The sequence below is a fragment of the Spermophilus citellus genome, assembly GCF_964194105.1.
Source record: "Spermophilus citellus genome assembly, chromosome: 3".
Taxonomy (NCBI): domain Eukaryota; kingdom Metazoa; phylum Chordata; class Mammalia; order Rodentia; family Sciuridae; genus Spermophilus; species Spermophilus citellus.
This window is the reverse complement of record NC_138184.1, coordinates 74,973,190-75,037,611: the sequence shown is the minus strand read 5'-3', so window position 1 is coordinate 75,037,611 and position 64,422 is coordinate 74,973,190. Positions and strand designations below refer to the sequence as shown.

The 64,422-nt window shown below is 44.0% G+C and overlaps 3 protein-coding genes across 10 annotated transcripts; 1 reads left to right on the top strand and 2 right to left on the bottom strand.

The window, feature by feature from the left end:
• Positions 1 to 8,849: 8,849 nt before the first annotated feature.
• Positions 8,850 to 26,837, bottom strand: GUCD1 (guanylyl cyclase domain containing 1). Of its 6 annotated transcripts, none has more exons than XM_081284660.1 (7): positions 26,643 to 26,837; positions 24,754 to 24,900; positions 19,782 to 19,866; positions 18,672 to 18,837; positions 17,465 to 17,556; positions 15,333 to 15,574; positions 8,850 to 14,684 (listed from the first exon to the last, which is right to left on the bottom strand). In XM_081284660.1, exons 2-7 carry the CDS (start codon positions 24,842 to 24,844, stop codon positions 14,593 to 14,595), a joined length of 768 nt encoding a protein of 255 aa, XP_081140786.1. In that variant the 5' UTR covers positions 24,845 to 24,900; positions 26,643 to 26,837; the 3' UTR covers positions 8,850 to 14,592. The 6 variants fall into 6 exon arrangements, with proteins under 6 accessions (XP_081140786.1, XP_081140785.1, XP_081140788.1 ...); XM_081284659.1 differs by lacking the exon at positions 26,643 to 26,837 and adding an exon at positions 26,024 to 26,160; XM_081284662.1 differs by lacking the exon at positions 24,754 to 24,900.
• Positions 26,838 to 26,978: 141 nt separating this feature from the next.
• Positions 26,979 to 42,217, top strand: SNRPD3 (small nuclear ribonucleoprotein D3 polypeptide). 2 transcript variants are annotated; one of them, XM_081284663.1, is made up of 4 exons: positions 26,979 to 27,124; positions 28,590 to 28,733; positions 39,740 to 39,932; positions 41,967 to 42,217. In XM_081284663.1, the coding sequence occupies exons 2-4, from the start codon at positions 28,608 to 28,610 to the stop codon at positions 42,026 to 42,028; spliced, it is 381 nt and encodes a 126-aa protein (XP_081140789.1). In that variant the 5' UTR covers positions 26,979 to 27,124; positions 28,590 to 28,607; the 3' UTR covers positions 42,029 to 42,217. The 2 variants fall into 2 exon arrangements, with proteins under 2 accessions (XP_081140789.1, XP_081140790.1); XM_081284664.1 differs by having other exon boundaries at positions 27,121 to 27,145.
• A 15,729-nt stretch (positions 42,218 to 57,946) lies between these two features.
• Positions 57,947 to 63,804, bottom strand: LRRC75B (leucine rich repeat containing 75B). 2 transcript variants are annotated; one of them, XM_081285691.1, is made up of 4 exons: positions 63,595 to 63,804; positions 61,111 to 61,239; positions 59,714 to 59,829; positions 57,947 to 58,701 (listed from the first exon to the last, which is right to left on the bottom strand). In XM_081285691.1, exons 1-4 carry the CDS (start codon positions 63,769 to 63,771, stop codon positions 58,176 to 58,178), a joined length of 948 nt encoding a protein of 315 aa, XP_081141817.1. In that variant the 5' UTR covers positions 63,772 to 63,804; the 3' UTR covers positions 57,947 to 58,175. The 2 variants fall into 2 exon arrangements, with proteins under 2 accessions (XP_081141817.1, XP_081141818.1); XM_081285692.1 differs by lacking the exon at positions 61,111 to 61,239.
• Positions 63,805 to 64,422: the final 618 nt, after the last annotated feature.

Below are 64,422 nucleotides of genomic sequence, written 5' to 3'. Positions count from 1 at the left end.
TATTTCAATACATGTATACAATTATTATGCATTAACCAAAAATATTATTAAGAGTCAAGGCTAGGGTTTTAACTTGGTGATAGAGTATGTACTTAACCTATGCAAGGCCCTGGGTTTAATCCCCAGATTACCAGCACCCCATACACATAAAAAGAGTTTAAGGAGATGGAAATGTTAACTGTCATGATTTGATCATTATATGTGGTATATATGTATCAAATTATCACCCTATACCCCATAAGTTTGTACAATTAAAGTAATTAAAAAAAAAGGACAAATACTGTATGATTCCAATTACATGAGGTATTTAGAATAGTTGAATTTATAAACAGTAGAGTGTTAGTTGCCAGGAGCTGGGGGGAAAGGAGAAAGGGGGACAATTGTTTGATGGCTCCAGAGTTTCAATTTAGAATGGAAAAAGTTCTAAAATGATAGTGGTGATGGCTGCACAACAATGTGAATGTCTTTTTTTTTTTTTAATGATAGACCTGGTAACTTTTTTTTTTTTAATGTGGTGCTGAAGATCAAACCCAGTGCCTTATATGTACTAAGCAAGTGCTCTGCCACTGAGCCATAACCCCAGCCTGTGAATGCCTTTAATATCACTAAATTGTTCACTTAAGAATGGTACAATGGTTGGGGGGGTTGTGGCTCAGTGGTAGAGCGCTTACCTAGTATGCGTGAGGCACTGGGTTCGATCCCGGGCACCACATAAAATAAATAAATAAATAAAATAAAGGTATTGTGTCCATCTACAACTAAAAAAAATATTAGAAGAAGAAAGAAGAAAGAAGAAGGAGAAAGAGAGGAGGAGGGGGAGGGGGGAGGGGAGGGGAGGGGGAGGGGGGAGGGGAGGGGAGGGGGAAGGGAGGGAGAGGGGGAGGGGAAGGGAGGAGGAGGAGGAGAACAACCACGTCGAGGACAACGACAACGACTGGGCATGGTGGCACACACACCTGAAATCCCAGTGGTTCAGGAGGCTCAGGCGGGAGAATCATAAGTTAAAAGCCATGCTCAGCAATTTAGCAAGGCTGTAAGTAACGTAGTGAGACTCTGTCCCAAAATAAAATGAGCTGAGGTTGTGGCTCAGTGGTAGAGCACTTGCCTTGCATGCATGAGGCATTGGGTTCAATCCTCAGCACCACATAAAAATAAATAAATAAATATATTGTGTCTATCTACAACTAAAAACATATATTAAAAAAAAACATTAAAAGAGTTGGGGATGTGGCTCAGTGTTAAGCATCCCTGGGTTCAGTCCCTAGTACCACACCAAAAAAAAAAAAAAAGAGTTATAATGGTAAATTATATGTTTTATATTGTTAAAAGAAAAAATTGTTACCAATAAGTTTAACAGAATTTACTTAAGCAAGAAAAAGAGTTCTAGAACCAGTCACCACTTCTGACTGAAATTGGTTCAGAATTCCCCACCCTACAATATATCCAGATCATTTTTATATTCAGAGAAAATGAAATCACATACTTTCCTAAGAAACAACCTGATTGGCTGCAATCAGCATTTACTAGCTATAGTCAGTGGTGTGGTGAGGAATTTGCAGCTGAATGAGCCCAACTTCTATTAACCTCATTCCTGACCTCAGAGCTCTCCTCCAACAGGCTGAGCAAATCCATAAATTATTAAAGTCTACCCTAGAAAGTTAGGTGTTTTTCTCAAATACTGACCTTTCTACTCTGGCCCAAGTCATGAAACCATATTAGATATTGCATAGTCTCCATTGTGGCCTGGCCTTATAAGAAAGTCTATTTTTTATAAATAAATTCTGGCCAGTCATTTGATGCTGACCTGAATATCTTCCAGGGCCATGGTGGTACCATTGATCAGATCAACTAAAGTCAGGGACAAAAGTTGCATTGCCTTTTTAATCAGATGAGAGTTACATAATAGGAATAATTGTTCCCATTGTGTATATTAACAGCAAGTCAGTTATCAGTTCAAAAAGGTTCTGTGAGTAACCAGGGGTAGCCTCATTTTAGAAATATTTCCATTATTATCTGTGGGTTGCACGATCTGTGCTCCATGATGTTTACTAAAACACAAAATTCTCTTATGATCATCATGAAAATACAGTACACCCTTTTGGAGAGTTTTCACATAAGAAATATAGTCATAAGGGTACATATGGCACTCTGAGAAAGAAAGTGTTGTTTACAAGTGTCAGTGTCCCCCAAGGTCCTGGCCAGTTGATAGACCTTTGGATTTCCAGTTTACTTTGAATAATTAAGTCTAATCCTCATGTGTTAGCTTTCCGTCAATGAAAAAAATACCTGATATAATCAATTTATAAAGAGGAAAGTTTTATTTATTTTGGCTCATAGTTTCAGAGATTTCAGTCCATGGTTACTTGGCCTCATTGCCTTTAGGCCTGTGGCAAGTACACCATGGTGGGGAGCACACTGCAGAGGAAATTCTTGCCTATGACAGCCAGGAAGCAAAGATGAGAAAGGGTAGGTTCCCAATATCCCCTTCAAGGGCACATCTCCAGTGACCTAATTCCTACCACTAAGCTTGATCTGTGTGTGTGTGTGTGTGTGTGTGTGTGTGTGTGTGTGGGACTGTGCACACTAGGCAAAGCAAGTGCTCTACCACTTGTAGCTCTACATCCCCAGTCCCTATGCATCACTTTTTAAAGGTTCTGCTACTTCCCAATAATGCTACAGGTTGGGGACCAAGCCTTTAACACATGGACCTTTCAGGGACAAACTATAGCACCTTATATTTGGAAGGACTGCCTGAGGGTAGTTAGTCCAGTCTATCCTGGTTGTTCATGCCATCAGTTGAGTGACATTAGTCTTTTCCACAGATTGGCTGAGAGGTCTGTGGGAATGACAGCAAGAAAAACATCTGAAACATTGGTATTGATACATTGTAGGTATTTTTTTGTGGGAAGTACAGAAGCCAGGGATATCCCCTGCTGTTTATAATAAACGTTTGGCAAAGGTAATAAGGAATGGTGACTAAACTAGTCAAAGTCAGCTGAGGAATGAAGGCAGAAGTTGGAGTCAGTTAAATTTAAAGTACTAACAAAAGTTTGGGAGAGGTAGGCCAGGTTATTTTTGTTCATAAAGAATGTTTCAAGAGGGCTGGGGATGTGGCTCAAGCGGTAGCGCGCTCGCCTGGCATGCGTTTGGCCCGGGTTCGATCCTCAGCACCACATACAAACAAAGATGTTGTGTCCGCCGAGAACTAAAAAATAAATATTAAAAAATTCTCTCTCTCTCTCTCTCTCTCTCTCTCTCTCTCTCTCTCTCTCTCTCTCTCTCTCCTCTCTCACTCTCTCTTTAAAAAAAAAAGAATGTTTCAAGAACAATTGTGAAAGATAAAATCATTAATGTCCCTCCATTCTTACCTACTGGGATATAAGGTATTTTCTACCTAGATGCCAGAGTTTCTGCTTTACCTTCAAGATGGGTGTGCTCCACTCCAGTCCTCAAAATGTCATCTTTTTCCAATTATCCTTTTCTTGCACCCAGACCTTTTTTTTTTTTTTTTTTGAGGAACTTTTTATAAAATGCACAGAAACCTATTATGTTTCCCAGTTTTTCTCACGTGGGCCACTGAAAGGGGTCTCAATAAGCATAGTGCTTACCCAAGAGGTCATTATCCTTATGATCTAAGATCATGTCAGTCCCACAAGAGGATCCAAGTGACTGAATCAGAATCATATTTGAACTCTGAAGCCCCCTTTAAGCAGGGCTGCCTTCTAGAAGGTGTGTACCAACCAGGCTTGCCTAAAGTCACTGTTTGGGAAAGCAAGCAAGCAACATGCCCAAAAGAGTCATTGTGCTATGGTTTGAATGTGTCTTCAAAAGTTCATGTGTTGCACCAGTCAGAATGACGGTCATTAGGAACACGAACAATAATAAACCAGGCATGATGGCACAGGCCTATAATTCCAATGATTTGGGAGGCTGAGGTGGGAGGATTGCAAGTTCTGGGACAGCCTCAGCAACTTAGGCTTTTTAAAAAATATTTATTTTTTTTAAGTTGTAGATGGACACATTACCTCCATTTTATTTATTTATTTTTATGTGGTGCTGAGGATCGAACCGAGGGCCTCGAATGTGTGAGGCGAGCACTCTACCACTGAGCCACAACCCCAGCAGCAACTTAGGCTTTAAGCAACCCTGTCTCAAAATAAAAAGGGCTGGGGATGTGGCTCAGTGGTTAAGTGTCCCTGAGTTCAATCCCCAATACCAAATAATAATAATAATAATAATCATAATAAAATAATTGCTAGAGAGGATATGGAGAAAAAGGAACACTTTTACACTATTGGTGGGATTGTAACAGTACAACTGTAACAGTACAACTGTAACAGTGGTTCACTTTATGCTTTGAATATAGCTCTTACTGCTCTGCCACTGAAAGTTATTTTTAAAATAGAAATGTTTCTTTCTCTTTTTCTCTCCCTGCTCCTCCCTAATCTCTCTACCTCCCTAATCTCAGGGGAAACAGGATTATCTTTCATCTCCATTTTAGGCAGATTTACCTGTCCTTGAGTACATACCCAACATAAGAATGAAATAAGCCAGACTTTGGGGATGGTACCAGAAGATCTCAGAAATGACTATCTCCCAAATTAAAAAGTGAATTAAAACTCCAACAGAGAATCATCTCTTAAAAAGCCCCCAGTTCCTGCTAAAGGGGAGAATCACACCCTGTGAGACAGGAGTCCCCTGTGTTTCTCCTTTGCCAGCAAAGCAATAAAACTGCTTTTCCTTTTTTCTCAAAACCATGTTTTTTTTTTTTTTTTTTTTTTTTGTTATTGGCTTGGCATTAATCTCATCAGAAAACAGGCTCTTCTGGTAGGCATCTATGTATGTGACCCAGACAGGTTGTCATAACTGCATTTATTTCCACCATTCATGGCCCCAAAGAGGAGTGTCTTTAATCTGCCCATTGAGATTTTCTAAGTGACAGATCAAACAACTAGGCTATTGACAATAGCCCAAGAGTCAGAACAAATATAATATGGCCTATCAATTGGAGTACTGGTCTGAGGCTATGAGAATGGTTCCTACTTACTGAGCAGAGTAACACACATCCATGTTTTTTTTATCCTTCAGTCCATACCCAACATAGGAATGAAGTAAGCCAGACTTTGGGGCTGTATCTGAGAGTGGAAAACCACAGAAAACCAGAAGACATCATCAGGCTTCAGCTTAGCTAAACCATCTGTGTACTTGGGAAACCTCTGTAATTTACAAGGTCCCCTGGGCCAATGACTTTGCTCTGCTTAATTGTGGGTATGTTTCCCCCAAAGGGTTAATTGCCAGTTTTTTTCATATAAGTCTGAGATGACACCATGGCCAGGCTAGCTGTGTTCATGAATAGACCCATTTCCCTTTTATAAGCAAAGCTTTCAGAGCCCAGTTGTCCTATTTATTTACATGGTACTGGGCCTCACACATACCAGACAAGCATTTACCACTGAGTCATATCCCTTGCCCCAAATTGTCCCATTTTAACAAGAGCCCAGATAGTAAGGCTTTCAAAAGGGATGTACTTGGTCACTGTCAGTAATGCATTAATCCCCAAATTCCCAGGGATTCTTATGGATGCAGTCTGCTTCCCTCTGCCAGGGGTTTCATTTAGCAAAATTACCAGTCACAGAGGCTTAATAGCTTTTTTAGAAGGGTCTTTAGAGTTGTGGGGCCCCAAAGTAGCAAATGGGCTGCAGCCAACCAGACAACTTCCAATGCAGCCTGTTGGTCTGGGTCTTGCTTAAAGGATGCCAATTTGTAGATTAGCCAATATAAAGAACCAAGTAGTATGTCCATCTGAGGTATGTGCTAGTCCCAATACCCAAAGAATTCAAGAAGGTGCTGGGCCTCCTTTTTTTTTTTTTTGGCTGTGGTAGAAGAGACAGAAGATTTTTCCTTGACTGCTAGAAGGATTAGATATTGAAAATCTGCCCACCCAGTCCCAAGAAATTAAATTTTGTCAGGAATTATCAGCCATCTCTGTGGAGAGGTGTCAATGCTATAGTCAGGACCACTAAGACTGAGCCTTGACTTGCCACTCAATCGGACATCCTCTAGGTTGTGAAAGTTTTGGACATCAAGAAGGTAAAGGGACTCACCTAAATCCTGACTTGCCCACTACAGGCAAATTGCAGGGGAGTTTATTTCACACTTCTTTGTGTAAAGATCTTCTATTTGGGAGACTCCTTCACTCAAGGGACAAAAGAATAACATCAATTCTTACCATACTTTCAAAAGTAGATGCAACCCAATACATGGAATTGGACCAGGGCCTAGGTACTTAGTCTTTTCTTTCTCCACCCTACTATGGAACTTGCCCAGCCTCCATTTGGAAACCTTTTTATCCCTTAACACCAGATAAGGATGGTGACTTCGGCACCCATAATCAACAGAGCAGTTAAAAGTTTGAGTCCCTCCTGTCCCCAAAGCTCCCCAACATTTTCAGACGGGTACATATGGTCTTTGGTCCACCTTGAAGACAGGAGTAGCTGAGGTTGGGACAGAGAGGGAATAAAGGATCAGAATTAGGGAAGGAGAAAGTAACTAAGGGCCATTAAAGATGGGAATGCTTACTTTCATTTTGAAGGGTATAGCAGCAATTCATGCCTCAACTGAATGAACTCCGAAGTTTTTTGCCTACCCAGCCCTATATCAAATGGCAAGGTCATCACTACCGACACTGTTTCGGCCTTGACTCCACAACTCCTTGCTTTCTGTCTGGGGCCACAGTGTATTTTTTCTTTGGCTTACTCTAGACATGAGCCATGATACTTCTTGTAAGTCCAACTTAATCCAAGCCATTTGTTGCCCAGTTATCATAATAATGCTTGTTTCTGCCCTTTTGTTTTGTTTTTCTTTGAAACAGGATCTTGTGGAGGCTGGCCCAAACTTGAGATTCTCCTGCCTCAGTCTCCTGAGGAGCTGGGATTACAGGTGCATGCTACTGTGCCCAGCTTAGCTTTAACAGGAGGACTAGAAAACTTTCCTGGGTGATGAAGTTGACTACAAGATTCTATCTAGAATTATTTTGGTTCACTTCTCATTCTCTAGTGAGCTGCCTTTATGAGCATTGCAAACCCAATCCAAGGTAGTAAGAGCCCAAATACCAGTCAATGCTACATCTGTGGTCTTTTATAGGAGTTATTCTTAGGGGAATCTCCCTGAGAGGGCTTAAGATCATTTTTAGCTTTTAGGACCCACTGTAAAAACAAAAACTCTGGGATCTTTTACCATTGTCTCCTAATGGATTTAAGGTTGTCATAAGAGGCTGGAGGTATAGCTTAGTGGTAGAGCATATATTTAGGGTGCCCGAGGGCCTAGGTTTAATCCCTTAAAAAAAATGTTGACATAATAGATTGCAAGAAGGACCAAGCCAAAAGACAGCCCAGCTAAGACATTCCTCCTTCACAAGTATTACATGCCTCACCTCCTGAGTAAATCAGTAAATTAAATCAGCCAACATTCCAATTTGCCTGCTTTCTTTCCATTGTGGTTATGAATTCCTCATATTCATGCTCAGTGTAAGTGTATATCTCAGTAACTGTTGTCTCAAAGGGGTTGGAAATATCTGCACCCAAGGCAAATTTTAGTACTGGTTGTTAACAATATGAAGACATAAGGTTGCCCACCAGATTGGTGCCAGATACACCATGCCCAAAGAGAATTATCGACAACCAGGGCACCATCCAGGCAGCTGTCTTTGAACCCTCTTCCAGGGACTGGGCCTACAACCCCACCTCACAATTTTTTCATTAACAGACAATAAAATAAGGGACCATTTATTGCCCAAGTATCATACAAGTTGGTCAACAAGTTTGTAATTGATTCCCATGGACTTCCTCTTCATCAGGCTGCAAGGCTCTCACTGTTCTCCCCCAAAGCCATGTTTCAGTCAGTATCCCATCTGTGTTGCCAATACTGTCAAGAATCATCAAAGGGGCTGGGGATAAGCTCAAGTGGTAGAGTGCTTGCCTTGCATGCACAAGGCCCTGGGTTCAATCCCCAGTACCACACACACAAATCATCATCAGAGGTGTTTTTTGCAAATTTGCCTGCAATAGTTTCATGGATGCTGGTAGATACAACACTCCTGGGTCAAAGACAAAGGACAGTTTATTATGACAATAAAAGTATTCCAGTGACTCCAGATGTTGAGGCAGGAGGACTGCAAGTTTGACACTAACCTCGGCAACTTAATGAGGCCCTATGTAAAACTAAAACATAAAAGGGGTCTGGGGATGTGGAACAATGGTTAAGTGCCCCTGAGCTCAATCTCTGGTACCAAAAGAAAAAGGAAAAAAAAAAAAAAGGTAGCCCGAGGACCAGCATTTTCTTGCATTGATTCAAGTCCTACTTATAATACTTCCTACAATGTAACTGCTATGTAAATAGTTGCTATATTATATTGTTAAGGGAATAATGACAAGAAAAGTCTATTTGCTTAGGATAGACAAATTTTTAAAAATATTTTCTATCCACTGTTCATTGAATCTGTGGATGCAGAACCCACGGATATGGAAGGCTGACTGTATTAACCAAGTTATCCTGTTTTAAAAGCCATTATCAGTTTACTCTTCCACCATTCTTTGTAGGAGTGAATGTCTGCTGGATTCTACATGACAAAGAAGGCTCAAATGTATCCTCCCGGGCTGGGGATGTGGCTCAAGCGGTAGCGGTAGCGCGCTCGCCTGGCATGCGTGCGGCCCGGGTTCGATCCTTAGCACCACATACCAACAAAGATGTTGTGTCCGCCGAGAACTAAAAAATAAATATTAAAAATTCTCTCTCTCTCTCTCTCTCTCTCTCTCCCCCCTCTCTCACTCTCTCTTTAAAAAAAAAAATGTATCCTCCCCCTTAATGATGATCTCTGAAAAATACAGGAAAGCTGAGAAATAGGTGTTGTTAAAGATCTAGTGCATACTATCCATTCACTCACACTTATCAAGCAATTATTAGGTGTCAGGTACTAGGGCTCCAGCAATGGAGGAGTCATGTAGACATCACAACCTGGTAGAGGAAGGGCAGAAAGGTGGGAGTGTTGTTTTAGAAAGTGACATTCAGAGAGAGCTCTGAGGGAAGTGGTGGTGATGGGGGCACAATAGGTGCAAAGGCCCTGAGGCATGAAAGGACTTTGGCAGGTGAAAGGTACTAAGAAGAGGCCTTATATTGCGAAGATAAAGATGTAGACCTCAAATCGTGGTAAACTAAGAGGCTTTAAACAGCTTGGGAAGGCCACTTCACCAGATCTCCCAGGGCTGTAAAAGGCAAAAATTTCTTGGGGTAGAGCCTGGAATAGTAGTATATAGGCAGCCAAGGAGATGCAGAGGAAGTCAAGAGGCAGAGAGGAGGGGAGGAGTAACCACCCACCAGAGGGTCCTTTGGTCTGGGACCGTGGGAGTTTCAACTTGCATTTCCGGGTGTTGAGGTTTTTCCATGAACACTCAATTCCATGCTGGTCCCATCACTTGGCCCCTGGGGACCAGCAGCTCAGCAGGATGACATCTCAGTATTTCCCTAGTTTCTTCAATTCTGTTCTGAAGCTGGAGGGTAGAGACAAGTCCATGATCCTCAGCCTTGGATCCCAAGCTGAGGCAGGTTGGATAGAAACATCACAAGAAACTCTGAGTCAGAGGCATCACCAGGAAGACAGCTGAAGGTTCTACCTCCTTCCAACCATCAATCCAAGTGCCATTCTTTCTACCTGGGAGAAGTCCCCAAGAGCCAAATAGCCCAGTCTCTGGCTTCCAAACTCGGAGCTCATTTCCTGGCTTTTCTGGAATTGGCTCACCCCTACAGGGTCACTAGGGTTCTTGCTTCTGATCATGGCCTGGTCTGAGGATTGGGAAAACAGCAAATGACAGGTTTGGGTCTTGCTCGGTCTCTAGCTAATTGAGTCATGACCTTAGCCCCTCTCTGGGCCCCAGTCTCCTCCTTGGACTAGACAAGTGACTTCCCAACTTTCAACATATTTCACGGAATACCAGTGTTACATCAAAACACTCTGTGGCCAAATAATGATGAATGGGGTCCCCCATCAAATAATGATGAATGTAGAGCCTCATTTTTACATCCTAAATCTCCCAGAGGGTACTGTAGCCTACTGTGGTTGTCAAGCTAGTCTGATCGGGGCACCCTGTTTTATAACTTCTCACCATTGGCACTATGAAGAAGATACCCCAGGATGAGCTAGACAAGAGTCTTTGTAAGGGCATATTTAGTTCTCTCCTGAAATTTAATCTGTAGAAATAACCATTGACTGTGACATCCAATGACCCTTGCCTCCTGGTATTTGTGCCCTTTGTCATCTCCAGTGCATGCTGGATTCATTTCTTTTTCTTTCTTTCAACTGTATTCTGTTTAATACCTTGTGGATCTCAGCAGATACTCTGCTGGGTGAGCCCATGAATATAAAAGATTTCTGATAAGGTAGAGCTAATTGAATTCTGGCCTCTCCATCCAACAAGCCACTTGGGAACCCTCTGGTAGCCATTGACTCTGTGCCAGAGTCATTTCATTTCATAAAAAGACAAGGACACACAGGTGCTTAGAGTCAAGGCCAATGACCTCTGTTATGCTGGAGATAATCTAGGGACCAATGATTCATTTATAATAAGTAGAATTCTACAGAAGTGAGGATGTCGTCTCCCAAGATTAGGTTAAAGACTATGGCTTCTATCCTTCCAGCATTCTTGGGCTCACCTTCCCATGTCACCTGCTGCTATGCTATGAGGACACTCAGGAAGCTTATGGCTAGCATCCCTATGAGCGAGCTCCAGCCCCACTCCAGCCTTGAGAGCACTGTATTCCCAGCCACCAGTTTGACTGAAACATCAAAAGAAACCCTGAGCCAGAGGTACCACCTCAGCTGTACCCAGATTCCTGACCCACGGAAATTGAGATAATTTTTTCCCCTTTTTGTCCCAGGGATTGAATCCAGGGGCACTTAACCATCAAGGTATGTTCCCAGCCCTTTCTTTTTATTTTATTTAAAGACAAGGTCTAGCAGAGTTGCTTAGGGCCTTACCAAGTTGCTGAGGCTGGCTTTGAACTCCTCCTGCCTCAGCCTCCTGAGCCCCTGGGATCACAGGCCTGCTTCACCATACCTGGCTGTTTGTTGTTTTAAACTGCTAAGTTTGGGAGATAATTTGTCATACAGCAATGGAAAGCTAATAAAATTGTACAGTACCTTCTACAACCAGTGTGTGATGGATTCTATTAAAACTGTTCATTGTATATGTAATGTTGAAACCTACTTGTTTTGTGACATGCTTCCCTCTCCCTGGCACTGAATGTCCAGTGTCCACTGGTGGCATTGTCCACTGGTCCCCAGTGTCCTCCTAGGGGTACTGGGTATAAGAGGGAGGTAGCCTCAAAAGATAGTGTATAGATAGGAAGTTCACATAGCAACTGGGCAAGGAGGTGCCACGCTCTACCAAAAACCAGTCTGAATAATAGAGTAGCAAGGTGGGGTGGTATGTCCTCTCATCTCTGGGTTCTGGCCCCTGGTTTAACAGCTTGGGCTCAGATTCTGCCCTGGACCAGCCCATTAGTTCCCAATGGAACCTCTTATTGGAATCCTTGGTTTTTGTTCTCACTGCCCACCCCCACACCCCATATGCTCTGTGCAGCCAACTACACCCGGACCGTACCATCCTGTCTTCTTTTGCCATTCCTGCCCCAATACCTCCCACATTCTGTTAACTGAATTTGGTGGCCACTCAGAGTCCATAAACCAACAAATGCCCATTCAGGATGGGGCCTCTTCCTCTAGAGTGAGCTGAGGATTCATGCTCAAGTGTAGAAAAGAGCAAGCTCACTACCATTGTCTACCTGGTATGCTGCCTGGCATATTCTAGTTAGGTACCCCATAGATGATAGCTCATACTGCTTCCTTAAATGGTCAGCTCAAATGAAAGTGTGAGTACAGGGCTGCTCTGCGGTTTGAAGCAAAGAGCCCAAGATCTTGGTCAGGATGTCTATTAATATATCTTTTCAATGTGAGGGGTGGGAGGGACAAATAGCAGTCAGGAAAGGCATTAGGTAGGAGACCTGGGCATATTGAAAAAGCTGGCTATGGCTCCATCAGCCCCCTCAAGGGCCTAGGACAGCTCTGAGGAAGCCAGATTTACCAAACACTTCCCTTTTCAGAAGTGGAATTTTAAAATGAAATTATTAAATGAATCCTAGAAGAACCCACTATCTGGCCAATAAGTGGAGACTGGAAATGGAGGGTACAAGGAGGGTTGGAGACAGGAATTCTGCAGATTAACACAGCTTCTCAGAAAGGCCAGCCAAGGGCTGTCTCCACTGTGCAGTGAGAATAATGTTTATTGAGAATGGCTCATTACAAACAAAATATATTTATGTATAAAATCTCTGCAATGCAAAAGATCCCTTTCGTCCCCCTGCAGCTAGAGTGAACAAAGCTGCCTACTGTTCCATTGGCTTCAGAAGCTGCATTGGGCTGAAGCATGAGAACAGGCTGGGCAATTGTGGGTGCCACGTGCTGTGGGCAAAGTCCCTGATGTCCAGGCTCTTTCCTCAGCCCCAATGTCATGACTTGTGCAAGAATGCGACACAGTGTAGCTGATGTCCTACCTCCGTGACCTTCCTCAGAGAGACTGGTCTTAGGGACAAACAACTTGTTAATCTTACAGACAGGTGACCTCTAACATGTGACTTACCCTGAGAAGCCATTGTCTGAGCCCAGAGATTGAGCATGTCCTGGATGGATGAGGTGCTGTGATCACTTTCTGTGAAGGCTAATCCCCATAACAGCTCGCCACCACGTGTGCTATTCCTTATTCATATGCAGTCATCATGAAAACTTAACTTCTTCCCATTGGTTTCCTTCATTCAGCTATTCTCACCACAATTTTACCTAAACCTCTCCTGAGGACACCCATACCCCACAGCTGCTGTGTATGGTACTCCTGAGCTTGGAGCCAGAGTTCCCTAGGATCTTGGGACACCCAGCATTAAGGCAATAGAAATGAGACCAGACTAAAGCCAACACCAGTCTCTGAAACCCAGGATGGCTGCCTTGCCAACAGTGCTACCCTCTCGGCCCAAGGCTGTCTGGTGTTAAGGAGCAAGGTGGCTGGGTGGTCTCACAGAACTGGTAAGCAGACTCTTCCTCCACCCCTCAGAACTACCATGGTGAGGGAGGGGCCAGCTAGAGTCAGTGTGGGAGAAGCAGCTGCCACCATGTCACACCTTGGGCACTGGAAGACCATGCCCTAGGAGTGCAGGGATGGTGGGGCTGTCAGGGTATCCCTGTCTTTTTGCCAGAGGCAGCTATGAAGGGCTCTTGAGTTCAAGACCCAGCCCTACTACTGTCCTGGGCCAACTTCCTCCTCAAGTAAGGCAAGGGGCCTGGTGCTCAGACTTTAAAAAAGAAATCTGGCTGGCTTACCTGCCCTGTGAAAAAAAGAGGTGTTAGTGGTTCCAAAGTACCTGCAATCTCACTATTATTCTTACTTAAAGGATAATCACCCAGCAAAAGTAAAAACTTCAATTTCAATAAAAAAAAACACCTCTGCTCCCAACAACAACAAAAATTTAAAAAGGGGTGAGGGGAGGAAAGAAGGAAATAAGGAAGGAAGAAACCAGCTCCAGTCAATGCTACTTGCTGTGCTGTGTGATCCTGGGCAGTCATCACCATTCTCTGTCAAGACAGAAGAGATCCAACATTCTGTGCAAAAGGTCCTGGCATGAAAACCAGTGTGGGTTGGAGACTAAAGACTGTCCCCTGCCCGTTGCTTCACAAGTAGAGGCTCTACCACCCAGCTCCGACAGACCTGGGGTTGCCCACACCCAGAGGACAAATGGTCCCTCCTTTTGGGATTTAGGCTGGTGTCAGGAGGCCTCATGGGTGAGGAGGGCTCTTTGGGATCCAGGTAGCTGTTTATTCCTGGGGTGCACTCTCTGCTGGTGCCCAGCACACTCCCTAGGGCCTTCCTCCCTACAGAGCCAAGTGGCTATGAGGTGTCTACACTGCATGATAGGGGCCAGTGGCCTCATAGCCAGTCAGATACTTGGGCCCACTGGAAGGCAGGAGGTGGTAGTAATGGCATCTACCATGGGTTATAGGGGGCTCTGTAGCACTTCCAGTCCAGCTCCAGGGACTTGAATTCAGCTACACTTTCCAAACATGCAGATGCTGTCCTGATGAGTAGCATCAGATCAAGTGACTTCTCTCTCCAAGACTCAGTCCTAAGGTCTATGGGAAGACTGCCTCAGGCCTCTCCCTTCACCTTGGGTCTGGCTAGAAGGCAACAAGGGCATCCTTGAAGCTGGACTTCCAATGGGCATTGTTGGAGTCAGGCTTGTCATCCTGGGGGAGACTCCCTCAGAACTCTGGAGAAGCCTTCAGGAGCCAGCAGATGCTTGGGGTAAATGACAACATATAGCACTAGCTGACAAAGCAGCTACGCCAGTTCCCAGAGTTCCCCAGAGCCTTGTCAGACAGGCTGAAGCTGCAGTGTTGCATTCCAGTCCCAGCAGCCCCCAACTTGGGCATACTGATTAGGCTGGCTGAAGTTGGGGGTTGGGGTCCAAGGATCTGGGCACAACAGGCTCCTGCTGTCAGCTGTCCAGGTAGACAAAGAGGATGTCCTCATCTGTGCCGTAGCTGGTTCTGGCCTCCTCAAAGTTACTGACACTGGTGCTGCACATTCCTGCTGGGAGTGGGGAGAGCAGAGTGGGATCAGTAGGTGGGGAGAGAGCAACCAACCTACCAGTACCCAGGGAAATTGGGTGAGGTCTACATCCCATCTGCTGGGCCACACCTCTTGGCTCAAGTCCTCCACCCCCAGGAAGGCTTCCTTGCCTATTCTGGCCCTCATGAATTCTTTCTCTGACCCTTCCTCAGTATAGCATATGGAGAAAGCAAAGCCCAGAGAAAGGAAAAAACATGCTCCAGGACACATGGACAGGTCAGGAAAGTCTGTCCCTGTACCCTGAATGTAGTAGGTAGCATGGAGCAAGGGTGAGGTTGGACAGACTTTCTAATAAGTGTACTGGTTGTCCTGGAAGGATTGAGTGGACACTGCAGCCTGTGCAACATAAGTTATTGAGGCAGGGACCTGAGCAGTGGAGTGGAAAAGAGGGGTGGCCAGAGGCCAGCACTGGTACAAGTTTGTGACTCGTTTGCTTACATGGTAAAAGGGGTAGCCCCAATGACAAGAGCCCAGGAGTAGTAGAGGCCTTGGGGAAAAGGCAGCAAGGGAGATTGTGGTCATACCAGGCTGGATAGGAGGAAGTTGTGGGAACATAGGGGACAGTGAATGCATACCGCCTTGGCCCACCCTGACCCCAGCACTCACGGTCAGCATAGGCTGGGTTGTTGTAGAAAATACAGCTGGTGGCCCTGTTGTAACCACGCAGAACAATGAAGTGGCCCTGGTAATCAGGGGTACGGCAGAAGCAGCGATGGCCACGGGGTGCAAAGCAGCAGTACTTGACGGGGCTAGAGCACAGGTCGCAGTGTAGCACCCCTGAGTTCACGAGCACGATGGCCACATGGCCCTGCGCCAGATGCGCCTGGATGTCCTGCACACTCACTGTGCTGTGGGCAGAAGGGGGTCAGCTGGTGCCAATAGGCTCTATTCCCCATCTCAACTGAATAGATCCCTGCTTACACCCCCGTTATCCTGTGTTATGAAACTTGGGGACCTGACTTGTTCTCCCTCTGCCCTGAATTTCTTGTACATGGAACATCCTTGCTTATCGTATTGGCCCAGGTTAGGTGCAGGGCCTACACAGGACCAGTGTGTGTATGTTGTTAGCAGAGTTCTGAGAGAACACAAGGACCAGCTGGCCCTTCAGGAAGGGAAGTCAGAAGGTCAATTCCAGATGGGCACAACTGAGGGCCACTAAACAGTTTATGGAACCTCACTCCTGGTATGGTAGATATTTTGCCAAGTCCCTATTTCTACTTTCCCACAAATCCTATGTGGTTTACATTGGAAATTACTAGCCCAATTTAATTCCCCAAATCCGAGCAGAGCCTGGCTTGGCCACATTCAAAACCAAATGTTTTTCTAAAAGGGCTATTTTCCCCTTTTTCCAAGGCTCCTGTGGCAGAAGGAATCACTCAGAAAGCACTTATAGGGGAATGCTATAAGTTAACTCAGTAAGCACAATGTCTGGAGCTGTCCCATAGGCAGACTCATAGAAGCGGCCCCATTCTGTGTCTTCCAGCAGACAGCAAATCTAAACAAAAACCCAGAAGGGACAGAAGGGGCTTGGGGCCCTTAAGCCAAGGGCTCCCCGAAATTTGCTGAAGGGGCTGCTCACCACTCGGGACCCTCCTTCATTAATCAGCTCCTCAGGAGTGGCAGCATCAGCACCATGAGGTCTGGCCCAACTCTAGCCTCAGCTGAGTCACGTGGCAGTTTGGTTTGCTGCCTTGGCCGGTGAAACATGCCATTTTTCCATTTAGTCTCTGAAACAAAATAGCTGGCAGAGTTCCTACTGGTGTGTACAAGAGGAGGGGAATTTCAGCTATGGGAGAAAAGCAGGAGCATGCTAGATCGAAAAGTTGCAGCTCTGTAGAATTATGAGTGTAGAAATGCTGGGTTCAGATCACAGCATAGCCACAATGCTGGGGGAACCATGCACTGGCAGGTCTCTCCCAGCCTCATTTTCCTCCTGAGAAATGGGGCAGCAACAGCTTCCCCGCTCAATAAAACAGTGCCTATCAAGTGCCCTAAAAAACGTTTGCTGCCTTTACTTCCATCAGGCAGTCATGTGGCCAGAGGATAAGTAGAGATTTATCTTCCCATTTTCCAAATTATCAGGTGGTTACATTATGTTAATAATAAAAACATAATTTTATAAAGAAAGAGTAAACCTGAGGAGAATGGTCCCAGAAAGTTTGGCCAGGGGCTAGAGATAGCACATCTAAGTGTAGCCTCTAAGCAAGTCTGGAGAATGCTACCCACATCTGGGCAAGTTGCCCCCAGGGTCTGCTTGAATCCAGCCCACCCCCACATATGGATGAGAAGGGAGAGGTCCATGTAAGGTCCCAGCATGGGAACAAGATTCCTAGACAGTCTATACATGTGGCCTTCCCTGCTCCTGTCCCTGTCCACTGTCAATCGCCCTGCCACCACATTACTCAGGCTGTCCTCCCTTTTTTAGGGCTTCTATGTTTTGTTTCATGCCATTATCCTATGAACAGTCCAAGAGCTGGTCACAGCCTGTATCACTCACTTTTCCCTCCAGTACCTGCTCAGGATCCACTCCAGACCAGAGTCTAGGTTATATAGCTCCACTGACCCCCATTTTAAGGATAGAAAAAACAAAGCACAGAGGGGCAAATTACTGCCCAGGTAGGAGACACTAGTTTTGCCTAACTCTAGAGCCCCAGCCTTTCCCAAACACTATCCTGAGATCTCCCTCACTACCAACCTCACCAGAGGTAACTGGCCATGGTAGGGTGAGAAGGACTCACCATTTTTCCACGAGCACCTTGCAGGCCTTAGCTTCTGCAAACAGCTGGTTTACCCGGGTTTCCTCTGTATCAAAGTGCTTCCTGTAGAAGGACTAAAGAGAGAAGGGAAGTCCACTTGGCTACTCTCACTCCATATGGTTAAAGCAAAGAGCGTGTTATAGAAGGAGGGGATGTGGGAGGGCAGAGAAGCTCCATTATGGGGCAGGCTGCACATGCAGCACACCCAGTCTGTCCCAGGCCAGGGAGTAAACAGGACCAGAGGCATTATCAAGATGGGTGGGCAGCTGGGCTCAGGCCAGCTCCCTGGGGAAGACTGGTCACCCTATGTCAGGCATAAGAAAGAGCTCAAAGCAAAAGGGTAAGGTGGGGTCTGAGGCTGAGCCATAGCTCAGCTTATCCAGGCATGGTTCATGGAATAGACTTTGTTTGGTGCAAGTACCTTATGGTAACCAGAGCCCCCATGGAGGAGGCTAAAAAGACCCTGTTCTTAAGCCTCTTTCTCTGCCTCAACCAGACTAGATTCATTAGCCTTCTTCCTTTGACCAAGAAGGTTCAAAGGAAAGTTAAGTTGATTGGCAACTGCCACCATGTCACAGCCCTTTTGCTAACTAGCCAGCACTGACTTCGCTCTGCCATGTTTTGGAGTCTGGGCCACGAACTTTTGTAAGAAAGGCTTTAGCTTTGCAGGGAAACAGAATACACTGACGTGTGGGCTCAGCTGTCAATGTTGGCATTACTTTTAATAGGAAAAAAAGGAAAGACAATATTCGTTTTTCTTCAAGAATACCAATTACTCAGCTTAGAATTGGCTGCCCTGGTGAGAAGGAAGAAAATGGGCAAATGAGGGTTACATGAAATCAGAGTGATGTTCTTGGAGGCCCTGGGCTGGCCTTGTGCTGGAGGACAGTAGGGAAGAATGAAGGAAGGTAAATGCTCTTCTGCACATCCTCTAAGTGTCATAGAAGGTAGGCAGAAGCCAGGACTCAGTGATTAGGTACTCCACACAGGCTGGACCTCATGGTCACCTGCTCAATGTGGCTGGTAAATCCTTTCTATAGCCCATCTGCCACTGCCCCTGGTCTCTGCACACCTATGTCCCACCAGATGTCCAGGCCTTGACAGCTCTCTCTTCTAACTACTACAACTGGGTGGCCTATGCCTCTATGTGGCCTCAAATGAGAAGGCCCATCCAGGTGTGGTGGCTTACCTGGTTTTTATAACCCTTGTCGACGCCCAGGGTCTGGGTACAGAAGCGGTGCCTCACACCAAAGTGGCGCATCAAGTAGGCCAGATCAATGGTCCAGATACTTCTGGTTAGGCGCAGCTCCTGCAGGGCACTCTCAAACTCTCCATCGTCCAGCTGGCCCAGGTATCTACAAGCAGAGAGGCCAAGAAGCTCAGCTTCAAGGTGGAACTAGGTCATACTCCATTACGGGGTCTATAGCAACTGTTGCTTCTGCTCCCCAAAAGGCTCTGTCCTTTATCAAGAAACCCTATACCTGCCCACATGCTGCCTGAACACAACCTGAAGACTATCAGGGCTAAGGCTACCTGGGGAACTGTTCTGGCTCTGGAGTCAAGGACCTAGATTTTGCTTCTTGTGTCTCTTGCAGGCTGTGTGATCTTGGGCAAGTTACCATCCTCTATGGCTATGATGATTCTAGGCCTTTGTATCACATTAGTGCTTTGTTTTGTAAAGGTTATTTTTGGTGGTACTGGCGATCAAACCAAAGGCCTCACTCATGCTAGGCAAGTGCTCTACATCTGAGCTATACCCGCAGCCTGCAAATCAGTGGTTTTCAAAGTGTTAGGCACTGAACCTTTTGTTGAATCCCATCTTTCCCACAATTCCAGAATGTAAAACTGAAACAGATAAGGGAGAGGCAGATCTAGGGTTCCAGGCAGCTGACTGAAAACTCTTGTACAAGAAGATGGCTATAGTCTCTTCTGGTTCTGATTGTCAAGGGTCCTATAATATTCATTCAGCCTCAGCTCAGCAGACTCCCAGAAGCCTGAGGTTAGGAGCATAGAGGATTCCCTATACCAGTTATGGGCTGCTCTGTGGGCTAGGCGAAGGCCCCTGGAACATCTCTGGCCATCCCAAATTCCTAGGCATTACCAGAGTAGAGATCTGGGTGACCTGATCCACCCTTTGCTCACTTTTGTAAATAGGACAGGGCCCAAATGGAAGAAAGGCTTCTTGCAACCTCAGCCAAAGGTGGTCACAGAGAAGATGAATCCCACCCAGGTGTCTTCCCATGTCTCCCTCAAACCATAGTAGTTGGTGAATAGGGAGGGCGTAGGCCCCTCCACTCACCGAAGCACCATCCTAGAGCAGGCTAGGCCGCAGTCCCAGTGGTAGAGCTGCTGGATGATGGGCACAGGCAGCTGCACAAAGTCCCCTGCATGGAACAGAGGAAGGTTTCAACTCTACTACCATTCCCTGTGGAGACACAGTCATCACCTCCTACCTAGATCCTGTGGGGGCTCAGAAGATTTCCCACAGTCCTTCATTCTTACAATACCAATGATCTCCCCCAAACACCAGCCACAGCAGGTTAGCCCTACTCAAAATCCTCCAGTGAATTGGTTCCCATGTCTCTTAGGACAATTTCTCTCTGGCTACTGTCCTAGCATCTTCAGCTTCTTCCCCGTCATACAGGCAGAACCTGTACCTGTCATAATCCCTCTTACCTGGGGTCCTTTGCACACGCGGTTCTTCTGCCTAGATGCTCCTGGCTTCTGAAGAGCTAACTTCTGCCCCTGAACCTCCCTTTTCTTTTTTTTTTTTTTTAATTTTTTATTGGTTGTTCACAACATTACAAAGCTCTTGACATATCATATTTCATACATTAGATTGAAGTGGGTTATGAACCCCCAATTTTACCCCAAATGCAGATTGCAGAATCACATCGGTTACACATCCACAATTTTACATAATGCCCTATTAGTAATTGTTGTATTCTGCTACCTTTCCTATCCCCTACTATCCCCCCTCCCCTCCCCTCCCAACTTCTCTCTCTACCCCATCTACTGTAGTTCATTTCTCTCCTTGTTTATTTTCCCATTCCCCTCACAACCTCTTATATGTAATTTTGTATAGCAATGAGGGTATCCCTCCATTTCCATGCACTTTCCCTTTTATCTCCCTTTCCCTCCCATCTCATGTCTCTGTTTAAAGTTAATCTTTTCTTCCTGCTCTCCCTCCCTACTCTGTTCATAGTTGCTCTCATTATATCAAAGAAGACATTTGGTATTTGTTTTTTAGGGATTGGCTAGCTTCACTAAGCATAATCTGCTCTAGTGCCATCCATTTCCCTGAAAATTCTATGATTTTGTCATTTTTTATTGCTGCATAGCACTCCATTGTGTATAGATGCCACATTTTTTTTATCCATTCATCTATTGAAGGGCATCTGGGTTGGTTCCACAGTCTAGCTATTGTGAATTGTGCTGCTATGAACATCGATGTGGCAGTATCCCTGTAGCATGCTTTTTTAAGGTCTTCAGGGAATAGTCCGAGAAGGGCAATAGCTGGGTCAAATGGTGGTTCCATTCCCAGCTTTCCCAGGAATCTCCAAACTGCTTTCCAAATTGGCCACACCAATTTGCAGTCCCACCAGCAATGTACAAGTGTACCCTTTTCTCCACATCCTCGCCAGCACTTGTTGTTTGACTTCATAGTGGCTGCCAATCTTACTGGGGTGAGATGGTATCTTAGTGTGGTTTTGATTTGCATTTCTCTGACTGCTAGAGATGGAGAGCATTTTTTCATGTACTTGTTGATTGATTGTATATCCTCCTCTGAGAAGTGTCTGTTCAGGTCCTTGGCCCATTTGTTGACTGGGTTATTTGTTATCTTATTGTCTAATTTTTTGAGTTCTTTGTATACTCTGGATATTAGGGCTCTATCTGAGGTGTGAGGAGTAAAAATTTGTTCCCAGGATGTAGGCTCCCTATTTACCTCTCTTATTGTTTCTTTTGCTGAGAAAAAACTTTTAAGTTTAATTAAGTCCCATTTGTTGATTCTAGTTGTTAACTCTTGTGCTATGGGTGTCCTATTAAGGAATTTGGAGCCCGACCCCACAATCTGTAGGTCGGAGCCAACTTTTTCTTCTATCAGACGCAGAGTTTCTGATTTGATATCAAGCTCCTTGATCCATTTTGAGTTAACTTTTGTGCATGGCGAGAGAAAGGGATTCAGTTTCATTTTGTTGCATATGGATTTCCAGTTTTCCCAACACCATTTGTTAAAGATGCTATCCTTCCTCCATTGCATGCTTATAGCCCCTTTATCAAATATAAGATAGTTGTAGCTTTGTGGATTAGTCTCTGTGTCCTCTATTTTATACCATTGGTCCACCCGTCTGTTTTGGTACCAGTACCATGCTGTTTTTGTCACTATTGCTCTGTAATATAGTTTGAAATCTGGTATTGCTATACCGCCTGATTCACACTTTCTGCTTAGAATTGCTTTTGCTATTCTGGGTCTTTTATTTTTCCATATGAATTTCATCATTGCTTTATCTATTTCTACAAGAAATGCCGTTGGGATTTTGATTGGCATTGCATTAAATCTATAGAGAACTTTTGGTAATATCGCTATTTTGATGATGTTAGTTCTGCCTATCCATGAACAGGGTATATTTTTCCATCTTCTAAGATCTTCTTCTACTTCTCTCTTTAGGGTTCTGTAGTTTTCATTGTATAAATCTTTCACCTCTTTTGTTAGGTTGATTCCCAAGTATTTTATTTTTTTTGAGGATATTGTGAATGGAGTGTTTTTCCTCATTTCCATTTCAGAAGTTTTGTCGCTGATATACAGAAATGCAAACCTCCCTTTTCTAAGGTACTGCCCCTTTAAGACCTGGCCCCCACCACGTATACTCACATCATCCCATGTCTCTCCCTCACAGCCCTTCTTTGGGGAGGATCTCTGAAGCAGGAGTAGGGCTGTTTTACTTCCTGCTTTCAGACCAGGTGGCAAATGGGAGGTACCTAGCAGATACAAGTTCGTGGGACACCAGGAGGCTTACCTGATTCCAAAGGCACTAGGACAACCAACACATGAAAGTCACAGTAAGAAGGGGACTGTTGAATAAGCTGTATATGTGGACTGCTTCTGAAAGCTTCTCTAACACTGTCACTGAGCAACCTCACAGTTTGTCCTTGCCAGGTAGTGAGATAAAGCAAAAAAAAAAAGGCCTGACCTAGGCATTCTAGTCCTGGCTCTACCACTGGCTGGCTGTGAGCTAGACAATGGACTTCCTCTTACTAAACTGAGTTTGGCCAACCCTAAAGTGGGGACTTTGGTCTGATTTGGTCATTCAGTTGACAAATATTTTCCAAGAACCTGATTAAGTGCTTGGCATCTGTACTATAGTAAAGTGGTGAGTGACATAGGCAAGGTCCCTGTCTTGGCAGACAGCAATAACAAATGGACCTGTGATTGCTACTGGCCACGCTTTACCTCGAAGTGTGTGCAATAAGGCCAGTAAAGGCAGGATGGCATAGGTGAGGAAGACAACCTGCTTGTTGAGCCACCTGACTTCTCTGTGCCTGCTTATTCCTCTATGAAATGAATCATCGCAGATGTAGCCTACAGGGTACCATGAGCACTCAAGGCAACAGTATGCATAGAACCTTGCCTCTTAGCCAGGGACTGGTACACTGAACCCAGGCATGACTGAGGCTTTGTCCTCTTCCCCAGGTGCCTCGAAAAAGAACCAAGGCCTTCATTCAAGGCCCTCACATATTTGTCTCATACCACTGCCATGGATTCAGTCCTACCTGTCCTTTGTCCCAAATTCTACTCACCTTCTGTCTCTGCATACAGCAGACTAATGAATCTCATCCAACTTTCCATTGCTCTTAGAATAAAATTCTCACCTCTTAGCAGGACCCAATCTTGGCCCACTAGACTTACCTCAACCCTGACCTGTACACTGTTTGACCTGTAAACTCAGCAGATTTCATTCTACCCCAGGGCCTCTGTATGTCTGGCACCCTGTCTGGAAATCTCTCCCCCCCCCCCCCCGCCCCTACTGTTGTCATTTAAGTCCCAGCTCAGAATCTCCTAAGAGGTTTTTCCTGATTATACCTTTGAGGGGTAAGGGGCCCCATTAATGACATCCTGTTTCTTTGAGTGCTTAGTAACAACAAAAGAAGCTACTGTTGCCCCACTGGACTATAAGCTTCTTAAGGCAGATACTATAGTCTGAATGTGTCCCCCCAAAAAAACACTGTGATGGTATCAAGAGGCGGACTTTGGGTACACAATGAGTGGATTAGTGCCTTATAAAAGGGTCAGAGGGAACTAGCTTACATCTCCCTCAACCCTTCTGACCTGTTATGTGAGGACACAGCATTCGTCCCCTTTTCTTCCCTTCCTGCCATGTGAGGATACCAAGACAGAGCTATTTATGAGGAATGGGCCTATCAGACACTGAGTCTGCCAGCACCTTCATCATGGACTTCCCAGTCTCAAGAACTATGAGAAAATAAATTTCTATTGTTTATAAACTACTCAGTCTCAGGATTTTTGTTATAGCAACACAAATGGACTAAGATAGCAAGGAACCTGCTCTTCTTGTTTGCTGTTTTCCCAGTACCTGGTATCTGATGCTTAACAACAACTCTAAGTTACTACTTACTGGAAAAAAAAAAAAACAACAAAAAACGGATTTATCAAGCATTTGCTGTGTACAAGGCTCTTGGCACAAAAATGTGACTAAAAAGACCCAAAACCTGATCTCCAGAGACTTATATTCTAAAACAGCTCCACACAACAGACTGGCTAGAAAGAGAGTTCTCTGCAGGATGTGGTGTTATAATGATAAACCAGTATCTTCCCTTTTCAGAACCCCTGTGACTATAACAGCCTTTCTGTTTTTGTTTATTCAGGCTGTACTCTCCAGCCTCTGCTCTGGTATAACCTTTAGTCTGAAAGTCCAAATTTCTGTTTCCTGTACCTCCCAAGGTCTGTCAATGTGGAGTCCTTGAGGTGGCATCTACTTTCCCCCTGTACAGAGAATTCTGTGGTGTCAGGTAAGAACAGAGTTGAATTGCTTTCTCCCAGCCCTCAAACATGTTTGGTGAATACAAGTTTTCCAAAAAGGCCTTACTCTTTGAGATGCCCAAGCCTACTTGTTATTGCAGTGCCCCTGCCCCAGGTTTCCAGACTACAGTCCTTTGTTGAAGACTCCCTTCTTACTCTGTGGCCTGGGCTCTGGCATTGTCTAGCTGGGCCATCTTGTGCCCAGCTATAAAATGTGGTACAGGATACTTGCTTTCTTGGACCCTGGGAGACTCAGTTGCTCTTCCTCTTTTTGCCCTGAGCCCTGGAACCCCTTGATCCTGGAGCCCCATGGAGCAAAACATCTCCAAATGGCCATCCTAGTCTTGGCACAGGCAGGTCAGCCCATATGAAGATGTTCCTGTAGGGGGTGATAAGGGTAAGGCAAGGCCTTGACATTTGTCCTGATAACAGCTTTAGCTTTCAGAGACCAAAGCAGCTGCCAGATATTGATGCCTGGAGTCAAGAGACAACCCCACCTGAGACCTAGAGTCTGCCTGGAAGGCCCTGGTCTGGCTTTAAGTTGTTGGCTGTCACTAAGAAATAAAGGCTGTCTACTGTCTTTGGTCACTTAACCCCTCTGGACCTCAGTCTGTGCCTTTACAAAAGGGCAAACAACAGTGGTCGCCTATTTTACCCAGTTGATATGAGGAGTAATGAGGCACCACATATAAACAATTTAGCAAAATGCCTGCGGCAAGAAAGCTCCCTATGAATGTGAGCCATTACCGCACTAAGACTCAGGAAAGAAAGTATCTCAGTAAAGACCACAGAGTTAGATAATTGGAAGACTAGAGATGTAAACTCCAGTATAATGTTCAGATTCTATTCCATGCTGCAATCACAAAAAAAAGACCAGTCCCTGGATGTGATGTGCCAACGTTCCCTAACATCTTAGGCTCTGGGTCCCCCATACTCTTGACCTCTCTCATAAGTTGGCATCTCACCTGTTTACTAACATCAGCCTTGTCTGTATCTTAAGCAAAGCAGGAATCATGGCTACCTCCTTACCCCCATTCTTGGACAATCAAAGGGATTCTAGCATCCTCAAGGCAGAATGAACCACAGTGAAAAAGACAGGTCGTTGAGTCTGGGAGCCAGGGAAAAGGGCCTTCCCATTGCTGGACAGACACTCTCTCGGGCAGCTGCCTCCCCTTATTGGTCTCAGTTCCGACAGTTCCCCGGTGGAGACGGGAACTCCCAAGGCAGCTCCAACAGGACCTTTCGCTTCTGACCGCTATCAGAAGTAACTGGGGTCCTAGCCCTGGGAGTATCAGTAAAACACAAATGAACAGAAGTGTGGGGGAGGAGGGGGAGGAAGGCGAGGCGCGAGAGTCCACCTGGCCAGGTTTCGCTCCAAGCTCCACACACCAGGGCTGGGACGGCAGTCGGCCCAAGGTCGCGCGGCCAGACCCTGCCCTGCGCTAGGGCGGTGTCCCCCTTGGTCCCCAGGGTGAGGGCTTGGCCCTCACAGAGGCACTGACCGGGCTCGAGCTGCGACCCCGCCGCCTCCGCCTCCGTCCTCATGACCCCGGCGGCGCGGGGCGCCCATGGCCCCGGCCCGGCGCGGGCTGTAGCTTCGGCTTCTGCTGGGCCAGGAGCACGGCCGGTGCGTGTCGAGTTCCTCGGTCGCCGCCGTGGTAGGGAGAAGGGGAGGCGGCGGCCGGACCGCCCCAAACCCCGCCCCAGCCGTCTCAGGTCGGGAATCCCGAGGCCCCGCCCTTCCCTTCCCTTTCCCAGACTTGGGTTCCTAGAGGCCCCAGCCACCAGATTTAAGCCCGCCCCCGCCATTCGCAGTCCCGGTTTGATGGTCCCTCCCCCTTGTCCAATCCTTATGCTAACGATGACGCGTTTTCCGGAAGCTCCGCCCCTTTCCCTGAGCCCCGCCCGGAAGGCCCGGCGTACTGCGAACATTGGCTTTTCAGAGGCTCTTCCCCTTAAGAAACTCCGCCAGCTTTCAGGGCCTGTCTTTTGCAGCTTCAGGTGTTAGCTCTAGTCCCGCCTTACACTTGGCGGAGGCTCCAGGCATCCTTTCTCCGGCACCCTTTAGGGATTTTCCCGGGGCGGCCCCCCTACACTTCATTTCTCTGTACAGTGACATACCTCGCCTTGCTCAGCCGCCCTCACCAGGCGGTGACGTGATCCAAAGGTTAAATTGTGAGGCGAGGTCCTGGCCCTCAGCACCACTTCCTGTCTCTCCCGATCCGAGGGCCCAGGCCCCAGATACCCGCCTTGCTGTCCAGCTTGCCCTTTGTGTGAAGTGCTTGGAAGTGCGAGCATTCTTGTCCCCTTGCCGGCTCCAGGGTAGGTGTTTCCCTCTACCCCTGGGCCCTGTCATCAACTCACTCTCTTCCGGCGCCGGAACTGTTGTACCAAAGTCCACGTTTCCCAGCCGGCGGGGTGAAGAGGAAGCAGAGACTAGACCGCGCCCACCAATAAGGAAAGGAAAGGGTGGGTCATGCGCGCGGCATTTTGGGAACCCGTGGTATTCTGGGAACGTGGTTGCCGCCATTCGCTTTCCTCACGCCTTTGCAGTCGCGTCAATTTTAGCTACATCTTAGAGAAGGAGGAGTAGGCCGCCGCGGGTGAGGAGAGACCGAGGATGGGTGAGGGGAAGCCGAGGCACTTGTGAGGGCTGGACGTCGGAGAAGGATACGCTGCCCCGGAGCTCAGCCGGAATAAGGGAGGGAGGGAGGAGAGCGGGAAGCGGGGCCCGCTCCATCGTATCATTAGCACTTGGAATAGTTAATCACTAACTATTCCCCAAAGTATGTGATTTTCACTTCCTATGCTTCTACAGGTCATTGTTTTCCGAAATATCCAGGAAATCTTGGAATCACTTCTGCCTAATCATTTTCTTCCCCGAAGTCCTGTTTGGGTCATCCTTTTCAAAGGTCTTTGCATTTCTGCCTCTTTCTTGCAGTGCTTTCCAGACTGCTGTAGAAGGTGTAACAAGTTTTTCTGCTTTTAAGCTGTATATTCGAATCATTTTATAAGTGTTGTTGTTTTTTCATTATGTATTTTCTTATGTATAATCCTGTAGCTCCCTGTTGTTATAATACAAATTCCTAAAGCTGAAAGCCATGAATTCTCACCAAGGCATTCTCTTTACCCATCTACCTTCTTTGTCTCTTGAACACATGGTATGTGTTCCACATTTGAGTCATTGAGTCATCTCACTAAAATTCGCCGCTTATTTCTTTTTAATTAGTGTAAATCAAACATTTATCCTGATTATTTTTCCTTCACGGTAACATTGCTTGCTTACAGCACGTTATCACTCTGAACATTTTGATACTTTTTTTCCTTAGCCTTGGTAGTGCAATAAATGGAGAGTCGAAAGACCTGAGTTGAAAGCACAACCGCCACTCTTAGATTTGTCTGGGTCCTTTGGTCTGTGTCTGCACTACCTAGTATTGTGATCTCTGGCCACACATGGTTGTTGAGCACTTGCAACATGCCTAGGGTGACTGATTGAATTTTCTGTTTTATTTAAGTTTAATTAGGTGCATGTAGACAGTGACTACCATTCTAAACAACTCAGGTCTATAACATTCTCAAAATTGAGTCACTAGCAATTGTAGGTTGACAAATATATTATTCTGAACGTGCATGCCAGTCCTCTCTCCCCCAGCATGCACACTGTATTGATTATTAGTTATTTTGATAAAGATTAAGGGACACATAATAGGGTGGGAGAAGGGAGGGGTTCTTTTCATTCCTATTAGCTTTCCCTTTGTCCATCCTATGACTCCTCTCCATCTCACATCTTGCATGAGTTTGCTATGGTTCTTCCAAGCCAAGAACTAAGCTCCCTTTCTTTTTGTTTATTTTTTTAGATGTTGATGAACCTTTATTTTATTCATTTATTTATATGTGGTGCTGAGAATCGAACCCAGTGCCTCACACACTCCAGACAAGTGCTCTACCACTGAGCCACAACCCCAGCCCGCTCCCTTTCTTTTATTGAAATTGTAGCTTTGGCATCTTGGAGTACCAGCCCTTCTTGGACTCTGAAAGATTAACTGAATGTTGTTTCTCTCACTGTAGAACTCTGTTCCAGCCAAGATGTCTATTGGTGTGCCGATTAAAGTTCTGCATGAGGCCGAGGGCCACATTGTGACATGTGAGACAAACACGGGTGAGGTATATCGAGGAAAGCTCATTGAAGCAGAAGACAATATGAACTGCCAGGTACCCTGCTTTACATGAGGTTGTGAGGGAGGTGTATCCAGTATCTCAGAAGACAAAAGGGTGGTGGGTGATTAGAGGTTTTTATGAGGCTCTTCTCATTCATCAATTATTTACTGAATGCCTAATGTGTGCTAGGCACTCATAGGCTCTCAGGCTGTATGCATGAACAGGAAACTCATGGTTTGAGGCAGAAAAGCCATATATAAATTTGGAATTTTGTCCTTTGTTTTCGCTATCCTGTAATCATTTTCTCCCATATTTTAAAGGGCTATTTTAGAAAAATGTTGCTGTTCCCTTTGGTAAACTCCTTCAGAGTCAGGGCTGTTATTCATTTTCCCCACATGCTTTGCAGTTGGCAAAATCTTCAACTCATACAGTGTGTTCTTACTTTTTTTCTTGGAGGAAGAAACTCATTTGATTATTGTAACTACCTTGTGAGGAAGCAAGTTTGATGATAATCTTGACATCCATAAAGTAGAGAGAATGAAATTAAAGAATTAAGCTACTAGATGTGACGGAAAAGCTTCCTGATGTGGTACCCTTCTCATAGCACTACTTTGTCTTTTGCATAGTCACATGAATTTTTTTTTTTTTAAATATTAGTTGTTGATGGACCTTAACTCATTTAGTTATATACAGTACAGAGAATCAACCCCAGTGCCTCATACACGCTAGGCAAGTGCTCTACCACTAAGCCACAACCCCAGACCATAGTCACTTGAATTTTTATAGCATTACTTGATATGATCTTTGTTCTTTAAATCTGTGGTTAAGAGTTTGAGCTTTGGAATCAAAAATGTGAATTTGAATTCTAACTAGCTGACCTTAGGCATATGAATTGTCTGTTTCCTTTTCTGTAAAATAGAGATGGTGTTATTTGGGGGTTCTCATAGTTGGATGTATAAAAGTTTTACTCAGGAAATGTCAATAAAGGATAATAGAGCTAGGTATGGTGCCACACACCTATAATCCTAGCAACTTGGGAATCTGAAGCAAGGCAACTGCAAATTTGAGGCAATTTAGTATTTCAAATAAAAAATAAGATCTAGAAATGTAGTTCTGTGGTAAAGCAACTGAGTTCAATTCCTAAGAACACAAATAAAAACACAAAAGGATAATGGAACAAATAAGCATGAGTAGGCAAGAGAGTTTTCAGTCTGAGGTGTTAGTTTGACCAAGAAAAGGAGGGTGGAGCAGAAAGAGCCTCATACTGCAGCATAGCTCTGAAGAAGTCTCAGCCAAACAGGGATTGCTTCTATGAGAAGTTTAGAATAGAACAGAAATGGTCTGACTCTAGTACTCCTGCCATGGTTAGTATTTGGCCGATAGTTTGTGGAGAGAGACCACAGGGTGAATGCTGTAGTGAATCCCACAGGTGGCAGCTTGAGGCTGTCAGGTCCCTGTACTATTCAAAGTCTGTTGTCTCTTGAGGGAGATATGAGCAGCACACTTCCAAGACTGCTATGAGGATAATACCTAAATCTCATGGTTGTTATATATATATCAAATGAGTTATATGTGTGCAGCAGGTAGCTCAGTGCCTCACATGTTGTTATTATTCAACGTAAGGTACCTATTACTGTTCTCTAGGTTGGAGAGGTAAAGAGCCTTATGTTGGATTAAAATGAGGGTCAGGGGCTCAGACTGTCTATTGCTTTGCAGTGTTCATTCATTTATTTGTGATTTTTTTTTCTGTACTTTTGAGTATCCATCATCTTCCTGCCAGGTTGACCACCTCAGGCATTTCCTTTGAATGCAAGGAGATTGACATCAGTAACTGAGGTTAATCTCCTCAGTGTTATTGTGAGAGTTCAGGCTCCTGTGCTATCTGTTCTTCAACAGGAGGGTCTGAAAATTTGCACATCTCTTTGTGCTATAAAGGGCTTGGCCTCTGTTACTCTTTTACTTTCATAAGTGCAGTCTTTTAGCTTAAGAGATCCTCATCTGTTTCAAGGCACTTTAGTTTGGAGAGTAGAATGCAAGACTTAGGGTAGTGACTCTTAATGTGCTTATTGAAATACTTGTTTTTTTTTAATTAATTAATTTGAGCAATGTACTGAATCTTCAGGGCCTCAGACTTACAGACCATTGGTATTAGATCTGAAATCACGTTGCAGTCTGCCATCTAGTATGACTTGGGATAAACTTTGGACCTCTTTCACACACTATTTCATTCTCCACTTCAGGGATAAGAACCATGGTACAGAGGAAATGAGAGATGTGTGTCAAATGTTGGATGGGGAGCCATTTACCTGCCTCCCTGCCTGTATTAGTTTTCTGGGTCTACCATAATAAAGTTCTATAGACTGGATGGTGTAAACAACTGAAATCTGTTTTCTCACCTTTCTAGAGGCTAAAAGTATGAGATCAGTGTATTGATGGATTGGTTTCTTCTTTTCTTTTCTTTTTTTTTTGAGAGAGAGAGAGAATTTTAATATTTTTTAGTTATTTGCAGACACAACATCTTTGTATGTGGTGCTGAGGATCGAACCCGGGCTGCATGCATGCCAGGCGAGCGCGCTACCGCTTGAGCCACATCCCAGCCCCTGGATTGGTTTCTTGATAGGGCCATGAGGGAAGGATCTGTTCCAGGCTCTCTTCAGCTGTAGAAGGCATCTTCTCCCACGTGGTCTTTCCTCTATAGCATCTCTGTCCAACTTCCCCTCCCCCACTTTTTAAACTATTTTTATGTGGTGCTGAGGATCGAACCCAGGGCCTCACACTTGCTAGGCAAGCTCTCTACTGCTGAGCCACAACCCCAGCCCCAAATTTCCTCTTAATAAGGACACCAGTATATGTGTTAAGGTCCACCCTAATGACCTTGTTTTTTAACTTAATTATAAACATGATCACATTCTGAGTTACTGGGGATTAGGGCTTCAATGTGTGGATTTTTGCAGGGACACAAGTCTCTAACCCTATCCATGTCAAAATGATGAGGCTTCATTGGGTCTACCAGAACTTAAGCTCACTGAATGTAGCAATCTGTGGCATTCCACTTGGCAGCAAGTAAACACTGAGCACTGTACTCAGGGAACACCCGGCCATATGTTCCTTCCTAGCTGGTCAGTCTGCCCTTTGGAAATGATGTCATACTCCCAATACTCTCCCTGCTTATTCTTTGCCAGAGGGTAGCGTTAATAACATTTTCTATTATAAAAATGGGGTGGATTAGCACTCTGCAAAGATTTGGAAAACAGTTGCAAGAATCTTTCCCAACATGTATTTTGGGGTTTAGTGTTTGCCTTATAAAAACTTTCAAAAAGAATTAGAGCTACTATATAGCTCGTGTTAGATCCCTTGAATGCATGCACAAGGCCCTGGGTTTGATCCACAGTACCATAAAATCATAATTAAAAAACCCACCTTCCAATTTAAGGGTTTTTTATGGGAACCTACCGTGGCTATCAAAGCAGTGACCTTGAATTTCTGCTTCATGAGAGTATAGTTAAATGTTGTAAGCTGGGCATGGGGGTGTGTGCCTAAGGCCCCAGCTGCTTGGGAGACTAAGGCAGAAGAATTGGTAGTTCAAGCAACATTTAAAAAAACAAAAAAAAGGAATAAGCCCAGCACAGTGGTGCACGCCTGTAATCCCAGCAGCTCGGTGGCACTCAGGAGGCTGAGGCAGGAGAATCGTGTGTTCAAAGCCAATTTCAGCAAATAGTGAGGCCCTAAGCAACTAAGCAAGACCCTGTCTCAAGATAAAATGTAAAAAAGGGTTCAGGACTCCTTGGTTCAATCCTCGATACAAAAAATAAAATTAAAAATTAAAAACCCCAATATCCTACTTTATCTTCTCTAACAACAACTTCTTCCTCCCTTCCTCAAAGTGTGTGTGTGTGCATGTACATGTGAGTACATGTTAGCAATGAAACCTAGGGCCTTATGCATGCTAGACAAACATTACCACTGAGCTACACCCTCAGCCCCTTATATGGTAGGATAAAAATAGAGGAATGTGTCTTGGTTCAGGTAAGCTGGGCTAGAAAGTAAAATGAAACTATAAGTAGTCAGTTCCCAGCAATATAACCCCAAATCCCTGTACATTAAATAAACATATATTCAGGTACCTTTATATCATTACTAAGATGTGTAGTGTTCATAAGTTGTACAGATTTTCCTGGCACTCAGATATGCTAGGGAAATATATTAGATGATATTCTCAATAGTATTCCTAGTATTTTTAGAAGTAAAATATGGCTTCTTTTAGGTTCCCTTGGCTATTTCTAAGATAACCTATTATAATACTTTTTTGATATTTGGAAATGTAATGAAAGCATGCATTAAACCTGTGATGAGATCCCCTGAAGTAGCATTTAGTGGGTCAGAGGCTGCTAGCGGTTCTGTGCATCTGTGGTTTAGAAGGTAGCGGCCTTTACTTTCCCCTATAACCTCACAACTGCAAGGCAAGTATTATCTGGTGACCAATTCTGAAGATTATGACATCACCTATGGGTGATATTGTACTACTTACTACTTTTGCTGTGAGCATCCTCTTAAGAGTGTGGATGGGGTTGAGCAAGGGCCCTTGTGACCTGCCGCATGATTCTTATTAGCCATTTTTTGTTTGTAGCAGAGATGTGACATCCCTCATCTCTTGGGGATGTAAGACTTAGAACTAAAGGCCTCTAATGGTGCAAGTTTCTGTTCTTTGTCTCTCTGTACCCAACAAAGACTTAAACCATCCTGTCTTTATTAAACATCAAAGGAAGAACCAATCTTAAGTAAGAATGCAAGTGTGATATAGTGGTACACTCTTTTAATTCCATTTAGTCAAGAGGCTGAGGCAAGAGAATTGAAAGTTCCAGGCCAGCCTGGACAACTTAGCAATACCCTGTTCAAAATAATTAAACAGGGCTGGGGACGTAACTGAGTGTAGAGCACTTGGCCTAGCATGTATGGTTTAATCCCCAGTTCCACAAAAAGAAAGAGCCCGGTATTTGGTAAAATATTAAAAAACCATGAAGACTTGAAGGTGAGGGATAATGAGAAAGAATAAGCATGTAATTTTAGCACAAGACCATATACAGGTAGCCTTTTGAGGGAAATCTTTATGACTGTAGGTTTTATTAGGAGTCCAGTGTGCAAGGTTCCAAAGTGTCTTCATAGATTCTTAGGGAATGCTGCGTGTCTTCTGGCTCAGCTGGTCAGTATTCAGACACTTAGGTCATCATATAATTTTTTAATGATGAAAAGCTATTATATAAATGTTTTTTACAAGTCAAGAATGTTATTCCAATTAAAAGTGAACATAAGACATAAAATGGGTGACTCACAAAGGAAAAAGTATATAAATGGAATATAACATGTAAAAAAAGGCCTTAAAAGTCAAGTATGTAAATTAGCAAATAATAAGAATATTCAAAGTTGAAAATAAAATTAATAATGCTACCAAGGATTCCTTGATAAACTGTCATAGAGGTGGAAATTCTACTGCATAAAATTCTACTGTGTATCCTTTCTATTAAATGTGTTTACCATATGTCAGTGTGGAAAGAGTTTTAAGAACCAGTTTAATATTGTAGACAAAAATATATGTGCCAATGATATCCGTTGCTGTGGTATTTTTAGTAAATAAAACATGAAAACCAACATTTCTAATAGAGCTAAATAAATTGAGGTTAAACTACAGTTATGTAGAACATTCACCCTGTAAAAATGGATGACTATTTAATGTTCGGAAGCATGATTGATGTAAGTTGGGGGGGATGGTTCAAAACTCCAAAATGTTTCCAATTTTGCAGAAATAAAACTAAATTATAAATGATACATGTAAATACATGGAAGAAAACAAGTGTTTGAATAGTTATTTTGACTGAAATCATGCAGTTACATTTTTCATCTGGGTTCTGTAATCCCTACTTTGGGAGGCTGAAGCAAGAGGTTCACTTGAACCGATGAGTTTGAGGCCAGCCTGGGCAACATAATGAGGCCCTATCTCAAAGAAAAAGATAAAAATTTTTGTTCCCCCTTGCCCCCCCCAAAATAATGAGTGAAATAACAAGAAAAACAAAATGAAAAGCATGTGTTAATTAATGTGTGTTCATAAAGTTTTAAGTAGAATCTGAGAGTAAGGATCAGATCCATTTCATCATAAACAAAGTGACAAAAGTTTTACAAGTTTTGGTGAAAGAAAATGATAGAATTGTGAGTTCTGTAAAAGCTGAGGTGGTGCTTTTGGAGCTTTGACATGACCATAGAGTGGATTGCATTCATCATATTCCCTTACCCCTAATACTTTTGTATTTTGTGTTTTCTAAGAATAAAGATAGGTAAGTTCATAAGTTGATATTCCCATTACAACAGTGGCAACTAAGCGACTATATCTTTCTTGTGTATGTGTGTAATTATCCTAAAAATGTACATTTCTAGCATGTTGATAGTCCTGAGGCACCCCCTAAAGGTACAGAAAGAAAAGCCAACTCAAACTCCACTTGGTTTTTCCTAACATACTCTCGCAACCTGAAACACTTCTGACACCAAATATGTAAGAGTTTTTCCTAACACTTAGCAAGCAGTCACTTTTGTAGTGTTTACCAGTCAAATTAGTTTCTCCTAGTTTAGTTCAGTCCTAACATTATTTATGTGGAGATAGCATCAGATATCATAGGTTGAGGGCTCTGTCTCCAAGACTGCCACCATCCTTGAGATGCCAATTGCAAGCCCTAGGTTGTTTTATCTGTGCTTCTGACCAACTTATTAGGGGTCTACTACCCCCTCCATTGGTACCCCTAATTTATACCAAGTTGGTCGTGGTTTGATCAATTTGCTCAACCAGCTCCCAGAATTCAGGAAAACACTTATGTTTACTGGTTTACTATGAAAGATATTAAAGAATATAGATAATCAGGACAAGGCAGTGGGGAAGGGACATTGGAATCCCCATGCCCTTTCCAGGTGCATCACCTTCCTGAAAACCTCTGTCTTGTGGCACTCTTGTCTTTTGGGGTTTTTATGGAGATTTTTTTGCATAGACATGATGGAAATATGGACAGACAAGTAGAAAGGCAATTGGGCAAAAAAGCTATGGTCTAATGCTAATAGACTAAGTGAGAAACCCAGCAAGACCTGTCTTTATGGATTCTTCTTGGCCTTTCTGTCCAATATTCCTTCCTCCCAGATACAGGACAGGACCCCTCATAGTCTGCTATCAGACAGTGTAGGTCAGAATTTCTTTATGACCAGCTCTAAGACAGAAAGGCAGAGAAAGATAATTTTTATGGCCTGCCTTGGTGGTAGTGGAGGAGGTGTGTGTGAGTTAGGAACCATGGATGGATTCTCCCTCAAAAAAAAAAAAATGTGAATATATATATTTATACATACACACACATATAGATATATATATATATATGTATATATGTGTGTGTATATATATATATATATATATATATATATATATAATTTATTTATTTTTTCATATCACCACACAACACAACCCAGCGTTACTTCACAATCTTGGAGCTAGAGCTAGCTGTTTACATCTCAGTGTCAAGTGTTATTTCAGTTTTGTACCTGGCTTACACCATTTGTGTTTCATTGTGGCTGTTTAGATAGTTGATTAAACTCAGTGTTCCGTCCTAACTTTCATGAAAACAGTCCACTCAAAAGTTGGTGTCTTTGGCCATGTTAGTGCACACTTGTAATCCCAGTTACTCAGGAAATAGGAGGATAGCAAGTTCTTAAACAACCTGGGCAGCTTGGTGAAACCCTGTCTCAAAAAAGTTTGAGGGATGTAGCTCAGTGTTAACATGCCACCTGGGTTCAGTTCCCAGTACTGCAAAAAGAGTTTCAACCTTTCCTTTGGCTTTATGGGGGACAACTAGTAGTACTGTGAGGCTGTGCAGCCATTTCCCCTCTGGTGTTGCAAAGAAAGCCTGAGAACAGTAGTGAGCCTGAATATTAGTGTTGAAGTACATGTCTATTGGCATTAGAATCTCTTGTTCAGCCAGGACCTGAGCTATTTGTGAAAGCACACAAGGTCTTATTGGACCTGTGTGATAGCTTCCTTTGGAGAGTTTCAAAGCAGGGTGGGATTCTGACAGGGAAAAAGGGAGATGTGTCAGTATGTGCTAGAGATGTGGCTTAGCAGTAGCACGGCCACTAAAATAGATATTTTTAATTATCATTCAGATTTGACTTTTTCTGAATTTCTGTTATGTGTTAGGTAATTGAGAGCTTAGACATACTTTGTTTTGTTTAATTGGCTCTTTGACAATTTCAGGAAGGAAGTCTGTTGCTGTGGCTAAGTGTATGGGTTTAGAGTTAATTACTATGGCAAATCAGTCACTCAGAGTACCCAGGGTTAAACTTCTGGGTACAAATGACAATGCTAGGTCTCATTCAGTTAGAGGGCCTCAGCCATTTTTGTCTTCTAGAGAGTTATGGGTATATCTGGCTTTGAGGAGCCTGGTGGAATACAGGTTTTTGTCTTGAGTAATAAACCATAATTGTGTTCATTTGTGGCACCAGAGGTTATGATAGTCTTCAAGGGAAGAATAGGAGTTGTGTGAAAATTAACAAACTGGGGGTATGGAGCCCATAGCAGAAGGCTTGATAGGAAACCAGAACCCTGTTGCCCCTGAAGGTAAAACAGAAACAGTGAGTTGAAGCTCTAGAAACCATTCTAGCTGAGTGCACAGTTAGAGTGGGGAAAGCCCAGAGTATTTATTGTTGGTTTTTTTTTTTTTTTTTTTTTTTTTTTTTTTTTTTTTTTTTTTTAAGAGAGAGTGAGAGAGAGAGAATTTTTAATATTTATTTTTTAGTGCTCGGCGGACACAACATCTTTGTTGGTATGTGGTGCTGAGGATCGAACCCGGGCCGCACGCATGCCAGGCGAGCGCGCTACCACTTGAGCCACATCCCCAGCCCTTGTTGGTCTTTTTTTATTCTGTGTTTTCAAGCAGAGACTACCTAACCAGGTATCATTTGAAGAGCAAGTAAGTGTAAGATAGCAACAAGCAAGATAGAAATCTGGAGAAAACAACACACTGTTGTTGGGCTTGGCCCATTCTGAATAAATTATAGTCCTCTTGCCCATATGAGCAGAGGCGACAACCAAAACCTGATGCCTTCTACATATCCCCTGGGTCTCTTTCACCACTTCCTTTCCTCCTCCACATCTACTTACGTATGCAAAGGAAGTTGGTAGTGTCATCAGAAGAGGGAATTGGTTAAGATGTTCAAGGAAAGGGGTTATCCTGAGAAAATTATTACTTTAGCCATATTTGCTATAGACATTGGCATAACTAAAAGAGGAAGCAGCTCTATGACCAGTAGCTCAGCTGTCCATAGACTCCCAGTTATCCTTGCTTGTCAGTGTGGCTCTCTCATTGGAAAAGGCTGGTGTACAGATCAAAATTGTGAATCCAGTGGAAGGATCTACTGATAGGCAGATCTACTACCAGTATTAGTATAGCTCAAAATCTAATTAGTCAATGTCAGGCTTCCCTTGGACACAGATGGCATGAGGAGCAGCTAAACAATGCAGATTCATCTATAATTCCTTTTCTGTTCACCCATGATACATCTGTGTAGTTTCTGAATAGTGATCCCATTTTAAATAGTTTACAAAATTTCAGTTAATAAACACTATCATCCACTTGTGATTGTTTAATTAAAACATTTTAATTCCTTTTTCTGTTCAGTCATTAATGCTGAGGTCTATGTCTAGTTTTATAAGTGTTTCCCTGTTTATTTTTTTTTTGCTCATGAATTTTTCTGTCATAGAAATGTAAGAATAAAATATTAATACATTTCAGCTTACTTCTGTAATGTCATAAATTTTTTTTAAAAAGATGGACTGGAACTGTATGAATAGAAATTGGACACACACACACAAAGATAATTTTCTCCTCTATTCAGAAGACTACTTTGGTAAAAGTGGCATCTATTGAATTTGATACTGGCAGATCTGTATTCCTTCCCACACCCAGCATGTCTGCTGGCTGCTCTCACCTAGAGGCTCCCTCCCTCCAGCCCACATCTGCCTGTGTTGGCACATTCCACTTCCTAAAGTGTTGCCTTAATCCTGTTAGCCCTTCCTCTGTCCACAAACTTGAGTGACTCATCTCTAAAGTGATGACCCTATCCTCAGTCATGATTCTGACTCAAGGACCCAGTCCTTGCATTCTAAAGGTTCCTGCCTGAGTGCCCTCCTTCTTGTTTAAGCTTTTGCCTCATGCCTCTTTAGTATTGCAAACCCTGGGAGTGGTACTGCCATCTCCACTTCTTGGGCCCTATACTATAGGAGAGTCAGAACTAGATCTGACCTATGCTTGTAACTTTCATGGTACCTTTGTAATCTGAGTTCCAGGAAGGTGAAGGAGAGGACATGGTTTGGATAAGCAGTTAAAAACCATTTGAATTAGGGTTTATCATCATCAAGAACTTTTCATATACTGGCCCAGGAGACAGTATAGTCAGCAGAAGTGGGGCTCTGGAACCAGGCCATCTGTTTCCAAACTGTTGCCCCCTGCATTCCAGCTCTTTGACCTTGTGCACATTCATAGTTTTTTTTGTTTGTTTTGTTCTGGTTTTTAATCTGTGAAAGTTGAAGAGCTTATACCTACCCTGCTTAATGCAGTCCCTGGCGCATACAGTTGTACCAACTATTATTGTGATAGTTCACCAGCATTGCCTAGTTCCTTTATCACACAATGTCAGTTTTTGCAATTCTAGACTCCCCTATCCCACCAGTCAAAACATCTGTTCTCTGTTAGTGCTATTAATCGATTCTCTTTGTTTGTTTGTTTGGTTTGGGTGTGTATGTGCACCAGGGATTGAACCCAGAGGCACTTAACCACTCAGCTACATCTCCAACCCTTTTTATTTTTTACTTTAAGACAAGGTCCCTCTAAGCTTCTTAGGGCCTCACTAAGTTGATGAGGCTGGCCTCAATCTTGTGGTCCTCCTACCTCAGCCTCCTGAGTTGTTGGGATTACAGGTATGCACCACCACAACTGGCATGCTGTTGACCCTTATTGATAAGCTGGTAATTTTTTTTCCAGATGTCCAACATCACAGTCACGTACAGAGATGGCAGAGTAGCACAACTGGAACAGGTGTACATCCGTGGCAGCAAGATCCGCTTCCTGATTTTGCCTGACATGCTGAAAAATGCACCCATGTTAAAGAGCATGAAAAATAAAAACCAAGGTTCAGGGGCTGGCAGGGGGAAAGCTGCTATTCTGAAGGCCCAAGGTAGGTGCTCCTTCTGCATGGGTTTTTAAATTAGGGCTTATCTTCTATATTTTAGGAAAAGGTCCAGTTACTGCTTATGGGCAGGGTGGACTTGACCTCAGCTGTCTTCACACCTAGTACCACCCTTTTTCCCTGCAGCGTTGGGAGACCCTCTGAAATGGTGGGGTCTTGCCTGATCTGATCCCAGTTATAGGGCTTATGCAAAATCCAAAGTGGCTCTTTAGAAATTAGGCAGGATTTCCTATCATTTAAGATAATAAATCTTCTATTATACCTTTATTAAAGGGCCTTCCTTTTCAGAAGTTCTATCCAAGAGGCCTAAGGATAGTTTGCTCTTACCTAGTTTGCAGAGCAGAGATATACCAGGATGTGAATGAACTGATTTTTGAAGCAGTCGGGGGCAGCATTCCTAGAAAGACTTGTTGGTATGTGTTGATATCCAGCATGTACTTGGTGAGATGCTAACAGTGGGAATCCATTTCCAGACAAGAAATATGTGTTTGAACCATCTTTACCCAATAATGGGCTAGACTTCCAGTTTCTTTGTTTTGCAGTGCTGAGGATTGAGCCTTATGCTAAAAAAGTGCTCTATCACTGAGCTAATTCCTCAGTCCCAGGATTTGTAGCTTCAAAGCTGCTTATGTTTGACAATAAATCCCTCTTTTAGAACATTCTAGAAGTGTACCAGCCTTTATCTAGTGACAGCCAGGCTGCTTTTCTTAAGGTTAGCCTAGTCAGGTTTTATACTTGGGCCCCTTTAGAGTTCTGCTACATTGTTAGGTAAGAAAGCAAGTGTTATCTCTTAGAAACTGCCTAGTGTGGAGCAAAGATTTACAGTCAGGGAAGGCCTTGGATCCTTCATTTGTATCTTTAGCTGCATATTTTACACATTTGATAGTGATATAGCTTTGAGTTTAAAGATACAATAATGTAATCTTTTATAATACCCTCAAAAAACAACAGTTAAGGCAGGCGAGGTGGCGCACACCTGTAATCCCAGCAGCTGGGGAGGCTGAGGCAGTAGGATTATGAGTTCAAAGCCAGCCTCAGTGATGGTGAGGCGCTAAGCATCTCGGTGTGATGCTGTCTCTAAATAATATACAAAATAGGGCTGGGGATATGGCTCAGTGGTTGAATGTCTTTGAGTTCAATCTCTAGTACAAAAAAAATAAATAAATCTTTTGCCCTTTGGTTGCCATGATTTGACCTAGTGGAGCTGTACCATTTCTCCAGCCACAGGGGCACTGGCTGGCTATGCACTAAAAGGCACTTGGCAGTGAGTTTGCCCACACTTCTGACTTCTGCCTGAACCACCTGTGCCTCTCTCAGACCCTGGTGCTAGTCCTGTCATCAGGTGGATGGGTTCTCATGGAACTCTCCTCCCTCTTCAGGACAGCTCCAGGCTCTGGAAGAGCAGAGGGGAGGGTGTGAGACTCCAGTTCGTAGCCATCAGAATATTTTCATTTGTTTTTCAAATCCTCTGATGCCCTCCTAGACCTCTTGTGTTACAGAGGTCCTTTGTATAGGGAGTGTTATTTTGGTTTTGCTATTATGAACCATTACTGTCATACAAATAAGCTCAAAAAATAAAACCCCTTTCTCAGAATTAACAGATATTAACAATTATTTGTTTCAGGTTTTTAAAGTGAATTAAATGCATCTGTAACGTTTTATTCGCTTGGCCTAGCCCAGCCTTGGGAATTCATCTTTTTTTCTGTGTCCTCAAGACTACCTTTTCTCTCTGTACTGCCTCTCACCTCTTGTATCACTGGACTAGAAGGCAGGAATCTAAGTGCTGGCTCCTGCTCTAATGGCAGTAATCACCCCTCCCCCCCAGCCCCAGCCCCAGCCCTAGCCCTAGCCCTCTCTGGGGTCTTCATCCCCTTATTATAAAGTGCTGTGGGTCAGGGAAATGTTCAATCAGGTAGCCTTTTAGGTCCCTTCCAGAGCTGATGTCCCAGGATTTAAGCTGCTCCATGTTGTGAACATGCACTGACTACACTGACCTGTTCTCATCATTTCTATTCCTTTCAGTGGCTGCAAGAGGAAGAGGACGTGGAATGGGACGTGGAAACATCTTCCAAAAACGAAGATAATTTTCTCTGTTGAACAGAACTTTACTCTTCTTCTTCTTTTAGATTATCTGAATTCATGGGGATAGGTGCCTGTATGTATGTCCTAGGTTTTGTTTGGGGATTTTTGTTTTGTTTATTGACATTTTTTCTCTTTAGATCAGAGGAAATGTCAAACTAAATAAATTTGGTTATTTGTTTTTTGAGAAAATACGCACTGTGTGTTCATTTTAGAGTTTGCTTTGGCAGCAAGTTAAATTTTGACACCCTGGGAGGTATCTTGGAAGAATGCCAGTACTTTGAAATAACACACTTACGGATAAGAGTTTAAGCTGTTTTTCCAGGCTGGTTGGTTGAGCCCAGAAAAGCCCACCTCAAGAAGCTCCAAGAACACAGATTGTCTCTTTGTCTTCGGATGCAGGTGCTTTGTTCAGTTGCCTTTTGTGGAAATGTCATCAGCTCAGCTTTAGCAACACATGGCCAAGATGACTTGTGAAAAAGTCCAGTACTGTGACCTCTGGTAGTCTGGTAATCCTCGTAGTTCAGGATTTGGGAAAAGTAATGTAAATCTACAAAGTAATTCAGAAGATATTTGTGGCTCCTATCCTGGCTACATATGCAGTGTTGTGGTGGTTTTGGGGAACAAATCCTTAGGAATTTATCAGAGCGTCTCAGCATTGATTGGCACATTAATCATTAATATAGAAAAGATAAATTAGAGAGGATAAGATATGCAAAGCAAATAATTGTGACAAAAATCCAGAGATTGAGAACAACTCAAAGAAGTCAAATACTAAAAAGAAGTCTGGCCAGGGTTTAGTACAGGATGAGCTACAACATAAATCTTCAAGAGAAAAAGGGATCAGTTTTTATCCTTAGAATTTGCTTATTAAATAAGGTGGTTCAAGTAATAGAAAAGGAAGAAGAAAGTTGAACATCAGTTAATCTGGCATCAAATAGTAATTTTCCAACAAGCTTTGTCTTGTAATCATAACATTACCAAGAAGTATCAGTTTCCAGGATTCTTACAAAGTACTTCTAAAGAACAAGCATCAGCGAGTTGATCAAATAAAACAGGCACGTTTAAATAAAGTTTCAAAGACTATCTCCTCCTATCAGCCCGTGTCCCTTCTGGTGCTTCAGCTGCTCCAAACAGATTTGGATAACGTGTCTGATGTCCTCTCTAGGCAGAACTCTTCCCCAGAGGGGCTGTGGGGTTGGTGGCCATCTCAGATGAACTTGTTCACTGTGAATGGAATTGAAAGAGTTCATTTGTTTGAGATTTGACCAGGAGTTAATTTGTTACTAATATTTTTGGCGAGCCCTTTTTTTTAGTATTCAGCGGACACAACTTCTTTGTATGTGGTGCTGAGGATCGAACCTGGGCCGCACGCATGCCAGGCGAGCTTGCTACCGCTTGAGCCACATCTCCAGCCCCACTTCCCAGCCCTTTTAATTTTACTGGGTCTCCCTAATTGCCTGGGGCTTTCCAAAATTGCTGAGGCTGGCCTTGAACTTGAGATCCCCACTGAGATTATAGGCATGCACTACCACACCCTGCTAGTTTTTGTTTTTTGTTTTTTTTTTGAGATGGACTCTCCCTATGTTGTTCAGGGTGATCTCTAACTCAAGTAGTCAGTTTCAGCCTCCTAAAGAGCTGCAACTACAGGTGTGCACCACCACACCCAGCTTAGATAAGACTTTAATTAGTGCTACATTATATTTAATAGTAATGAATTACATCCTGAATGTGAAAAGCTAACTTTAGACCCTAGAATCATGCAATAATACCAGTCTTGCATCATTCTGCACACATAGAAACTACCTTCCTAGATACTAAAGAGTGAAGAGGGTTCTCATGTATGGTTATTTCTAATTAAATATTTATACTATCAGTTTCAAAGTTGTGTAAGTCATAAAGAAGAGTAATCTAAAAGGGCTTTTTAGGTAGTTTGGGGGGTGTCCCCCACCCCCACATCACCCCACAAGGTCTTGCTAAGTTGCTCAGGGCCTCACTAAGTTGCTGAGGCTGGCTTTGAACTCTTGATCCTCCTGCCTCAGCCTTCCAATCCACTGAGATTGTAGGCATGCGCAACTGCATCCAGCTTTTAAGCAGTTTTATATCCTGCATTTCAGGGGGAAAGAATCATTACCACATATTGAAAACATAGTTCTGTAGGTTTAATTATACTTAACAGCTCTCCTGCCCTGTCTACCCCATTCTCTCATTTTTCCTGCTTTAAGACAATCCTTTTCAAGTCTTCGTTGATTTGTCTCAACATAAACTCATTCGCGTGGCTACTTTCTGTTTCTTTTTTAGGCATTATATTTTTGAATTATCGCTCTACCTCCTACACATATCTTGTATGTACTACCCATCTCCCTGATTGTAATTCTGAGTCAGTCATATTCACTTTAATTATGATTGGGTAAATTATTAATTCTGATCCATGTATTAGACTAAACTACAGAATTTCCCCTAGAAGTTATAATCCTCTTGCATTTTATTTGCTTAGTTTTCTATATATCACAAATAGAACTCCAGTCAACACTCTAGTCTTATCTGAAGACCTTGATGCCTCCTCTATATATTATTCTTGATCCGCCCACTATCATCTTGTTTCAACTGGTATCATTAACTTGAGTCTCCTGTGATGACTTCTCTGTGACCTTTTCCTCTCGGTTTATTCCCTTACTGGGGCGGGGGTAGTATAAAAGGAATATGTGGGAAGTAGTTTTTTTGAGAGACTACGTGTATGAAAATGTTCTTTCACATTTTTTATTAGATATGAAATTCTTTTTTTTTTTAAAGAGAGTGAGAGAGGAGAGAGAGAGAATTTTTAATATTTATTTTTTAGTTCTCGGCGGACACAACATCTTTGTTTGTATGTGGTGCTGAGGATCGAACCCGGGCCGCACGCATGCCAGGCGAGCGCCCTACGGCTTGAGCCACATCCCCAGCCCTAGATATGAAATTCTGAGTTGGGATTAGTTTAGTTTTTTTTTTTAAAGAGAGAATTTTAATATTTATTTATTAGTTTTCGACAGACACAACATCTTTGTATGTGGTGCTGAGGATCGAACCCGGGCCGCACGCATGCCAGGCGAGTGCGCTACCGCTTGAGCCACATCCCCAGCCCTAGTTTAGTTTTTTTAATATTTTATTTTTTTATTTGTAGTTGGGCACAATACCTTTATTTTATTTATTTTTATGTGGTGCTGAGGATCGAACCCAGGGCCTTGCATGTGCTAGACAAGCGCTCTACCGCTGAGCCACAACCCCAGCCCGAATTAGTTTAGTTTTGCTTCAGAGTTTTGAAGGCATTGCTACTTTGTCATCTAGTAGCTAGCCTTGCTGTAGAGGAGTCTAAAGCCATTCTGATCCTTTGTATATGACCTTTTTCCCCCCTACCTTCTGTTGTAGCATCCTGAAATTGCACGGTATTCATACCTTGATGATCATCTATTTTCTTGCTTTGTGACAGGCCCATGATGAACTCTTTCAAGATGTACTCTTGTCCTGTGTTTCTGGGAAATGTTCTTAAATTATTTGCTAATGATTTTCTTCCTTTTTTTGTCTGTTTTTTTTTCCCTGAAATTTCTGTTATTCAAACTTACCTCTATTCTTATCTTTACTGCCTCTACCATGCACCCCCTTGCCATTTTCTTATCTTTTGATCTTCTTTATGTAATATTAACTTCAAGTTGATTCTAGAAAGGTCCCTTTGTCCACAAATCTGTTCCTGCTAGAGAATAAGGTAACAGCTTTTTGCCCAGTTGGGGAAGAGCAGTTAAGAACAAGTTTAAATTGGAACATTTAAGCATGTTCTCTCTAAAGAAAACATCTTCTTTGAAAACATATTATTTTAAAATTTTTATTTTTGTGGTGTTGGGAATCAAACCCGGGGCCTTGTGCCCTACCACTAGGCAAGTGCTCTACCACTGAGCTATACCCCCAGCCCTATGTTACTTTAAATGAAAAATACTTAGGTGAGATTAAAGAAGATATAGGATGAGAGCTGGATGCATGGTGCACACCTGTAATCCCTTGACTACTTTAAAAGGCTGAGGTAGGAGGGTCACAATTTTGAGGTGAGCCTGGACAACTTAGCAAGACTGTCTCAAAATTAAACGAAAGCTGTCATGGTGGCACACGCCTGTAATCCTAGCAACTCAGGAGGATCATGAGTTCAAAGTCAGCCTCAGCAACTTAGCAAGGCCCTAAGCAACTTAGCATGGCCCTGTCTCAAAATAAAACATAAAAGGTCTGGGGATGTGGCTCAGTGGTTAAATGCCCCTGGGTTCAATTCCCAGGACCAAAAATAAACAAAATAAGAAAGGACTGGGGATATAACATAGTTGTAGAGGACTTCCCTAGCATGCATGTGCAAGGCCTTGGGTTTGATCCCTGGTACTGTAGGGAGTAGGGGGAGAATAAAAGATGATCTGATGGAAAGATAACTAGACCAAGATTTAACAAAGATTTTGATTCTAACTATCACTACTATCATTTCTCTGCAGACCCCTGGTTTCTTATAAGGGAAGGTTTAGAGTCACTTGATTCCCTGTTACTGACTATCCCAGCTTCTAAACTCCCCTTCTGGACATTCCATAATCTTTTTAAACAAGAGAAAAAAAGCATACAGGATTTTCTTTTTCCCCCTGCTAGTGGCCAAGAGGAAGGTAATTGCCTAGATTTATGTGTGCTTGGAAAACAGGAGCAGAGTAGTCCCTCTAAGAATTGAGAAATTTATTTATAAGGGAAATTCTACAATTGCTCCAACGTAAAGCCCTGTAAGAGTTTCCAGACTATGGCATCAGGGTAAGAGGACTGAAGTGGACCCTACAGACTGCCTAGGTCGAGGATTCAGAGATGCCTGAGCAGCTAGTGTTCATAGGTCAGAATACCAAAGAAGAAAGCTGTTTAGAGAACCCAGGAGAGCTGCAGAGGGTCCCTCTTGAATATCTAGCAGAGTACAGATTAGCACATGACTGAGGGAACAAACTGAGACGAAGGAAAGGATCATGAAAACGGATTAGATGAGTGCTTGGCATTACTCAGGGCTGGGAATAGTGCCTGTTCATACCAGCCAGACAAAAACTCAATTCACATGATATTGGATAGAGTTTTGTTTACAAATGTACCCAGGATTTTGATTTAATCAAATATAGACGTGGAGACAACTGCCTTCAAAGAAGAATTATTGCAGTTCCTAAGAGAGGGGAACATGCCATATGCAGAGCCATATGGGGAAGCACCTGGGTGAGTCAGGAGGCAGAAAGAGCAAATGGAGAACATGGCTCAGAGGCTTTATTGTGGTTTCAGCATGGAAGAATGAGTGGGTAGGCACATTTGAATAATTTCTTTAGGCTGTGAGTAACAAGGTGGTCTTTAATTGTTAATTTTCTGGCCCTGGGGTGATTTGGAGTAAGGCAAATACTGGCTTAGTGTGTGAGTTAGATAAGGATGTGCTTGTGGGTGTGGACTTTGATTTGATTGGTTTATATGTGAAAGGTATGCTAGCAGATTGTTTGCAATCTCTCAGAATTAACTAATTCTGGGAGGGGCAGTTTCTTTAGGATTAAGAAGGCCCCAAAATGTCAGAACATCATAAAATACATAAAGTAAAAAACATGATTAATACAAGTATCCAGGAAGATCTTGCTTCATAAATGAGGAACAATTAGCCATAGACTGGACACTGCCTTGAACCTGCCTAACAAGTCATAAAAACAAGACTTGAAAGAGAAAACTTACTTTTCCAGAATAACAGGACTCAAAAAGATTTTATAGGAATATAAAAATATGCAACATCCAGGTAAAACAAATAATGTCTGGTATCATAAACAGGAAAGTACAATCGATAATGATAATAATCAAAAGAAATGCAAAGCTGATACAGATATTAGATTAGCAGAGAAGAACATTTAAAAAGCTATAACTATGACATATGTCCAAAAGTTAAGTAGAGGAGAAACCCAAATTAAGTTTCTGTAGCTGGATGGGATTAACAATAGATTTGACATTGCAGAAGAAAAGTTTAATGAATTTGAGGGCACGGCTAAAAGGAAAGAAAATCTGGTAAAAAAAAAAAAAAAGTGAACTGTGGGACAATTTTAAATGGCCCAATACATGGGCAATTGAAGTCCCCAAAGTAATATAATACAAAAATTATTTAAGGAAATAATGGCCAAAACCTTTACAAACTTGATAAAAACTATAAATCTATAGATCCAAGAAGCTAAATGAACTCCAAATACAACTCAAAACTAGTGGTGAAGAGAAAAAAATCTTAAGAAGTAGCCAGAGAAAAAATAAATGACAGAATCTAAGAAATAAAGATAAGGAAGGTAGATTTCTAATTGGGAACAATACATGCCAGAAGATGGTAGAACAGCATTTTTATACTGAAAAAAAATGTTAATTTTGAAAATTTAGGAAAAACTTATCTTTCAAAAATGATGTTAAACCAGATGGATGGCACATGCCTATAATCCCAGTGGCTCAGGAACCTGACACAAGAGGATCATAGGTTCAAGGCCAGCTTCAGCAACTTGATGAGTCTGTAAGCAATTTACTGAGACCCTGCCTCAAAATAAAAATAAAAAGGGCTGGGGATATGGCTTAGTAGCTAAGTACTACTATTCGGGTTCAATCCCTGGCACCAAAAAAAAAAAAAAAATCATGTTAAAGACCTTTTCAGAAATACAAAGGCTTAAAAAAATTATCTCCAAGAGACTTACCATACAGAAAATACTAAAAGACATCCTTCAGGCAGAAGAGAATTTAAATCAGGTTGAAATCTTGATTTACACAAAAGAATGAAGATTACTATTAGAGTTTATAGCATATGTAAAAGTAAAATGTGTGATAATATTATAGAGACCAGGAGGGGAGCAAGGAGTGTACACTACTATAAGATTCAATATCACTTGAAGATAAACTATAGTAAGCTAAAGTATATAGGTTGGGCATGTGGAAGTGCATGCCTCTGAAACAGGAGGTCATAAGTTTGAGGTCAGTCTCAGCAATTTTAGCAAGACCCTGTGCAAAATGAAAAAGAGATGTAGTTCAGTGGTAAAGTGCTCCTGGGTTATTTCCTCAGAACCAAAAGAAAAATAAATAAATAAAAGTACATAATATAAACTCTAAAATGACAAGAGTTAAGCCAATGGTCATATATCCATCAACTCATGAATGGTAAATAAAAGATGTAAAATACAACATAGATGACCTTTGAAAATATGTTTAGTGGAAGCAGCCAAACACAAAAGGCAAGATGTTATATCATTCCATTTACTTATTCAGAATAGACAAATTATAATAAAGATAGCAGATAAATGGTTGCCAGAGAATGAAGGGAAGGGAAAATAAGGTTTGCCTGCATGATGAATATAGGGTTTCTCTTTGAGGTAATGAAAATATTTAGTAATAGTTCAGTGATAAGGGTTGCACACATTGCGAATACATAAAAACCACTGAACTGTACATTTCAAAATGGTTAAAATGGTGAATTATATGTGAATTTTATTTCAATAAAAAATTATTAAGCTAACAAAGGACAAATGGATTCATAAATTATGCCAAGATAAGGCAGAAGAGGAGGAAAGGGGAACAGGAAAATAGTAAACAAATAGCAAGATGACAGACTGAGACTATTTAATAATCATATTAAATAAAAATGGTTTATACACTTCAATTAAAAGGCATGAGTTGTCAGATTGGAATTTTTTTAGATTTTTTAAAATTTGTTGATAGACTTTTTTTGTTTGATTGATTGATTGATTGATTGATATGTGGTGCTGAGAGTTGAACCCAGTGCCTCGCACATGCCAGGCAAGTATGCTACCTCTGAGCCACAACCCCAGCCCTCAGATTGGAATTTTAAAAAATAAAACACACACGCACACAAAAGGAGGAGACAATTACATGCTCCCTATAAGAAACGCATTTGTAAAAAAAATATTTTTAGAGCCTCACCGTTATACATAGTATTTGTGTTCATTCCAACAAACTTACACATGCTTAGAATTCTTTTTTTTTTTTTTTTGTAGTTGTATATAGACGAATGCCTTTATTTTATTTTTATGTGGTGCTGAGGATTGAACCCAGTGCCTCAGGCATGCTAAACAAGCGCTCTGCCACTGAGCTACAGCCCCAGCCCCACGTTTAGAATTCTATTTCAGTTCATGATCCCCCTTTCCTCACCCCAAGAAACACACTCTAAATAAAAAGACATAAATGTTGTAAGTAAATGGATGGAAAAATGATAATATACTATGCTAACAAAGGACAAAAAAGAAGCTGCAGTAGCTACATTAATATGAGGCAACTAGATTTCAGGACAAGGAATATTGCCAGGGATAATGAAGATCATGATGATGACAGGGTAATCAGGAAATGACAAAAATCTTAAATATTTTAAGCATTTAATAATACATCTTCAAACTATGTGAAGCAAAGATTGATAGAATTGCAGTAAGCAATAGGGAACTCCACAGTTAGTTTGATTTCAGTATATCTCTTTCAATAATTTGCAGAGAGTGTAGGCAGAAAACTAACAAGAATATAGTATATTTGAACAACGCTATCAGTCAACCTGACTTTCTTACTGAACCACCAACATTAGAAAAATACATATTCTCAAATGCACATAAAACATTTAACCATATTCTGAGCCATAAATTGGTCAAGTCATACTTTTTAGTCTCAGGCCATAGTGAAATTAAGTCATAAACAGAAAAATCCTTGGAAAATCTCTAAATATTTGGAAACAAAAAATAATTTTTAAGAAGCCCATGGATCAAAGGAAAAAAAACTAGAAAGTATTTTAAATTAAGTGAAAGTGGAAACAATATATAAAGGTTTATGGGATACCACTAAAGCAGTATGCAGGAAGGTAATTTGCAGCACTAAACGACTATATTAGGAAAAAATGTCTCATTGATTACCTCAGCTGTATGAATATCAGAAAAGTAGATGTCATTTAAGAATCTAGAAAAAGGTGCTGGAATTGTGGCTCAGCAATAGAGCAGTCGCCTAGCACGTGCGAGGCTCTGGATTTGATCCTCAGCACCACATTAAAAATAAACAAATATTTTTTTTTGTGTTTTTTTTATTGTAAAAAAAGAATAAAATAAAAATAAATAAATAAAATAAAAGATATTGTATCCAACTATAACTAAAAAACAAATATTAAAAAAATTTTAAAAAGAATCTAGAAAAAGAAGTCAATGGAATGTAAAGTATCCAAAGAACAGAAATAAGTATTTAAAGTACCCAATGAAATAGAAAACAAACTGATGGAGACAAATCAGTAAAACCAAAAGATAAGTCTTAGATAAGATCAATATAATTGATTAACTTCTAGCCAGACAGATACAAAAGAAAGGGGGTAGAGGGGTGGAAATGAAGGGAAAGACATAATTACCAGCCTCTGGAATGAGAGATGATATCATTACAGATTTTACAGATCTTGAAAGAATAAGAATATAGTAATAGAATATTGTGAACAACTTTATACCAAAAAATTCAACAACTATGATGAATTGGACAAATTTCCTTGAAAGACCTAAAATAAGAAAGCTCATTCAAGGAGAAATAGATGACCTGAAGTCATGTATTTATTAAATAAATAGGAATTGTAGTTTAAAACCGCCACAAAGAAAACTTCAGGCCCACATAGATTCACTGGGTAAGTTGTTCCAAATATTACGGAAGAAATAATATCAGTTCTACAAAACTCTTCAAAAAAGAAAAAATAGAAGTGAAAGAAGTGTTTCTAGACTTGCTCTATGAAACCAGCATTAATTATACCAAACCTGGCAAAGATATTAAAAGAAAAACAGATAAATATCTCATAAACATATACATAAAAATCTAAATGGAAGCAGAGCAAATAGAAGGAAGGGAAAGAGGGCATGTGAATATTAAAAAGTGACCAAGTGGGTTTTACCCTTGGAATTATTTACTCTATATTCAACAACCAATAAATGTAACACCATGTTAAACTAAAAAGGAACCATATGGGGGCTGGGGATGTGGCTCAAGTGGTAGCGTGCTCACCTGGCATGCGTGCAGCCTGGGTTCGATCCTCAGCACCACATACAAACAAAGATGTTGTGTCCGCCAAAAAACTAAAAAATAAATATTTAAAAAAAGAGTAATTATAAAAAAAGAACCATATGATCAAATGCATATGATATATGCAGAAAAAATATTTGACAAATTCTAATATCAATTCCTGATTTCAAAAATGAATAAAACACCTAGACATGATGGTACATGCCTGTAGTCCCTGCTACTTACTTGAAGACCAAGGTGAAATAATCACATGGACTCATGAGTTCAAAGTCAGCCGTGGCAGCATAGCAAGACCCCATCTCAAAACGACAATGACAAAGCAAATTAGGAATAAATGAGAAAATCCTCAACCTGATAAAAGGCATCTATGGAAAATCTACAGCTAATAGCATATTTAATGATGAAAGACTGAATGCTTTCCCCCCATAAAATATCAGAACAGGAAAGGGCTGTCTACCTTCAGTACTTCCATTTGACATTGTGTTAGAGACTAGTCAGTGCAACTGGGCAAGGAAAAGAAAAGATATCCAGATTGGAAATGAAAAGTAATTATCTGCAGTGGCACACTCCAGTAAACCCAGTGGCTTGGGAGGCTGAAACAGGAGAATCATGAGTTCAAAGCCAGCCTCAGCAACAGTGGAGCACTAAGCAACTCAGACCTGTCTCTAAATAAAATACAAAATAGGGCTGGGGATGTGGTTCAGTGGTTGAGTGCCCCTGAGTTCAATCCCTGGTACCCCACCCCTAGAAAAAAGGAAATATCTATCTCTTTCTCTATGACATAATCATCTAAGCTGAAAATCTGATGAGTTAGAACATTTAATAAGTTGACTTAGTAAGACTGAAGGATACAATCTAATATACAAAATACACAAATATAAAAATATCAATTGTAATGGTTGTACCTATCTATGAAAATACTAAAAACCACTGTATACTTCAAATGGGTAAACTACTTGTGAATTAGAACTCAATAAGACTATTAAAAATGAGTTGTATTTATATATGCTAGCAACAAACAATTTAAAATTCAAATAAAAATACCATTTACGATAGCACCAAATATATGAAAACTTGGAGACAAATCTGATAAAAAATTGAAGAGGTCTGTGCACTGAAAATGATAACATTCTGCTGAGAAAAGTAAATTTTAAGTAAATGGAGATGTATACCTTGTTCGTGTGCCACAAGACAGCATTGTTAAAATGTCAATTCTCTCCAAACTGATATATAATTATGATGTAATCACAATCAAAATCTCCCTAGACTTTTTTTTGGTAGAAATTAACAAAATGAATCTAAAATTTATATGGTAATGCAAAGCATCTGTGGTAACAAAACAACTCATGAGAAGAATTATAAAGTTAGATAATACTTCATGATTTCAAGAGTTCTAAAGCTAGCCATGTGTGGTGACACATGCCTGTAATCCCAGTGATTTGGGAAGCAGAGGCAGGAAGATCACTAGTTCAAGGCCAACCTGGGCAATTTAGCAAGACCCTATCTCAAAGTACTACTGAGTGGAGCTCAGTAGTAGAGGGCCTCTGGGTTCAATTCCCAGTAAAAGCTATAGTAATCAAAACAACATGATAGAAAAATAGATCAAAGGAACAATAAAGTCTGAAAGCAAACTTTTCAAAAGCACTGAGCTAATGCATTGAAGAATGAAAGCGTTTTCAACAAATGTGCTAGAGCAGGGGCTGGGGTTGTGGCTCAGAGGCAAAGCACTCGCCTACCATACCTGGTTCGATCCTCAGCACTATATAAAAATAAAGACATTGTGTCCAGCTATAACTGAAAAGTAAATATTTTAAAAAAACAAATGTGCTAGAGCAAATACACATCCATGTGCAATAAACAAACCAAAACTTGAATCTATGCCTCATACTATATAAAAAACAATTCAGAATGGATCATAGATCTTAACATAAAACCTAAAACTGTAAAACTTGTAGAAGAAATAGGAAAAAGTCTTTGGGATCTTAGGTTAGGCAAAGAATTAGACATGACACGAAAAGTACCATCTATAGAATACCAAACTGATGTACCAAAATTAAAAACTGTTTTGTTCTTTGCTGAGCATGGTGGCACATGCTTGGAATCCCAGCTACTTGGGAAGCTGAGGCAGGAGGACTGCAAGTTTGCGCCCAATTTAGACCCTGTCTCAAAATTTAAAAAGGGCTAGAGCTAGAGCTCAGTGGTGGAGAACTTGCTTAGCATGTGCATGAGGCCCTGGGTTTGATCCTCAACACTGAAGAAAAAAAAATAGTACATTTCCTATCTCTACTCTTCTTCCTCCGTCCGCTGGCCTCTTTGGAAGGCACTCAGTTTAGATGACTCCTGAGGTGACCATCCTTGGCAATGGCCTCTAAGCTATCTGCAGGAGAAGCAGCCTTGTGCAGGGATTAACAGACTAAAACCAGGTTACCTGGACTCATATGTTGGCTCCTCCAGTTGCTAGTTCTGTGAACTTGCACAAGTCATTTAACTTATTCTTGCCTCAGCAAACTCACCCGCCTCCCACCCCCGCCAAAACTAAACAAAACAGAAATGGTAATTGAAAGGAAAGTGACCACAACACTCAGAGCGACCAAGAGATTTTTATTGCAGCAGTGCAACAGAGGAGAAAAGAGAGAAAGAGAAGGAGAGAGAGAAAGAGAGAGAGAGAGAGAGAGCGAGCAAGAGAGACAGAGAGCAAGAGAGAGAGCTAGAGAGAGCAAGAGAGAGAGGGGCCCGGCAGGAAAGAGTTTTTATAGCCCAAATCTAATGAGGTCTCTGGGTCTGCAAGCTCCCTTGTTGGCACAAGGGGGGTTAAGTATTCAGCCTTGAGCAGGGGGTTGAGTGTTCAGCCTTGAGCAGGGGCTTGGGCGTTTGGGCTTGAAGCCAACAGGTGATAAAGAACCAGACAGAGGGTTTGAGTGGTTAGGTCATCCTCCAGCTAACTTTGTTTGGCATGCCCTGCAGACAACTTATTCAGCCTGTCCTGTACCTAACAGTAATAGCACCTACTTCCTTAAAGTGCAAGAAAAACTATAGGAGTGTAAAGCAATCAGAACTATTAACAGGCTCAGAAAAAGGCTATGAAGATGCTTGTTAAGTAAGCGGGGAGCTGGAGATGTATCTCAGTGGAGAGCACTTGCCTGGCATGCATATAAGGGCCTGAGTTCAGTTCCCAGCACCAATAAATAAATAGTTTCAATTCTGCTTAGTGCCAAAGGTTTGGGCTCCTGCCATTGCCACCCAGAGAGCCTGGGAGGAAGCCCTGACGATGTTGCAGCATACCTTCCCACACCCCCAACTTGGTAGATGCTTTCCATACCTCGTGTCACCCTGACTCCAGGAGACAAGGAAAGATTTTTATACCTAGTTCCCACAATGAGGGAACAGACTCTGAAAGCACCATACTGCTAGGGAGTGATGGGAATGGGACAAAGCCTAGGCCTGTTTGCCTCCAAAGTGGCCTGAGTAAGGCACACTGTCTTCCTCAGTCTGGAGCTCAGGCTTCAGCTGTCCTGGCCAGTGCTTTGTGCTTCATCAAGCTGTGTGAGGCACACTGTGGTTTAACTGTGTCCTCCAAAGTCCACTCAATTCCCAATGTAGCAGTGTTTAGTGGTGAGAATTTTAAAAGACAATTGGGTCATAAGGACCTTCATAAATGAATTAATGTCATTATTGCCATAGTGGGTTGTTATAAAGGTGACTTTGGACCCCTTTGTGCTCGCAAGTGCTCTCTTGCCATATGATACCTTCTGTTGTGTTATGACACAGCAGGAAAGCCCTCACCAGATACAGCTCTTCGATCTTCAACTTTTCAGCCTCCAGAACCATGAATCAAATAAACTATTGTTTATAAATTATCCAGGCTGTGGTATTCAGTTATCAGAACAAAATGGACTAAAACAAGGCACAAGCCCTTGCTTCCCAGATCTCTGTGTCCCTGCCTGTGGAGTGTCCTTGCTGGTGGTCATAAGGAGCCTGTGAAGGACTGTGAACACTTTCACAGGGGAGGCCACCCTTGACCATGTCTCCAGAGCTGTCTCAGAATCTGGCTCAGCTTCTGCATTGAGTTTCTCCAACCAAAAGGCGAAGAGATTGAGACCATCTGCTGCCACCCAGATTCTCCAGGAGCTTGTTGAGAACACCTGGCTCTGGTCCTCTCGCACCTTGGCAGGAATCTCTCTGAGCAGTGACATCCAAAGGTTCGTGGGCTGGCTTTGGACCAGTAGTGGGCAGGGAGCGAGGATGACAGGAGGAATATAGAAAGGTTGGCCTTTCCCCAACAAGGAATTTTCAGAGAGCTCAGATGCATGTGCATGTGATGGGTTCCTCAGCCTGCTGGGCCTAAGACTGGCCTTCCCTTCCTTCTTTCCACTGGTCTACCTTCTTCTCCACTTTGCCTGGTTCTAGGGAGCCTGAACACCCTTCTCCTGAGTGGATGCACAGAGAAACACTTCCGTGGCTCTGAGCCCTGGGCAGGCCCATGTCTAAAACAAGAAGGGCATCGGGACCTTGGGATGGAGGGTTGAGAGCTGGGAAAGGCGAGGGGCAGTAAGCCCTATTTAACAGAGGGGAGAAAGTCAAAACCAGAGGCCCAGAGAGGGGAAGGGCCTGGCCAGCAGCTACAAAAAATAAACAAAATAATGAGGAGTAAATTTAATTAAGCAAACGAAAGGCCTATACACTGAAAGCTATTAAAATTAGTAACAGAGTGAGGCTGGACCTTGCGCCCTTCCCACGGCCTTCCAATAAAGGAGTTACTTGAAAGTATTGAGACCAGTGGGGCTTTAGGGGAAATTTCATTCCTTTCTGCCTCTCTCCCAGCCCTGGGAGCAGACATGACCCTGTCCTCCCCACCAGTATGGCCTAGAGGCAGTTATGTGTCCAGATGGCTTGGGGATGTGCTGAAATCCATGTTCCACTAGGGATGGATGTGCCATTCACAGTCCCCTGGGGATGGGGGTCAGAGATGTGAGGGGAAGGTCAGAGATGGTAGACAAAAATGACAGGTCCAAGGGGTTCCCTCCCTTATCATTTTTCCTGGGGCTTCTCTTTGTCCCAGGATCTCTCCTCATCCAGCAGGATCACACTGTGCATAGACCTTATATCCTGGCTCAGGACAGGGGCCTTACACCATGGACTTCTCCACTTGGGTCCTCAGTTTCCCCTGGACATCTCACCTGACTTGCCTGTCTGCTGACCTGAATTCCCACAATGATGGTGACCATGGCATAAGGCTCCTGGTTGGGAGCCTGCCCCCATGGTTCTTGAGGAAGAAGAGAAATAGTTTCTTTATAGGGGCAGCCTTAGGATTGCTCTGTCCCCAAATCCCTTGCTAGTGGCTGTGTCTACCTCCATCCAGTGTATACACTCTGTGGGATGCCCCCAAAGCCTGGAGGGAACACACAACTCTTTATCTCTGGCCAGATACGTCTCCTAATTCTGGTGAGTTGACCACTCAACAAACACAGGAGGCCTGGGGATGGGGGAGATGAGCATGAAGCCCTCCTTTCTCAAGTCTGCTGTGGCCCCTGCCTCCGGTCAGTACATTCTTGTCCCCAGTTCAAGAGTCCCTAATGGTAGTCTGGACTCAGGAATGAGCTTGGTGTGGGGCTCCATTCAGAACTCTGCCCCTCCTGGGTTCCAACCTGCTTCTCTGATCCCTTATTTACATAGTCCAAACCCTACCCAGATGTGAGGGTCTCCTCTAACTCCCCATCCCACACCGTTGGAATCATGACCTGCCCACACCTTGGTCTCCATGGGGCCCAGCCAGGTAGATAGGAGTTACCCCAGCAGCACAGCAGTAGGGCTGGTGCCCAGTGACCCTGAGGTCCATGATGCAGAAAAGCAGAGGAGAGGAAGAGCATCACCTTTTATTGTGGAGGTGCCAGGGCCCCTCATACTGACAGAATCTTGAGACTCCAGCCTGGGATAACCATCTGGTGTCTTATAAAAATATTCTCCATCTATCCCATTAATCCCGTTGAGCATTTTCACTGTCTCTCTGGGAATTTATGGGACCTCCTAGGCTCCCACCACTTGCTATCCCATGTGCTTGAAAGCATCCTCAGCCTGGTGGATGGTGAATCATCTAGTACAGCAGCTCTGGGGTTCAGACCCTGGTTCAGCAGCTGCAGAGCCCCAGGTAGAGGTAGTGGCAATGGTCCCAGCCACACTGTCCCCAGGATCAAGGTCCATGCCCTCATAAATTGTGGGCAGTGAGGTGCGCTGGCTTAGCCGTCGGCGCAGGCCAACTAACAGGGGCTGGGGCATGGAGGCCACATCCACGTTATTGCCCAGATCCACCCAGGCCAATGCAGGGAATTTGGTGGTGTCCTTGATGGCTTCAGTGAGTTCCCGGGCAGCAGCCCGTGTCAGCCGGTTGCCATTAAGCAGGAGCTGGGTGAGGCAGGGCAGTGTCCACAGGCTGGGCAACAGTAGGTGCAGAAGCTCATCACTCAGCTCCGTGAAGCTCAGGTCCAGCACTGACAACCCAGCCCCATGGCTGCCCAGGTAGCGTGTTATGTGCTGCACATCTTGCACTGAGAGCGGGATGCCTGAGAGGTCCACCGTCTCCCCTGCCAGCAGAGTCTTCTGGAGGCCACTCTTGAGGCTATGGGAGAGTTATAGGTGAGATAGACTTAGTATGAGCCCTGGCCCAGGGCCAGGCAGAACAAAGTGTGAAAAGATTTGCTGTGAGGATTAAATACAAAGGCAATAAAGCTCCACGTGTGAACTATTATTATAAACCTTTTTCACATGCCCAGCATCACCACACCTGTTAGATCTCTTATCTCATTTATTTTTACAGTCCCCAAGGGGCTAAGAATGATGACCCATTTTTTTCAAAGGGTTAAGTAACTTTCCCATGGCCATGGGGATCAGGTCTCCAAATTAAGACACTCTGATTCCTGAGCTCAATTTTTTTTTTCTGGGCTCCCTCTGAATTGGGTCCTTTGGGATAGCAAAAACTTTCTTACAAGGCTGAAAAACAAATACTACACATGTGCCAGAGTCAGCTCCTAGCTATGGTTTTGGGTCTCTAGGACTGAGTGCTTGCAGCCAGTTCCAGGCTGAGTCTGTACCACAAGGCTGTGATGGAGTGACCAAGGCGGGGACCCCACAGCAGAGTAGAGGCCTCAGCTTTGGGCACCCCAGCATTGGTAAAGAATTCCCAAGAGTTACAGGGTAATGAGAGAGGGTATAGCCTAGGACAAGCTGCTTTGCCTCTCCCAGCCTCAGTTTCCTTCCCTGTTAAATGGGAATTGTGACACAGAATCTGCCTACCTGTTGTGAAGATTTACCTGATGAGATCACCTTGGGTGGAGGGGAACCTAAAGAGCCCCAGGACCTGTACTAGGCCAGGGATTAAGGGATAAGTGAATGGCAGGAGGTGGTCGTCCTGGGGAGCATGGGAGGCATATCCATGGAGAGTGAATCTTCAATTGGGTTTTTTTTTTTTTTTTGCCACGGGCCAGATTGACTTTCAGAGTTGAGGCCTTAATACAGGAACCCACAGAATGGGATTTGCAGGCACCAGGCTATCAGTGATAGAAGACTAGGTGTCAACCTGGGAAGGGACCCTGAAAGGACAAGAGGAGGGGCTGTGGCTGAGCTCCCCTTACCAGTTCTGTGTCTTCTTCCGGGGCACACTGGGCCCTCTCTGCCTCTTGGAGTGAGGGGTGAGATGGTAAATGAGCTGCCGGCATATCTTGTCCGAGGACTTCCAGAGCTCATAATCCTGTTGGGGGACAGCATCATCAGGGTGAGACTGAGCCCCTCCCACCCCCACCCTGACTTTGACCTGGCACAGAGCCAGGGGAGGCTGCCCGCTGGGAGCTGGACAGGCTGGTCCGAGGCCCGCAGTGCCCGGCGGGAGGAAGCCCAGACAATGGGCCCTTGTTCCCTGTCCTCAGGCCCAGGGCCAGCAGTTCGGGCTATCAGCCGGCAGCCTGACTACCCTCAGCACCCCCAGGGGACTTGCCACAGGGGGAGGCCAGGCCAGGCCCCTCAAGAGAGCCCTGTTCCACTGACGCCAATCCCAGGGGATGGGAACAAGCCAGGTCAGCATGTTCTTCTTCCTCTCATTATCCAAGCTACACTGCGCCTGTGGGGCCTGGGTCTGGGCTAACAGGGCTGGGGGTTTAATGTTTTACAGCACCACGTCCTGGCTCTCTCTTAGTCCTAACTGGGCCCCCGCAAAGGCCTAGCTCAGGGCAGAATACACGGTGTGCTTTCCACAAAGCTGGTACTGAGCCTGTTCCACTACCTACCCGGAACGTTCTTTTATGCAATCCCTCTGTTAACAGCCTCAGGAGCATATGGCAGACTCAGTGACAGCAAGCCCTGGTAGTTACTGTGATGGCTATGGGCTAGCCAACTGCATACAGATTTGGGAGTTCAGGATGGCAGAGCCTATAGTGGACACATTTGTTTCATATGGCAGATTCACTGTGACCAGGGCTCAGGGGCTGATGGCTGGCTGCAGCCATACAGTTTGGGGCTGTGTCCATGATCATGGCAGACCATCTGCAAGGTGTTGTCAGATTAGGGCCCAGAGTGTGAAGGTTGCAGGTGGTTGAATCCAAGTTAGAATGAAAAGGGACTTGCTGCTATGGGAGGGACACTGAACATTTATCCCCAAGAGTGTCCAAGTAGGATGGATACCAATGAATAGGCTCCAGCCGAGGGTGGCCTCTTCTGGCTCAGGGATTAAAGGTTGGGAATCCAGTTCTCTTAATGAGTTTGTCAGAACATTTTGTGTTCTGCAGGGTCTCCATTTAACTTCTGTTCAGCTAGGGTTCCCAGGCCTGAATCACAGGTGCTGTCACTTGGGAAAAAGGTCTACCAAAAGCATGATCTTCAGGTTGGGTAAAGCACATTTGCCCCTGGAGCTGGCATCAGTTCTGAGAGAGAGAGAGAGTGACCTACCTAAGGCCACAGAGCAAATCACATGAGGACCCAGGCTCCTAGCCTCTGTCAGCCACACTGCCAGTCCATGGCCCATGCATGCTGACCTCACCTTCTTGGGGCACTGTAGGTCCCGGGCCAGGTTCACAAGCAGGTCATGGGAGATGGGATCCACCAGGTTGAGGAAAGCCACATTCCTATAGAGGATGTCTGTGAGAAGGGTCCCCTCAAGGCCCAGGTCCTGAGGGTGGTGAAGAGGTAGTTGAATGAGCCAGGAACCAGGGCCTCCTTGCTCCAGGTCAGACAGCCAGATGCCCCTCATGTTAATTTCCATGTCTCCCCACCTCCAGGGAGCAAAAGCCAACTGTCTGGTGACAGGTGGACCCTTTAGATGAGGAGAGGGGTGGCACATGGGGTGCCCCAGGGAGGTAATGAACAGATTACTCAGACCAGTTGCTGCAGGCAAAGTGTCTTGCTGTGACACTTTGCCTTCTCTGGGGTTAGGGCCTGTCAGGGGGATTCTATTCCTCTAATGACCTGTGAATGGAAATGTCCCCCATCATTTCCTTCTGGCCCTTTGCCTTTCCTTCTGTCTCTGAGATCTCCCAAGCTGCAGCTACCTGTTGAGGTTGGCCTTTTTCCCTTCTCAGTTGTGACAGGCATCTCAGACTTGATGTGTACATCGGCCTTACATCCTGTGCCTTAGCTTCGTATGAAGGGAATCACTCATCACGCTTTCCTTGCCCTCTCTTCTCCAGCTCACCTAGTGGGTCTGCTTCTTCTTCCCCACTGCTCCCATCAGGTTCAGGTCTACCTCTCAGAAATCTCCTCCCAGGGTTCTCAATCTTCCACATCCCTCCAGCTGGCAGGGCCAATCTATGAAACACACATCTGAGCTTGATCCATAAGCCCTTTGGAGATGACCAAACCTTTTAGAAGTCACATGACATCAGACTTACAGTTTGCCAAGTCTCAAAACTCCCAGTGCCTGGCCATCACACCTTCTCTGGCCTATCAGCTTCCTCTTCTATCTTTTGATCACATCCCATGGTCAGGGCCCTCGCCTGGCCTTCCTGCCTTCATTTCTTGGTCTTTTCCTGTCTATTCCCATAGACCTGATATGGGGCTGAACACCATTCCAGCGGGTCCGTTTACAGGATGCTGATGGGGCAGGCACAGCTGGGAAGGACCTTCAGTCTCTGCATGGGCCCTCCCCAAGCCAGAGAGTAACATACCCTGTGCATTAAGTCCCTAGCCCAGGAGGAAAGGCTAGGCAGGAGCCCCCATGTGCTGTAGTACCATGGGGGGAACAGTTCCTGCAGATTTAGGGGCAGGATAGACCCCTTGGTTGGCCTCAAATTCCAACCTCTGGAAGACAAGGGGGTGACCTAGCTGATCTCTGAGAACCAATCCTTTCCTCCTTGGTGTTTTTAAGGGAAAAATGCCCAGCTGATGCCTAAAGACCATCTCCAACAGTGATCTCTGCCTCTAGCCAGTCTGGCTGACTAGGTGCTTGCTCTGCTTTTTGTATTTTCAACATGGTTCAAACCACAGATGCCAGCCAGGGAGGATTTTGATGGAGGAAAGGGTGACTGTTAAGTCTGGGCAGACCCAGACAGGGCCCCAGACCGCAGTCTGCCTTCTGCTGGTCTGGACAGCTCTTCTTAAAGGGCCAGTTCCACTATTCCAGACTGCTGAGCCTAGAGAAAGGAAACTTTGGTGGGAGGAGGAACAGGCCTAATAGCCTGGGCTCTGGCTCTGGCTCCCCCTCTCCTTTGGGTCACCACTTATTTCCATGCATCTGTTTCCCCTTCTTTACTTATCTATCTTCTGTCAGCCAAACACCTTCATGACTGATTTCAGCTCATTTATTGGGCAGGTGGTGGTGGAAGCTGCTATAGGGGATGGGAACAAGGTAGACTGGGAAGTAGTAGGTAGCATGCCCAGGGCTGATGCTAGGACCAGCATCCATGTCTCTTAGGACAACAGTAGGGCTCCAAATCTTGGGCTAGAGAACCAGCGCTCCCATCCCCCACCCCCACCTACCAGGATATGTTACTGTTGTGTACAGATGTCAGATGTGTGTACTCAGTGGGCACAAACTGCCTGTTAGATGGACGGGTGATGCATGCCTTGTGGCTTTGTCTGCCCTGCCATGGTGTCTCCTGGTGCACCCGCAGATCAGCTGGGCTGTACCTCCCAGGTCCTGCCTCCCAGGTCCAGTTCTTACCCTCATCCTGCCCTCTTCCCACTGTCCTTCAATAGAAGACCCCCATCCAGCCCTTCTCCTTTCCTGCCAAGGCATGAATGTGGGCTCTTAGTTCCAGGCTGGGGGCAATCTTCAACATATACACAACAGACTTCAAAACCCAGAGCTCCAGACACACTGGCCTCCGCCTCTGCACAGCCCTCCTCCGGCCTCACCCAGCCCTCACTCTAGCCCGCGCGCTCTGGCCCAGAGAAGAACCCCAGCCTCAGCACTCCATCATACTCTCATCCAACCATCCCACAGCCCCCAGCCCGCAGCCCCAGCCCCTCCCCGGACCCCAGACCCGCCCTTGCCACCAGCCCCGGGTTGGCCGGCTCCTTCTCTCGCCTGGCGCAGGAGGCGCAGCAGCTGCCGGGCGCGCTCCGGACGCCGCTCGCGGAGTGTGGACTGGATCTCGCGGAGCCAGCGCACCCTGCGCTCGTAGGGCGCGGGCCCGCTTCCCGCCGCTGCCTCGGCCTCGGAGCCCGCCTCGGGCCCTGCCCGCCGGCCTAGCCGCGCCCCCATGGCCGCCGAGCGGCGGGCGCCTGGCTAGCCGGAGGCCGGGCTATCTGCGTACCGCCCTCGCCCCGCCCTCGTCCCGCCCTGGCCGGGCTGGGATGCGCTGGGTGGGGATCTCCGATCCAAGGCTGAGTGCCCGGGCCCTGGCCTCCCGGCCTGGGGACGAGGGGTGGGACTCCTGCATTTGGCAGAGATCTAGCAGGAGGGCTCCGCCGGCGTCGGACCTGGCGCTTGGAGCTCTTCCCAAGGGCCGCCAGGGAAGACGCTGAGCCTAGCCAGGACGAGGTGGCGTTTGGCATCTCTCAACCCTCTGGCCTGAGTACTGACTAGGGGAATAAAAGCGTTGACCGCGCAAAGAACGCGCCAAGCGGGGTGGGGGTGCCTTTTGCCGGCATTAGACAATGTCAGCACCTGCTTTCAGGAATCTCTTCTGCAGCATGGCAGTTGTATCTGACCTTCCACTCTGCATCCATACAAAATTTAATGCCAGTCCCTGCATACTGGCGGTGGTGGGCACGCCTGGGCATACTGGGAGGAGCCCTCCCCTGCCTGGGAGATGAATGGGCTGAGGTGTGCTGGTTAACTGGGAAGCTCAATTATGGGCAGGTTGGCAGCAGGCCGGCTGCATCTGCCCCTGGCTTCAGCATTCCTATTAGA

Excerpts from the sequence above, each read along its gene's own strand:
- LRRC75B (XM_081285691.1), bottom strand. The coding sequence starts at position 63,771 with ATGGGGGCGCGGCTAGGCCGGCGGGCAGGGCCCGAGGCGGGCTCCGAG. Across the intron at positions 61,240-63,594 it reads TGCTGCGCCTCCTGCGCCAG|GACCTGGGCCTTGAGGGGAC; the intron begins GCGAGAGAAGGA and ends CACCACCCTCAG. Across the intron at positions 58,702-59,713 it reads CGGAAGAAGACACAGAACTG|CCTCAAGAGTGGCCTCCAGA; the intron begins GTAAGGGGAGCT and ends ACTCTCCCATAG.
- SNRPD3 (XM_081284663.1), top strand. The coding sequence starts at position 28,608 with ATGTCTATTGGTGTGCCGATTAAAGTTCTGCATGAGGCCGAGGGCCAC. Across the intron at positions 28,734-39,739 it reads AAGACAATATGAACTGCCAG|ATGTCCAACATCACAGTCAC; the intron begins GTACCCTGCTTT and ends TTTTTTTTCCAG. Across the intron at positions 39,933-41,966 it reads TGCTATTCTGAAGGCCCAAG|TGGCTGCAAGAGGAAGAGGA; the intron begins GTAGGTGCTCCT and ends TATTCCTTTCAG.
- GUCD1 (XM_081284660.1), bottom strand. The coding sequence starts at position 24,844 with ATGTTTTGCTCCATGGGGCTCCAGGATCAAGGGGTTCCAGGGCTCAGG. Across the intron at positions 17,557-18,671 it reads ACAAGGGTTATAAAAACCAG|TCCTTCTACAGGAAGCACTT; the intron begins GTAAGCCACCAC and ends TTCTCTCTTTAG. Across the intron at positions 14,685-15,332 it reads CAACCCAGCCTATGCTGACC|GAATGTGCAGCACCAGTGTC; the intron begins GTGAGTGCTGGG and ends CACTCCCAGCAG.